The 60,948-nt window shown below is 44.5% G+C and overlaps 2 protein-coding genes and 1 pseudogene across 4 annotated transcripts; 2 read left to right on the forward strand and 1 right to left on the reverse strand.

The window, feature by feature from the left end:
- The first annotated feature begins 10,138 nt into the window (after positions 1 to 10,138).
- On the forward strand, positions 10,139 to 18,456 carry VTCN1 (V-set domain containing T cell activation inhibitor 1). Its single transcript, XM_028101871.2, has 3 exons — positions 10,139 to 10,298; positions 13,121 to 13,399; positions 18,332 to 18,456. Exons 1-3 carry the CDS (start codon positions 10,139 to 10,141, stop codon positions 18,454 to 18,456), a joined length of 564 nt encoding a protein of 187 aa, XP_027957672.2.
- Positions 18,457 to 28,731: 10,275 nt separating this feature from the next.
- LOC114208056 (heat shock protein HSP 90-alpha pseudogene) lies at positions 28,732 to 31,083 on the reverse strand (annotated as a pseudogene).
- A 15,331-nt stretch (positions 31,084 to 46,414) lies between these two features.
- TRIM45 (tripartite motif containing 45) lies at positions 46,415 to 59,744 on the forward strand. 3 transcript variants are annotated; one of them, XM_088022320.1, is made up of 7 exons: positions 46,416 to 47,462; positions 49,338 to 50,071; positions 51,362 to 51,491; positions 52,095 to 52,209; positions 53,840 to 53,960; positions 55,154 to 55,313; positions 59,491 to 59,744. In XM_088022320.1, the coding sequence occupies exons 1-6, from the start codon at positions 46,975 to 46,977 to the stop codon at positions 55,300 to 55,302; spliced, it is 1,737 nt and encodes a 578-aa protein (XP_087878446.1). In that variant the 5' UTR covers positions 46,416 to 46,974; the 3' UTR covers positions 55,303 to 55,313; positions 59,491 to 59,744. The 3 variants fall into 3 exon arrangements, with proteins under 3 accessions (XP_087878447.1, XP_087878446.1, XP_027957929.1); XM_088022321.1 differs by lacking the exons at positions 55,154 to 55,313; positions 59,491 to 59,744 and adding an exon at positions 54,404 to 54,505 and having other exon boundaries at positions 46,415 to 47,462; XM_028102128.2 differs by lacking the exon at positions 59,491 to 59,744 and having other exon boundaries at positions 46,417 to 47,462; positions 55,154 to 55,437.
- Positions 59,745 to 60,948: the final 1,204 nt, after the last annotated feature.

Consider the following 60,948-nt stretch of genomic DNA (forward strand, 5'->3'; position numbering starts at 1 on the left):
CTATGGCTTTTTCACTCTCTTAGTGATGTCTTTCAATGAGCAGAAGCTCTTAATTTCAATCTAGTCCATTCTATCCATCTTTTCCGTTATACTAGAGCTTTTTATAACCTATTTGGTTAAGAAGTGTTTGTCTATCCCAAGGTTATGAAGATGTTTTTCTAGGTTATCTTACAGAAGCCTTATTGTTTTACCCTTCACATTTATATCTATTAAGCATCCAGAAGTAATTTTGGGTATGGTGCAAGATAGTGGTCAAGATTCACATGTTCCACGTGGCTCTCCAGTTGACCTAGCGCCATTTTTAAAACCACTGCCCTTCCCCCACTGCTCATCAGGTGCCATTTTTATCAGAAATCAAGTATCTAAATGTGTATGGATCTGTTTCTGAATGTACTTGCCTGTTTCATGCTAATATCCCTTTATAATTCATTTTCTTTCTTATGTTACCTCTTTACCTATTCCTAATCTTGGGCACTCTGTGTGTGTGTGTGTGTGTGTGTGTGTGTCTCCTCTTAAAGCAGGTTTATGAGGTCAACAGTAGTTTTGAAAGAACCAGGTCTACGTTTGATTTTTACTTTCTCTGATTGTTTTCCTATTAATTTTGGCTTTTATCTTTTTTAACGTCCCTCTCTCTGCTTTGTTTGCTGTCTTAATTCTTTTTCCTAAAATCTTAAAACTAAGCACTTTGGAAAAGAGTATGTCAAAGAAGGTAAAAAATAGCTTTTAGTAGATACCGTCATTCAGTTTTCTAAAACGATTTACCAATTTACTCTTCACCAGAGGTGTATGAGAGATCCGGTGCTCCATGTCCTCACCAACACTCGATATTGTGGAATCTTGTTGTGGCTTTAATTTCTATTTCCCGGTGACTGAGGAGAGGGAGTACATGTCCATACGAGAAACATAATGTAGAGTGACAGAGCCAGACACAAAACAGTACATTCTGTATAATTCCATGTATATATAGTTCAAAAACAGGCAAATGAATCTCTGCTATTAGAAAGGCAGGGGAAGGGGCGGGTAGCCATTAGGAGCATGAGGGGACTTCTGGGGGATAATAAAGTCCTAGTTCTTGGTGTGGGTGGTAATTACGTGGGATGAAATCGTGGTAATTCTTCAAACTGCACAGTTACGATGTGTACATTTTTATGTATGTATGTTATACTTTAATAACTCCTATTTATACACACATATGACATATATATTATAAAACGTGTACGTATATTTTTGGAAATACAGTATTAATAAAGCAAATATTTTGGGCTAACTTTTAAAGATACCAGTGCATACATTTCGGTGCCTTCCTCACTAATGCTTAATTAATTCTTCCTTAGTTATAATTTACCCTATTCTGGATCTTATATACTACCTTGAATTAAAAACCTAGTGCCTGTCCTTCACTCTAAATCTTAGTGACTAACCTTTTTGGGCATAGGGCTAAATGGCTTGGCATCAGAGCCCCTCTGGAATTATGTCTTGCTTGTCAGGGGCTTTGACTAGCCTTGCAAGAATGTTCATATTGTCCCAGCTTCCCTGGGAAAGTCAACACTTTGCCACTCACACTTTTTCCTGTTGAGTAACTACGGTGACCTCAGGTACTTAGCTCAGTTCCCTGAAAAGGGTACTCCCTAAGTGTTTTTTGAATGGACAAGTGAAGGGATGCGTGGAGAGGCAAATACATAGATAAAAGCTAGTCTATTCAGTTCAGCAATCTCCACTAATAATATCAAAACCCTACCACCAATGAAGAGGTTTTCTGCCTCCTTCCTATTTCATGGGGTAAGAGCTGGTTGTTTTGGATAAAATGGGCTGTTTATTAATTTAACACTCGTTAGTTGGTTTTTTCTCAGTTGCTTTTATTAAAAAGACCATAACCCTTACCTGAGGGCATCATATTATCACACTTCAGATAAATTCAATAAAACGTTAGCTGGCTTAATACATAAGGCAGTGAAATTAAGGGAATGCCATTATGTAAGTGATGGTGATGGGGTATCTTTTGAATCCTTCGTATGTACTTCACTGTACTAAATAACTCGGCATACATTATCTGATTTACTACTCACAACAAATAGGAGATAAGCATTATTACTACATCCTGATAAGTACTCACCCAAGGTTGCACACGTCTAGCAGGTGGGACAGTAGTTCCAAGCCCTGGTAATTTGCTTCCCAGAACCCACCTCCTCCCTGCTACCTTGTGCTGATAGTAACATTCATACCGAGTTGTGGCAGAGAAGGATGTTTTCTGATTTGCACTATTTTCTTTTTTTTTTTAAAGATTTTTATTTATTTATTTAATTGACAGAGAGAGAGAGAGAGAGATAGTGTGAGAGGGAACACAAGCAGTGGGAGTGGGAGAGGGAGAAGCAGGCTTCTGGCTGAGCAGGGAACCTGATGCGGGGCTCGATCCCAGGACCCTGGGATCATGACCTGAGCTGAAGGCAGTTGCTTAACCAACTGAGCCACCCAGGCACCCCGCACTATTTTCTGATAGGTATTATTCCTGAGACCACAGCTTTTAAAGGCATAGAGCTATTCCTAAATACAGAAAGCAATTCAATTTCTTTGAAACTCCCTTCAGGCCATATATGCCACCTCCTCATAACCATCCAACTCCTTATGAGTACAAAATATGGATGCCATAAAACATAAAATGCATTTGAGGTGGACTGTTTGAGAGGATCCCATTAACCCCTGCTTATAGGACAGCATTTGTGGATGACCCTTCGAGAAGCGGGGAGATATGTGGAAAGACCCGTGACCCTATTTAGCCCAGTCCTTGTGCTATCACTCACTCAGCGCATGACCTCAAACGGCTCTGTGTAAGGGAAGAGTTTAGGAATCTGACAGAGACATTCTAATCTCAGGTCTGACACTACCTGTATGTCCTTTGGGACATAACTAACTTTCCAGAAATAGTTTCCTTGCTGGTAAAATAGTCAGAGCCGTTGTGGGAATTAAATGAGAAAAGTGTTTGTGAAGTACCTGGCACGTGAGCATAGAAAATGGCTGCCATTGTTATTTATATTGGCAGCATCCGTGCCATTAATAATAATTTGTGATTATTAATGCATTTGTATAGCACTTCCTAAAACTTGTGCAATTTTCCACTGGCCACACCACGGCCCACTTCCTTTGAAGTTAGAGAGGCCGGGGCAGGAGGCCTCAGGACACTGCCTCATAATAGATGCTGCATCTTTGGACACTGGATAAGCCAACCAGGCATGTGCTTATGGCACTAAAACAGAAGACTGAACAGATTGTTTGAAGAGTGTTTGAGAGAGAGAGAGAGAGAGTTTTTTTTTAAATTGTAATCATCTGAGAAACAGCTGTTGGCCTTTCTTAATTTTGTTTTGTGGTTTTCAGTTGTTTTCATTTTTACGTAAGGTGGGGATACCAATCTCTATGTATCTCAACCTGCCCATGGATATCAGCAGAATGTGGTGGAGAGAGCACAGGCTTAGTTCCAGACAAGACCGTCCTCAACACTGGCTTCGCGACCTGCTAGATACGGGGCTGTAGGCCGCGCTTTGCTCCCATGGAGCCTCTTTATCCTCATTTATGAAATGGGTATCATGGTAATTCTTACCTCTCATGGTTCTTACCAGGCTTAGAACGAGTCACTCTAACTGAAGCACTTAGTAAAGTGTTCCTCTCTGCCTGCTGCTCTGATCTGCAGTCTTTCCAAATGATTCTAGTTCATAATGGTCATCGATACCATTAAGACCGCTAATACGTGGCAAGTCAGGTACTGTGGTAAGCTCTTTACCTGTGTAGTATCATTTAGGCCTTTCAGGGACCAACTGAGGGAGCCTCTAACTATCACTAACATCTTCATTTTATAGATGAAAAAAAAAAATGATGAAATAAAGCAGTTAGAAAACGTGCCCAAAGTCACATACCCAGGCAGTGATACAACTGAAACTCGAACCCAGACCGCCTGGCACCTGTTCTCAAACACCAGCTGCTTCCCACATTGTTCCTTCCTCGAGCCCGGCCCAGCATCCTTCCTAATTTCTTCTCGCGGAAGCAACTATTACCCCCAAACCTGCTCTCTTCTCGGGCATGAATGGCACTCATATTGGAGCCAGCTTAAGCCTATGTGTTACCACCGTTAAGCCTTGTGCTATGGTGTCTATCTAGATGCCTGGCCTCCAGCAGGTGCTGAGTGGCCACTGCTGAACGCCTCCAGTATGTTCTCTAGGCCGCTGGAACATACAGAACTTGTCTTACGGAACTTCTGACTTAGAGAAGAAAGTTCATTTTCCACGTTAAATTCAGCGCCACTGGGACATTCCAGATTCATAATCTCTGTGAAGAATTCTTGCTTTGGTTACCTGTAACCTCACTTTTCCAAGAGATTTCTGCTCCTACTACACAGGGCAATTGAATGGCGCTCAGCCCCTGTGAAAACAGAAACACTCTGGATTTTGGCTTGCTCCTCTTTTCCCATGCAAACCAGAGCTGTCATAGTAATTAGCCCTCAAGGGCTAGAGAATATATTTTCAGTAAGTAGCTGGGTCTTCCGACTTTAAAGTTCAAATCTGTGCCTGTTTCAATTAACAGAATTCTCTGTCAAGAGATAACTGCCTTGAACCCACCTCCTAGAGCCTTTTTTTTTTTTTTTTTAAGATTTTGTTTCTTTATTTGACAGAAAGAGACACAGTGAGAGAGGGAACACAAGCAGGGGGAGTGGGAGAGGGAGAAGCAGGCTTCTGGCTGAGCAGGGAGAGGCTCCATGCGGGGCTCCATCCCAGGACCCTGGGACCATGACCTGAGCCAAAGGCAGAAGCTTAACGACTGAGCCACCCAGGCGCCCCTCCTAGAGCCCTTTTGCCCTTTGGCTCACCAAATCACACAAGAGCCACTGGTGGTTAAGAGGCCTGGAGAATCCTACCAGGCCAGATCGTGTTTCCTAGAACATAGCTCTTTGAGCCAATATTTGTTTGCAAGTTTGAATACAGATATCTTTTTTTTTTTGAGAAGCAATTTTATATGCTGTTGCTTGCTAATTACATTTCATTTAATCACTTTTGATCATCATTTATGCACCTAACAAGCATTTATTGATTGCTTTCTGGGTGCAAAGCAATGGTGAGGTCCTCCTGGTTTTCTTTTATTCCTCCTTTTGATTTGATAATGGAGGGGAGGATTTAATAGACATTATACTCCTTCCATCTGCCACATCTTTAATGCAACCTTAAATGGGCTAGAGTCTGCTGCAGGTCCCTGGGGCACTCCACACTTGCCTACTTTCAATCACTAAATTCTCTAAAAGATATGTCAGCAAGTTCTCTACCTTTGGGCTCAGGGCCAACACATTAAAATTAATTCAGTAGCAAAATTACCAAACTAAGATATGTCATTACCATTTCATTGCCCCCATAAACTGTGTTAATCATGTATTTTTTCCGAAAAGTAATTTTTCAATTCAACTTTAATGGCACTTTATAAACTACAATCAAACTTATTCTTGCTCTAACACAGTTACATTTGCTCCATGATTTTATTGGGACTGTCTGTATTTTCATTGCCTTCTTTTTCACTGGCTCACATTTCCCCAAAATTTAGATGTGATAATCCCGCCGAATGTTCCTTACTCCTACAATCATTTTGGATAGAACCGTTGTCTCAAATAGTGCTTTGATTTCTACTGATCTCCATTCATTCATTCATTCATTTATTCATTCACTCAACAAATACTATTTTTCTTTGTAGAAATGTAGCAGTAGGCACTTGTCTTACTTTGCTCGGGCTGCCATAACAAAATATCGTAGACTCGGTGGCTTAAAACACAGAAATTTATTTTCTCACATTTTTGGAGGCTGGAAAGTCCTCCCCAGGCTTCAGGTAGCCCCATCTCTAAGGCTACCATCAGTGACCCTCTATATGGCCTGTTGAACAGAGGCGGTGGCCCCCATTCTTTGAAACCAAGAAGGTTTCAAGGAGCCCTGATGATCTCTGAATCACCTTCAGGGTTATTCTTCCCTTTCCTGGAAGAATGGCACACATTTATGGCTGAATAGCTCTATTGTCCTGTCCTGCAGGATCTAAGAAATCTGACAGCCTTCCTTCATTTTGTCTCATTTCTTCTAACCCCTTTAGTTTTTCTGTCCCCTGCTGGTGGTGTTGCTGCTGGTATAATCCCCATCTCTACTCCTGGCTTCTGCTGAGCTGGTTGCTTAAGCCCAGGAGTAGCACCTATATCTCCTTGTCAAATGGCTGTACAGCCATACCCTGAGTGTTCTCTTCAGAACAGATTTCTCATTTTTGGCAATACGGATAGGCTGAGAATTTCCCAAATCTTCAAGTTATGGTTCTTTTTTTTTTTAAGATTTATTTATTTACTTACTTATTTAGAGAGAGAGAGCAGGGTGTGGGGGAGAAGCAAAGGGAGAGGGAGAGAAATCCTCTAGCAGACTCCCCTCTGAGCCCAGAGCCTGACACAGGGCTCGATCCCAGGACCTTGAGATCATGACGTGAGCCAAAACCAAGAGTCAGCTGGTTAACTGACTGAGCCACCCAGGCATCCCTGGTTCTTTTTTATTTAACAATTCCTTCTTCAATTCATCTCTCTCCTTTCCCACACTTTACTATAAGCAGTCAGGAGTAACCAAGATACTCCTTCCAACCGTTGCTAGACATCTCCTCAGCTAAATATCTAATTCCGTCACTTGTAAATTCAACCTTCCACAAAATACTAGAACATAGTTCAGCCAAGTTCTTTGCCATTTTATAACAGAATGGCCTTTCCTCCAGTTCCCAATAATATGTTCCTCATTTCCACCGGAGACCTCACCAGAATCACCCTTAACATCCCTATCTCTAGCATGCACCTTAAAACTTTTCCAGCCCCTACCCATTACCCAGTTCCAAAGCTTCTTCCACATGCTTAGGTATCTATTACACCAGCAGCCCCCTTCTCAGTACCGAAATTTGTATTAGTCGGGGTTATCCAGAGAAACAGAACCAACAGGATTTTGCATGAGTGTGTGTGTGTGTGTGTGTGTGTGTGTGTGTGTGTGTGTGTGTGTGTGTGTGACGAGAGAGAGACAGAGAGAGACTTAGAAAGAATTGGCTCACATGATTATGGAGGCTGAGAATCCCAAGATCTGTTGTCAGCAAGTTGGAGACCCAGATGGTTTAGTTCCAATCTGAGTCCAAAGGCTTGAGAACCAGGAAAGCTAAGGGTGTAGTTCCAGTCCCCAAGCTGGCAGGCTCAAGATCCAAGAAGACAGTGTTTCAGTTCTAGTCCAAAGGCAGGAAAGGACTAATGCCCCAGCTGAAAGTGGTCGGGTGGTAGGAGCTCCCTCTTACTCAGGCTTTTTGTTCTATTCAGGTCTTCCACTGATTGGATGAGTCCCCCCCCCACCCCCGCCCCATATCAAGGATGGTGATCTGCTTTACTCAGTCTCCTGACTCACATGTTAATCTTATCCAGACATATCCCCACAGATACCTCGGAATGTTTGACCAAATGTCTGGGCATCCCATGGCCCAGTCAAGTTGACAAATACAATGAACCATCGTAGCATTATAGGACTCACAAAAATCATTAAGACAGTTTCTGTCCTTGAAAAGCTTACAAATTTGTGCCAGGGCCAGACTAGACACAAGGTAGAAGGAGACAGCTGCTATAATAAAGGCAAGGGAAAGTGTTATGGGAGAGTAGAGAACCTATTAATTTTGTCTTGGCAGATCAAAAGAAGGTTTCATGCAAGGGCTGCCATCTGAACAGCCTTGAATATAAGTAGAATTTGGATAACTGGTGCTAAAGGAGAAGAGAGAACTATAAATTTTAGGTGCAAGATGAACAGGGGTGTGAAGATGCATAATACAGTTGTATAACCAGCACTAGCCTGGAATGTCTTGGATATTAGTCTGTCAAGTAAAAACAACTGAAAAGCAAATTAAATCTTTAAAGCATGTTCAAGAAAATGCCAAGGCAGGGGATGGGGTGTGCTGCACTCATATTACACAGCAAAACTTCATACTATCCTCTTTCATGATTTCTCTCCCAAATCTCGCACATAATTCTCTCCCAAATCTCTCCACCATGCATAGCAGCTGCTCCCAAGTCTCTCCTCTCTCACACTTTAAAGCCCCCAAAACATCCTCCCAAGCCAGCCCATGTACAGGTTTTCTTTCCGCTGCCTCTTTTTTAACCGATAATTTTTCTCCCATCAGTAACTCTTTGTTCTTTCTAATATAAATCCATCTGGCTTAGCTTCTCCAGCTCTGTCCCTCGTCCATTACCTTCACCTACTTTCCAAAGGCCTAGGAGCCAATTAGTTCCAATCCCTAAGAGGCTAGAAGAGGTGAAACGTCAAGATATCCTTGTGTTCATAATGTTTATCTCTGAAATCTGAAAAATAGCATGTACGCTTTGCTTATGTATCTTTCCAGTGAACGCAGAAAATCAATAAATCACTTGATATACATAAACAGTAGAGACTATGAAAGGACGTGGTAGGAAATGAGGCTGGAAAGGTAGCAATAAGAGCTAATGCCTAGGGTGCATTCACTATGTGCCATGCAGTATTTGCACCAACCAAGTAGCATTTAGCTTTGAAGGCCATGCTAGTGTGTCTGAATTTTAGTCCACAGCCCTTGGGAACCATGGAAGATTAGTGATTATAAAACTGACATGTCCAGATTGTATTTTAAGGTCTACCTATAAGATTAATGCAATTTTACAAAATAGATTGGATGGAGGCAAAGATCAGAGGCAAGAATAGCAATAAGGAAGCTAAGAAGTACAGCTGAGAAGTGCTCAGGACCCATCAATTTGGATTTTTTGGGTCGTAAGAAAGAGAGGTTTGTGCAGACTGTTTTAATATAAAGTGTCTGTGTAAAGAATACTCCGAGATTGGGACAGGAACTAGGCTTGAAAACCCTCAGGATCTAAGACAGCTCTAGGGATGGAGGACTCTTCCTCTTTCTCTCTCATGTTCTCTCCCTCACACTTCTTTCTAACTGCTCCATTCTCCTCTTGGGCTCAAATACCCCTCCTCCCCTTCACTTCACATCCAATCACAGAAGGAGCCTCTCAAGAAGATTTGGTTAATTAAATCACCCCTATAGGCATCCCCAGCCAGCAGCCTCCAGTGAGGAACGAACAGTTGGCCAATCCTTCACAGACTGCCCAGGCCATCCAGTGGGCAAGTGGGGGGAGAGGCCGTGGACACGGCTGGCATCATAATTAATATTTCTACTGGTGGTATGTTTGGAGAGGAGGGGGTGCCTTCTAACTTAAGCCAAAAAGTTAATTTAATAAGTACCATTCTTCATTTTACCGTTGCTCGCAACTATAACCTTGACCAAGGCACTTATCTCTTCTCTGCTTTGGTTTCTTCATCATTCAAATGGAGATACAAGTAACAGTACTCTAGAATTTAGCATTCTTCCAAATTGCTAGCCACATTTAGTTAACATGAGGTTTCACTTCTGGGCCCCTTCTGGTTAACTAAGAATAACAATACCTTATGTGTGTAATTACAGTTTGCAAATCAAGTTCACATCCATTTGATTTGATCCTCACAAGAACCCTTTAAGGTAGGTAAGACAGATATTACCTCCATTTTTCTGAGACCCAGAGAGGTTACATGACTTATTCAAGGTCACACAGCTATCAAGTGACAAAGCCAGGACCTGAATTCTCATCTTCAGTCTCCAAGATCAGTATGTTCTCCTCTTGGTGCCTGATCTCAAGGGTTTGGTTGCTTGTTCTCAAGGAGCAGATCTGCTGTAGACTCAAGCCTCCTGTCTTCCTGTTCTTTCTATTCTTATGTCTTCTTCTTCTTCTTTTTTTTTTTTTAATGCCTCTCCTGTTCTCCTATATTTCTAATTTATTACAGAAGTCTCTGTTTTGCCTTTGGTAATGAAGGGTTTGGTTCTAGACATTCGACAACTTCCCTGGGCACTGACCCTTGCTTCCTGAATTGCAGGGAGACACTCCATTACAGTCACCACTCTGACCTCAGCTGGAAACATCGGGGAGGATGGAATCCTAAGCTGCACTTTTGAACCTGACATCAAGCTTTCTGATATCGTGATACAGTGGCTGAAGGAAGGTGTTATAGGCTTGGTACATGAGTTCAAAGAAGGCAAAGACGACCTGTCAGACCAAGATGAAATGTTCAGAGGCCGGACAGCAGTGTTTGCTGATCAAGTAATAGGTGGCAATGCCTCTCTGAGGCTGAAAAACGTGCAACTCGCAGATGCTGGCACCTACAAATGTTACATCATCACCTCCAAAGGCAAGGGGAATGCCAACCTTGAGTATAAAACTGGAGGTGAGTTACTTTTGGCAAGGGGGAAAGAGAGCGCCCCACAGTATTTGGGGCTAAAGACCACAGGATGCTGCTGAAATATTTTATGTTCATGAGTGACCTGTAAGACAAAGACCATCCCGCCACCAGCCATCCTTGCTGTCCAAGACCCGCACCAACTCCAAAAATAGCCCCCCCTATAAGATTAAGTCTTAAAATCTTCTGTTCTGGACTCTACTCTTCTCTGGATTTTCAGGTATATTCCCTGAAATAGTTTGCCAAAATAAATGTGGTCTCTTTTATGGTAGCCTTTGTTGTTGCTAGTAAGAGAAACCCATGATCTGGCCTGAGATTTTTCTGTGCTAAGTAGGCTCTAGCCCAAGTCTGAAATCAGTCTCCAGAGACTCATGGCAGTGGAACCTATTTTAGGAGAAGTTCAAAGGGAACTAACCAAAAACAATAATGTTCTATAAACTCACTAATCCTCCCCCAGTGAAATCCCACCCTTCCTTATCAACTCAGCTTGGTGAATTTATGTATAAGAAACTCAGAGAGGTACTGTGAGGAGTAAAAAGATGATTAAGGAAACTAGATGATGGTCCCTCCTCTTGCAGAGCTCACAGGACACAGCTTATAGAGTTGAGGGCTGGGGTGGAGATAAGAAAAATGGGTAGGTATCTATCATAATCAGTAAAGTTTATCAAATGTTTTAAGAGAAATACAGAGTGATTTGGGGATGCAGAGGGAGAGAGGGATCACATCCAAATGCATAGGGAGGGGAAGGGATAGGAGAGCCCCCATGGAGAATTTGGCATTTGAGAAAGGCCTTACAAAATAGGCAGAAAGTATCCTGAGGCCTCTGGCCTACACAAGTCTGCACAGGCCTTCCTTGGACACTTTATAACATGTGTTTCTATTGGTGATCTAGAGCCAGACCTGGGCAAGTACTGGGGCCTGGGCAAGGCAAACTCACTGAGCCTCAGTTTCTTCATCTTAAAATGGGGACTAATAGGGTCATGTCAAAAGGACCCTGGAGCCAACTGAAAGGGCTTCCAATGACAAAGCTGGAACAATCTGAGCAACGAAACAAACAGCATAGTAGTAAATGAAAACTCCAAGTATAAAATAAATACACATGAATCCATACTTCCATAAATATGAGGGAGATGACACAAATTTTCCTTACAGATGAATTCCAAATAACGTATTTAGATCTCCCCACTCCAGGAGGTGGAGCCTAGTACTTCCTCTTTTGACCACACTCAGGGTGTGTTTTCTTAGTGAAGTCCAACTTCCAGAGAAACCTGGCAAACACTGCCTCAGCAAGGTGACCAAAGTTAACATCATCAATGAGAAGTCATGTCAGTAGTATGCATTCTGATGTGATATGATGAGGAGGGCACTTTTCCTCCTGTGGCCTTCCTCACCAGAACCCATAGCTTCAATCTAATCATGAGAAAAACCCCAGACAAATTCCAGTAGAGGTGCACCCTACAAAATACCTGACCTGGACCACGCAAACTGTCAAGATCATGAAAAACATGGAAAGACTGAGAAACTGACACAGACCAGAGGAACCTAAGAGGACAAGCCAACTAAATGCAATATGGGATCCTGGGAAGAAAAAGAAGGACATTGGTGGAAAAACTGGTAAAATACAGATAAAATCTGGAGATGAGTTAATAGTTATATACCAAAGATGGTTTCTCAGTTTTGGCAAATGTACCATGGTTGTTTAAGATGTTAACATTAAGGAAAATGGTGAGGTGTATGCAAGAACTCTCCGTGTTACCTTGGCAATGTTTCTGTAAATCTAAAATTATTCCAAAATTAAAAACTTGTTTTTTAAATGGTGATAATAATAGAGATCCCTAGAATGGTTGTGAGGATCAAATGAAATAATGTCTGGAATTTGGTACCTGGCACGGAGTGCACCCTCCGCGGTGGTTCATTGTCATGTACGGTCAGCTCCTTACATCATCTCCCAGGAGCTCATTCCCTGCCTGCTGTGAGCAGATGAGTCTCATCTCCCCTGCTAGATGGAAGATTCTTTAAGGGCAAAGCAAGGTCTTTCCTTTCACTGCTCACTCAGTCCCAGCATACTCCCAGTCAAAGGAAAGTGCTAAATAAATTAATAACTTGGATCTTGCCATTTGGCATAATAAGCATTTTATAGTCAAAAGTCCAGGCCTTAACATTTTTCCACAAATGTTTCAATGCCTGGATATTAGCGGAAGCTAGTCTTAATTTCAAAATTCATTTACCTCCCCAATAAGGAGGATTATCTTAGAAGAAAAAAAATGGCTGTCTCTACCCCTGGATACCAGGGCTGGAGAGTCTCCACCCAAGCAAAATCCAAACCCCCATGATGACAAGGCCCGTGTATGGAATTTCTGTGGGTGACAGGTGAATGCTGTTTGTTCCTTCTCCCTCTCCCTCCCCACCCTAACTTTATCCTCCAGGCGGAAAAATAAATAAAATCCAAGAGACTTCACAGGTGCCTGAGAAAATGTCCAAAATCCTTAAGGAATAAACATTTTGTGATCAACTTTCTCCCTTATCTTTAAGGGTTGAACTGAAACTCCCCTTAGTTGGAGAAATCTATCTGTTATAACAATTATACCTAGAACTTAGGTCCTGGGAGTTTGTGATTTTGGCCAAAGGGTTGTACAAATCATTATGTGCATCTACAATACAATGGGCCATACACAGATGGCCTACTGGGGAAGTACTGAGTCACTTCAATGGTGGAAATGACTGTGTTTTTAAGACCTAGCACTTCAAAGACTATATTGTTTTATCTGTATGACCTTGACATCTGCCCCTCTTGACTTCCAACCCTGCAGCCTTCAGCATCCCAGAGGTGAATGTGGACTATAACGCCAGCTCAGAGAGCTTACGGTGTGAGGCTCCCCGATGGTTCCCCCAGCCTACAGTGGTCTGGGCATCCCAAGTTGACCAGGGAGCCAACTTCTCAGAAGTCTCCAATACCAGCTTTGAGCTGAACTCTGAGAATGTGACCATGAAGGTTGTGTCTGTACTCTACAATGTCACGATCAACAACACATACTCCTGTATGATTGAGAACAACATTGCCAAAGCCACGGGGGATATCAGAGTGACAGGTGGGTTTCTCCACGCTTTTTGCATGGGTTTATTGGGCTAAAATCAAATACAAATTAAAATCTAATTGGTTTAACAGACATATTATGTATCGGGTTATAGAAAGCTTGAGAGTTCTCTTCATGGAGAACTTGACCACAATTATAGTTGGGATTGCATTACATAAGAAGACTAATACAAAACAATATTTTATGGAATATAGGTCAAAAATCACAATGAGGCTTCATCTTGTACGCCTTCTCACTGACTGGGGGTAGTTGCCTGGAGAGCAGTATTTAGGATTCTGTGGTCCTAACTCAATAAGACTGTTTTGGTGAAACAATGAGGAAAATGACAATTATTGGATATCTTTGATCTATTCAGCTGGTGATCTATATCCCAAGCCCCCCAACCAAAACTAATTTGGTTCTAGCCTGCCTTTGAGAAGATTTTTCATCTGAAGACTAAAAGTCTTAGGGTCCAACTCCAGCTTAGTCTTATTCAACCCGTCTAGGACTGGCTCATGATCCCACTAATATTGGCCCAGGATTAGTCAGAAAGCTCTAGATTGAACTGGCCTCCCAGGCTAAAGAAACTAGGACTCAGAGCGGCCCAGCACCCTAGTTTCCCCACCTTAGTACATAAAAAAAACTAGGGTTGAGCTAGTGTCAAGAAAATGTACAGACTGGATTATGACTTTTAAGACCATCCCTACTGCAGCTGAATGAAATTCAATCTATAGTGGAAGGAGTATTTCAGGAGAACTGCTGTCTTATATCAAGCCCACCACCAGGTGGAATACCTTGTACAATTAAGTGCCTTATAAATGTTTGCTGAATTCATAAAAAAATATGAATAAATCATATTTTTTCAGCTTACTCTTTAATTTAAAAGTATATATATGAAAAGGCAACCTATGAAATGGGAGAAAGTATTTGCAAATCATATATCTGATATCCAGAATATATAAAGAACTCCTACAACTCAACAACAAAAAAAATCAAATAACCCGATTAAAAAATGGACAAAGGCCTTGAATAGACATTTCTCCGAGAAGATAAACAAATGGCCAACAAACATGAAAAGATGCTCAATATCACTAATCATCGGAGAAATGCAAATCCAAATCACAGTATCACCTCACAAGCATTAGGATAGCTAGTATTAAAGAATCTGGAAAATAACAAGTATTGGTGAGGGTGTGAAGAAATTGGAACACTTACATGTGTTGATGAGATTGTAAAATGGTGCAACTGCTCTGGAAAACAGTATGGGGATGCCTCAAAGAATTTTAAAAATAGAACTACCATATGATCTAACAATACCATTTCTGTGTATACATCCCAAAGAATTGAAAGCAAGTTCTTAAAGAGATATTTGTACACCCATGTTCATGGCAGCATGATTCACAATGGACAAGAGATGGAAGCAACCCAAAATGTCCCTAGCAGATGAATGAATAAACTAAATGTGGTATATTGGGGCACCTGGGTGGCTCAGTTGCTTGTGTCCAGCTCTCCATTTCAGCTCAGGTCATGATCTCAGGGTTGTGAGATGGAGCCCCATGTCGGGCTCCGTGCCAGGTGTGGAACCTGCTTAAGATTCTCTCTCTCCCTCCCCCTCTGCCTCTCCCCACGATCCCCCACTCAGGCGTACTCTCTCTAAAAAAAAAAAAAGTGTATATATATATATATATATACACATATATATATACATACACACACACACACACACACACACACACATATATACACACAATGGAATACTATTCATCCTTTAAAAGGAAGGAAATTCACATGCTACAACATAAATAAATTTTCAGGCTATCATGCTAAGTGAAATAAGCCAGTTGTAGACAAATACTCTATGATTCTACTTATATGAGATATCTAAAGTAGTAGTCAAATTCACAGGAACAGAAAGTAGAATGGTGGTTACCAGCACTTTGTGGGGGAGGGAAAAGCAAAGAGAGTTGTTTAATGGGTATAGAGTTTCAGATTTGCAAAATGAAAAAGTTTTGGAAATCTGTTTCGTAATAATGTGAATACACTCAAAACTACTGAACTGTACATTTAAAAATGGTAAAGATGGTAAATTTTATGTTTTTTACCACCAAAAAAAAATATCTAACAAACAAATCATACATATGAGAAAAAGAGAGCTCTTCCACCATCCTGAGGAACAAATTGGTGACTAGTGAATACAATGCTCTTAGTTGATTGTAACAGAAAACCAACTCAAAATAGCCTAAGCTAAACTGAGAATTTAATAAAAGAGTATTAAGGATAGCTCATGGAACCAAGAACAAAAAGAGTAATTTGGCTTCAGGCACTGCTGGAACCAGGAATTTAAACTCCACTGGGATTTTCAACTCCATAGTTTATTCTCTTGTTACTCTCTAATTTAGTTTCTCTTGTTTTAGTCTATAGGGCAGAATGTGATTCCCAAGAGTTCCTGGCTTTAAAAGTGTCTCTCACTCGACAGAGTAACCAGAGTGAGCCTTAATCCCACAGTCTTATTCTACATTCTCAGAAAGGCTCAACTTGCGTCAGTTGCCCACACATAGACCAATGATGCAGTACCTGATGGAAGGCCTTCCCTGAAGAAAAGGGGGAAATGAAGCATTGGGCATTTAGAAGGATGGGTGTTAACAATAGTATCTCAGTTCAGATCTCAATAAATATCTCCAAACTGGATAACTAAAGCCTTCCAATACAAAGGACAGTAACTGAATAAACCACAGATATTAAGCACACCTTTTATTCAGTGAGCAGATTCTTTTTCCCTACATGCTTGTTGAATACATCAGGACAAGTGTCCCAATGTATCAGTACTAAGACTAAATACAATATGGTAGCAAGACATAGCTCAAAATTCAGAAAATAACACAACTCCTTCTTGCCACGTACAAAGTAAGTACTCCGTACATGTTTTTAAACCACTGGATGCGATGGCAGAGTTTACATCCTGTGTTCTCTGACTCTGCTGCTAATTTAGGTTATTCATTCAACAAGTATCTATTGTGTGCCAAATATGTACAAAGCAATTTTTAAGTCCCATGAAATATGGAGGTGAGTAGCACAATAGCATAAATGTCATAAGAGGAATTAATTCCAGTGTAGATGTGGTGTCTAGGGGAAGGAATTGTTAATTATGACTGTGGCTCAGTAGACGAGGCAGAGTTGAAGCTGGGCTTTGAGGGAGAAGAAGAACGGTTTTGATAGAATAGGAAGGTATGAAGTCAGGAGCCTATGTCAACGGTCCGGGGGAGAAATGAGGAGGGCTTTCACTGGGGCAGTGGCAATGGAAAGGAAAGGGGAAGAATCAAAAGCTAATGAGAAAAATCATCTTGGTTACACAAATATGAAGGACAAGAGAAAGAGGAAGTCAAAACGGGTCTAATAGTTCTACCCCAGTTGCTTAGGAGGTTAGTAATGCTATCAACCCAAAATTAAAACAGAAGAAGCAACATGAAGGTGAGGGTTTTGGAGATGTTGAGTTGAAAGTGCCCATTGTGCACATAAGTAGAGATGTCTAATGCATGGCACATTACCCAGCATGTGACAGCATTCTCCCCATAACCCTTAACCCTCCCCTACATATTTCCTTCCATGAGAAAGGATTCCCTGCCAATGTAATCCTTCTAGCCTCTCTCGTCTCCCTTCTTCCCCTTCTCCCGAGAGGAGGAGGAGTTAATTTATCTGATTAGGGACTTTTGTAGGAGAAGCTAGACACGAAGAGTTTGGCTCCTTCTTTTCCTTTTCTCTCTAGCTAACCCTCAGAAAGTGTGCTCCGTTGAGCCATCAGTTCTTCAGAAGCAGAACCCGCTCTTGCGGCAGGAAGCCTGCCCCAGGCTGGTGCTGCCTGTCACTGGGAAAGTCTGGGGGGCAGCCCATCTGCCTGCAGACAAAGCTTCATCTTTTATTATCAGACTTTCATCTTTTATTATCAGACTTAACCAATGATAAAGGTGACATTTTGGTCTTCCAGTTGCCTCACTCGTTTTATCTGATCCTTTAATTGGTTCAGAACTCAGCTGGGGAAGAGGGTGTTCCTTACTGGACTCCTTTGAACCCCAACAGCAGGTGCTCAAACATATTTACTGAATAATTAAATTTTTAACTGATGTATACAGTGGCAACCATAAATCCAGATGTGGAACTCGGGCCAGAGCTCAGACTAAGGAGGTGGGTTTGGAGATGGTCAGATTAGTGGAAATAATGCTTATTGGGCTCAAGTGGGGTCCCTCTTATCGTTGTTACAGGGGATACTTGAGTGCTTATTACGTGCCCGGTCCTGTTCTAAGTGTTTTACATCCTCAAAAGAACTCTATGAAGTCCATTATTATCTTAGCCTTATTTTCTGGGTGAAGAAACTGAGGCACGTATAGGTTGAGTAACCTGCCTAAAGTCACCCAGCTAGTAAGTGTCAAAGCTGAAACGAACTAAATGAGATTGGATTGTCTAGGAAGCAAACAGAGTAAAAGAAGAGTAATCTCATGTCTTCACTTCTACCTTTCTCGACTTCAAATGAGAACAATACTTTCGCATTGCTTTGTAGTGGTATGATGAAGCAAGTGACACAGAACCTGTAAAGGTCACTGCCTACAGGAAAAAAAATGTGTCCGAAGCCAAGGACTGGCCATGACCGCTTATCCTATTCTTTCTTTGGTAAGCAATAACAGTCTCTTTATTGGTCTAGTTTTTCATTTGGCTGAGTGTTCACTGGCGTGGACAACAGAAAGGGACTTCCTTTGAAGAAAGAGAAAGCTCTGATTTTAAGCCAGTTACGGAGAGGTAGAGAATAGGGTACAAAATTGCCCCCAGATTGGGGTATAAGTTGTATTAGAATCAACTTGTTCTGTTTTTCAGATACCTTTCTTTGCCAGGCAGCCACGTGAAGAAGACATCCAGCTTTTCCTCTGTGACCCTGAACTTTTTTCTCTCCCTTTGCAGACTCTGAGATTAGAAGGCGGAGTCACCTACAGCTGCTGAACTCAAAGGCGTCCCTGGGTGTCTCTTCTTTCTTTGCCATCAGCTGGGTACTCCTGCCTCTCTCCCCTTACCTGATGCTAAAATAATGTGCCCTGGACACAGAGAAACACGCAAAGTCATTAGTACGACAGGTGAGATGAATCAAGAGTGGTGTGGGGATCGGATCTGTGTGTGCTTGCGTTCCCAACAAGAGTCAAGCAACCTCCAGCATCAGCCTCAGAAAGAAACATTTGATAATGCCAGGGCAGTGGGCACTCTTCCTGCTGGTCTTGTGAAAGGTAAATATGTGTGAACAAAGAGTGTAGATCTCATCGATATACTTCCAGCAAAAACAACTCTGCAATTCAAAGATTCGTGTAAATTCAAACGTCTTTTCATTGACCCAGTTATCCATCCACAAGACATAAAGACAAAGAGGAAGAGATGTTTAGCCCCGATAGTTCCTCTGGACTTCACTGCTACCTTACAAAGCCTCATGACATGCACATAATCACTCACACAGGTGACCTCCTCCTAGCCCCCCAACAAAGCTCCTATTGACCAGAAGTTTGACAAATGACTCCCCAGCTAGCCCCGCCCCTGCTGAGACTTCTGTCACTTCAGTCCTCTGGCTCCCATTATTAGTAGGACATTGCTTTCTGGATATTCTTCTTGTATGGCATCTGTGTACAGCTGAGCTCATGAAGCTCCAATCAGCACTATCACATGACTCAGCGGCATCGCCACCAACGCATCCAGGCTCGCAAACTTAGAGCTATTTCTGTCCCCGCTCTGTCCTTGACGTCCATTTGTCACTAAGCCCCAGAGCATTTTCCCTGGGTTGTCCCTCAGACTGACCCCCAACCCCAACAACCCCAGCCTCCACTGTTTCACACACCAGACTAGTTCTAAAACCTTAGACTTGCTCCTTCCTCTCCCTGTGTCCATCGATAGGAAATAAGATGCCAAAATAAAATGATTCCAGTGCTATTTTCATCACAGCATTCCTTTGCTCTGGAACTGAACGTGACTCTCTGGGCACTATTGTGTCAAAGTCAAAGTCCTCAGCCATGTGGTCACAGCTCTCAGAGTTTCTTCCCCTGTGCTTCCTGCTTCTCTCAGCTGCCTGCTCCTCTCTCTGGCCTTGCTCCCTCTCTCACTGCCCTTTTCTGGAAGTCTCCTCGACTCTATGGCTATTCAAAGCCACCCTTCCTTCACCCATTTCAGTCAAGTGCTTCCCAGCTCATAGCCCACTTTCCTGATGGTCCCTTCGTTCCCCATCCCCTTGGCATGCATGAATAATTTATGATCTCTTACACTCTCAAGGCACATATATTCCTCGCCTAGATTGTTAAGTAGGGCAGGCAAAGATCTGTTGATCTGCTTTTCATTCTTTTCTCCTGTTCTCCAAACACAACAGTGCAGTGCACAAAAGGGATTCTTTGTAAGGAAACCCGCCCCGGCCCACCTCCACGGTTGACAGTGGAGGGAGATTTCCCTAAGGAAACTCTCTCTTGAGGATCTCACTAGTAGAAAAGGAACACACTTTCTTCTTTCCTTGATTAATTATGTGGGCATATTAACGATTAATATCCTGCAACTAGATAATCTAACCTATAAAGGATAGCTGATTCATCTTTATCTTGTATTTCCTTTGAGCAGTAATTTGCAGCCTTTTTTGAAAAGCCATGACATCCGTGTAAGGGACCATGTTCACATGCAGTATGCATAGGTTATATACAGTTACCTGATTACTACAGCTCCACCTCTTTCTCCCTACAACTACAGAGGCATAACCTTAAATCAATTTTTAAAAATAAATAAGTAGATCATTACTTGTGAAACCCATAAGGGACCGTGGGGAGGGTCATTGAAAAGATGTGAGTGACTGTCAGTTGACCCATGAGCTAGACCCGGGTGATCAGAGGCTCCTCACCTCCACCCCTGTCCTCGGGACGAGGGTCCCACTTGCCTGTCTCGCTCCCGGAGGCTGCTCTGAGGACATGGCCTTGAGATAATGATGTGGCGTTGAGAACACCTTGCACAGTGTATGTGACCGAACCTAGTGACAGCCCCTATATAAAATTTTAAGACTTGCAAGGATCTACTCGTCTTCTTGCTGCCCAGGACAAGCCTCATGTATAAGTGTCCTTTGCTCAGAGACTGCCACCCACCCACCTGGAGTGGTCTGCCTCTCCCTGCTCTACAAGGAAGGGGGCACGGTTTCAGACTATAACCAGGGAGCTCCCGGGAGCGTTGCGAACCAACGCTGAGCACAACATTTTAGGTCACACACATTCCTTGGTTGGACACTCAAGGGGAAACCGTCTTTCTACTTCTACCCAGAAGCCTGCTCCTAGCTCCTCTCTCAGTTCCTGTTTTCTCTAAGCACGATCCCCTTCCTGAAGAAGAGACTCAAGCCATCTTCTTTCCCCCGAGCAACCCACGGTAGCATGTGGTCTTTAGAGAACATCATCAAAATACAGAAAAACGAGCCCATCTCTGAACAAGAGATACCCTCATACAGGGGCAGAGACAATTGGTTCTCCATAAAGGTTTGCTGAATCATTGTAAGAACATCCTATTTCTGTCATTTTCAGAATCCCAGGAATCTGTAGAACTATTTCATCATAAGATATGACCGAGTTTTGTATTTCTGGGGGGAATTGAATTCATGTCTAGAAGTTTGGAATGAACAAATAAGATCAAGAAACAAACGAAAAAAAAAGTCAAAAGTAACCCACAGAAGACTCCAGTATGAACCAGATAAATCTATTTCCAAAGACCTATATTAAAAGCTGGGAACATAATTCATCTGAACTGGATATGTGTTAGGAGTAAGTCAATTGCAAGTGGAGACAAGTGGATCTCCGTACCTCAGGGACCTCCCCTTACAACCACCCCCCTCATCCAGGGAGTGAGGGGTGGGATATTGCCTCTCCCTTGTCTCTGAATCTTTGTATTGCTGTAATGTTGCTCTAAGTTCCCAGAAAATTTTGATTTGCAATACCTCCACATCTTATAATCCATAAGTTAAGCCACAGTGGATATAGTAAGAAGCTGCTAATAAACTGCCACTTCACAATTCAGAGGTGGCTGAATTTTAGTGTTGGGTCAACTAATTCACTTTTCGTTAGGATGCTTCCCAAAGTGCCTTGGAATCTCCTCCCACCTGACAAATGCTAAAGAAATGTGGGCAAGGTCATAATTTTAACTTAAAACATGCAGCTGGGAGACACTGGTTTTCCAAATTATCCAGACATCTTCTTTTTTAAACAAACAAATGCCATTTTATTTCTCAGATGACGTGCATCCTTAACTGGGTAGGAAAGGACCTCTCGTCATCACTGTATACAGCATTAGGTCAACACAAGTGTTTCAGGTTTCTCCTTTCTATCTTGCGTGGACAGTGATAACCTCAGCTTTCAACAGCACCTAGAGCAGTGGGACTCGACCAGGGTGATTTTTCACACCCCTCCCCACACACAGCGGACATCTGAAAATGTTTGGAGACAATTTTAGTTGTCACAATTCAGGGGAGAGAGGAGGGTGCTAATGTTATGGATAGGACCCCGGGATGCTGCTCAACATCCTACAGTGTACAGGATTATCCACCCACAACAAAGAATTACCCAGCCCCAAATGTCAGTCCTAGAAGAGGATCTAGAGAAGAGGAAGTGGGGGGGAGATAAACAAAACCTGTTTGCTTCCTACGGAAAGGCACCATCCTCTGTTTCTCTGGCTGCTGTCTCAGCACAGAGAGTCAGAGCTCAGTTTCAGGCAAACAGGAATTCCTGATGGGGTTATAACTGGTGGGTTCCTTTCCCTTCCTTCTGCGGTACAAATTAGGTTCTGTGAGAGCTGCCTGAGGTCTATCTCAAGCTCTCTTGCTCCGAATTCAGATCTCAGGACCCTGCCTAGTCATAATTCCAATGAAGGCAACGAAAACACGTCCCCTCCATGAAACACACAGAGGCTTCTGAAAGCAGAATGGACCTTTGAAATGAGACCCTGAAGAATAAAGCTTTGATCGAAAAGAATGCTTTGTTCCCACACACACCCCCTTTCCATACTTTTCACTTGTTGACGTCTGCCTCCCTGACACTTTGGACCCACCATGACTGTACTACATTTTGTTATAGAAAACTCGATTTTTGAGCTCTGAGCATTCAAGAGAATGATTAAATGCACAATTTCCTATACTGTTGTCTGCCTGGTTTGTCAAAGCAAGTGAGCATAGGGAAGGTGGATAAAAAGCCATGGATCAAGTTCTAAAGATTGGCACCTAGCACCTAACAGGCCTTCAACGAATGTTTGTTGAATGAAGAGATAAACGAATAGGAGTGGCTGGGCCTGGTTTCTGAAGGAAACTCCATAGGCTTTGCCAAGCCTGCCATGTGTCCATCTGGGAAAGGTCTCAGTGGCTTGAGGCAGATAACATTTGGGAGTATACATACAGGTTGACAAACCCATTGCTCTAGTGTCAAAAAATCTGATGTTTACTATTTAGGAATTGTCAAATTCTCAAATCTTAGCGGTGAAGGACCTCAAAATCATCTTGCCTAGTCCTTTCACTTTTCAGATGAAGACCCAGAGGCCCAGGGTGAAGTGTGTGTCATGGCCTCAGGTTTATGTGACTTGCCAAAAATTGCACTGATAGTTGGTAAAGGGATAAAAATCTATAGAAAATTTAATTGCCAAAGGGCAAATTCTCAGGGGACTTTCAGAGCAACTCTTCCCTGCTGTATTTCCAGCTTGGTCCCAATCGGCCCTTTTACAAGAAGGGACCTCGGACTTTTACAAGAAGGGACCAATGCTGAACCAAATTGAAAAAGCAAACTGTGAGAGCATAAACATTCCCAACCCAGGTTAATTCTTTGGACTGGTCCATGAGCACACAGCAGATGCATTAGACAACAGTATCATATCAGCTAAAGTGAAAGAACCAGAATATCATGCACACCACAAACATTTGGGGAAGCTCAAACCTGGATGCCAAAGGCTAAAAAGTTTGAGAAGTGTTACGTATTTGACCGAACAAGTCAAATTTCAAGGTGAAGTATCAGCTCCCAGCTATCCCCAGGTTGTGTGAAGATTTGTTTTCAGTGCACAGTGACCTCAATCTGTGCATTATTAATCGGGGGAAAGGGTGCACACGGTTCACTATTGCATAATAAGGCTTCTGCTTGATGGCATCTGTGGGATGCTTCGGTTCTGTGGATGAAACGGAATTCCCAATCTCCCTCCGGCTGGTGAAGCCTCCACACATCCAACCGGCTGTTCTAATTCAGACTGTCTTACCATGTGCCTGAGCTCCTGCTCCTTCTGACTTTGTTCTATTTCCTCCTTCATGTCAGTCATCTCCAGGAGTTTCAGTATGAAAACCATGAGTGAGAATTAACTGTCACAAAAACAGCCTTAGCTCTGCTCTCTCCTGTCTTTTTTTAAATTCTACCTACCCTCCAGCAAAAATTCTTTCCCCATGAAGCTGTTTCTGAGTTCTACATAACATGATTTTACTGTCTTTGGTCTATGCATGCAATTTAGCATGGTTTTCACTGCTGTGTACTTGGACTCCCTTGAAGATGATGACAAAATAAGGATGGGGGTCCAGGTAGGCAGCCCTTGGAAGTCTACTCTTAGAAGAGGGTCAAGCAGATACACCCAGGAAGCCTTGTTTCCTGATGGCGTTTGCTGGGACAAAGCAGTTAAATCGCAGCCTAGAAGGGGGCTCTGCACTTACCACTACAGGAGCCCCTGTGTCTACTGAAAGGTCTGGCTCGCCCAGAAAATGATATGTCTGTGGCTTCTCAAAGTCATAACTTGACCGTCAGCACTACCTTGTCTCTTCAGTTCAAATCTAACCGTCCTGCCTAAGGAGTGTCCTTAGCATTTTCAATCAGAAGATCCCTTACCCAAAACTCTAAACAACATTTCAAATAAGAACTTTATGAATACCTTGGTCCTATCTCCCTTCTTTAGAAGAAGCCAAAAGTGATGCTCAGTTAACCTAGCCTGTGAGCAGTTCATAGCAGAGTGACAGAATTTCCCTTCTCTTTGCCCTCTGTGTTTGCAGTTACCAAATGTTATTTGTAACTACTCATGTGTCATTCTAGAGAGAACAATTTAGGTTTTGACAGACACAATTCCAGGACCTTATGGTACTTAATATGACTTTGATGAGTTGGTTCAGGTAGCCATAGAGGACTCCAGTGGTGGGTCCAGGCCTCACACCTAGGGTAGGTGAGACTAGAAGTATGACAGGGTTACAGCATACAGATAACAGCTTCTTTCGAGAGGCACTGGTGCCCCAGAAGAAGCCAAGCCACAGCCTGCTAAATGAGGATCTAGGAGAAAAATAATAATTGTCTTCAGTTTCCTCCCCCTTCCCTTTTATCCATTTTCTCCCACATGGCCCAATCAACCCTCCTCTAGGCCCTGAATACTCTCTGTATTTCCACCATTCTTTCTATTAACTGCCCCACCTCCCACTGCCCAAGAAAGAAAATGCTTCCTGGCACCTAGCTACACATGAGAAGTAATTTATGGACTACCTTTTTCATTAGCTTAATGTCTTGCCCTCCCATGAAGGCAAGTCCTTACTTTATTGAAATCAAGCCGTGAGTGAAAATATCAAACAAAAATATTAAACTACTGAGAGCTACTTGGGATATCAAAGTGTAGACCAGTGATTCTCAGCAGGGAAGTCTGGGGGCAGGGGGTGGGTTTTTGTTTTTGTTTTTTTAACAATACAGACATCACTACCTCCTTCACATCACTGCAGTGAAGAATCACTGTGCGACATGACACGGATTTGAAGAGAATATGTTACCTTTATACACAGGGGACTATTGTGGAAGTCTTGAGGTCAACTGAGGCAAATAGCTACCTTTAGAGCAGGAAAGGAAATCGAGCGCCTCCCATGTGTCAAATGTCAGACGAGGTCTTTTTTCTCATTCAACCCTTATCCTATACGGCGGGTATCACCTTGCCCCATCACCATCACCATCACCATCACCATTTTACAGAGGAGAAAACAGGTCCTGAGATAGGTTAAGTAACTTATTTAAGATCACACAGCCAACAGGTTGAACCAGAATTCAAGCTCAAATCTATCATAACAACCCATACTATTTCTGAAAGAGCCTGGTCATGTGTAAAAGCACTATCAGAGGCTTAAAATATTACATAAACATTGGCCATCATGTAATCATATGTATTAAAATATGAGGAGTCCTTGGGAGAGTTCAGCTTCGTTGCTCCTACAGGTTTGCAGCTATCTGTGAGGACGGCTCTTCTCCCTAGAGGAGACTGCAATACTGCCTCAGTTACACTTGGGGCCATTTCCCACAGCAGCCTCTCCCTGGGTCACCGAGGGGCTGCCAGTGGAATCGCAAGCCTCTCCCACCGGCTCTGGCAACACCACCTTGTTGTGTTCCCAACAGTCCTTCTGGGACTACCTCTGAGACTTCAGAAGAGGACTGTGATCTGCTGAAGTGAAGTCTTTTCCAGTTGATCCAAAATGTCTTCTGAGACCAGTTTATACGGTCATTCTTGTCCAGCCTCAAGTACACCTGGAAAGAACACATTTAATTACTGTAACTTCTCCCCTGGATCCACTAATGTTGAGCACTGGATCACACATGACCCCTTCTCCTCTGTCATGACCAACTGTACTGCTTCTATGTAATCAAATCTATCAGTTTTTCTACTTTTGTTTCTTCTTTTAGTACTTCTGTTTATGTATGTTTAAATATAAACTTCTGCACCCCTGGATTAGGTCAAGCTATTCATCTTTACATTATAATATTTCCATGTTTCTTTTTTAACATTTAAAACTTTACTCCAGGGGCTCCTGGGTGGCTCAGTCGGTTAAGCGTCTGCCTTCGGCTCAGGTCATGATCCCAGGGTCCTGGGATCGAGTCCCTCGTGGGGCTCCCTGCTCGGCGGGAAGCCTGCCTCTCCCTCTCCCGCTCCCCCTGCCACTCCCTGTGCTTGTGCTCATTCTCTCTGTGTCGATAAATAAGTAAATAAATATTTTTAAAAAAAAAATAAATAAAACTTTACTCCATCTTAATTTTTGGTATAACCTGCGAGGTAAGGGAGTTAACCACTGTTTTTTCAAATTATTCTCCAATACTATTTATGAATTAATCCTTACCTCCACTAACTTTTTCAAATATTACATTGCATGTTTCTATATATACTTGTGTCTGTTCCTGAACTTTTGATAAGCTTTGAGACCTACCATTTTAACAAGTCTATACAGGAAAGGAAAAAGAATAGTCATATGCAAATACAGCTTTCCCAGCTATTCCCTGGAGATGGGTAAGAAAGAGACCAAAACGGGGGGGGGGGGGGGGGGAATCAGAAATGAATAGTGAATGATCAGAAGGGACTTGTCAGTTCAATAAATAAACCCTTGTAAGAATTCGCCCTGGTGTAAAGGAAGGTGTTACTATTCTCCCTTAATGTAGTGAGCAAGGAGGAAGCATAATCAGGATGCCTATCAGAAAAATGCTTGGCTCCATTTAATTCCTCTCCCCACCTCACCCATTTACGAGCCAAAGTATTCTACTTACTTAACCTACCTTCAGGGTCAGGCCTGAGCATAGTCTGAACAGAGTTCCTGCTGTGGGCAAAAATTATATTGGGAGTCCCTGTCTCAATAGGACCTACTCCATTTGGTAACTGCAACTATTAGAGAGATAATTCACGAAAAGCAGTTACTACATTGCCTGGCTGTATGAGTTTGCTAAAAAACTGACATAACAAAATACCACAGACTTGGGGGCTTACACAACAGAAATTAATTTCCTCACAGTTCGGAAGGCTGGCAATCCAAGATCAAAGTGTCAGCAGCTTTCAGTTCTCCTGAGGCCTATCTTCATGGCTTGCAGATGGCACCTTCTCGCTGTGTGAAAAGGCACTAGCCTTTTCTCAGTACGTGTGCATCCCTGGTGTCTCTCCCTCTTCTTATAAGGACCAGTCATACCGGGTTAGGGCCCATTCATACGACTTCATTTAACCCTAATTATCTCTTTAAAGGCCCTATCTCCAAAGAGTCACATTCCGAGGTATACTGGGGGTTAGGACTTCAACGTATGAACTGGGGGGAGGGTACGCAATTCACACAATAACACTGGCATATATGAAGGAACTAATAAAAACAAGCTATTCTTAAGCACATGTGTTGGGCAAGCCAAATAAACATCGATGCAACCGTAACAGGAAACAGATAAACAACCTCGCTTTTTCCTCCTTTCTGACCAAGAATAGATGTCCAACGCTTGAAACAGCTGGGACACAACAGAAAGCCCGGTCCAAATAGCTACCTATTCCAACCAGGTCAGAGGATACTTAAAGGCTAGAGCACAATGGCTCAGCAGGTGGATGCTGCTAAGAGAACTGAATTGGCTAATGGCCTCCCCAAAACCATAGGTTACTATTTTAAATGTTACAAAAGACCATAGAGCATGAAAAGATGAAAAATAAAACCAGTGTGGGTCCAGCCTTCAAAGGAGGAGAACTGAGTGATAGGGGCAGTTTGGCTGCATGAGACTAAACTAAGCTGCTGAGTACTAAGCTGTCTGGGGGCTAGGGGGAGATCACAATCTTTTCTGTCCTGGGGCTCTCAGGACAGAAAATAGCCTTTTCCTTTTTTCTCTCCTTTTCACTAAAATCCTTTTTGCAGTCCTTGAAGATGGAAAATGGCTGTGTGCTGGCCAAAATCACGCAGAAGGGACACAAACACACTTAGCCCTAGTGCTACATAATGTAAACGTAAAAGAGGGCCTATTTGGGGAAAAACCTCCCAAGCAGATTTTTTTTTCATTTGTTTGTATTTGTTACAACTTTTTAAAGCAGAACGTGACTTGAGCACTACATTTCCACTCACAGAACTTGCTGAGTTACTTTTTGAACAGCTTTACAACATGCCTAAATAGGCTTAGAATTTCGCTACTCTAAACAACGCTCTTCTTTGGAAAACAAGCCCTATACATAGTTACTCCCATCCAGTTGGTTCAGTTTAACTACTAGTTTCTAGAGGCCTGGTACATGCAGTTGATAACTACAGGGGATTGAAGATTTAAAAAGTAGATCCTAGACGGTGAGAGTCGTTTTAACCAATAGTTCTCTTTTAAACATCAAGGTATAGCTCAGAACACTTCAGTGACAAAAAAAAATTTGGTCTTACTAAGGAATCCGCTTGGTAGCTAAACACTTTAGAGCACACGGTTCACGTTAGGTTACATACACCTCACAACAAATGTTACCTTGTCCAGTTACAAGGAGCCAGCATGGAACCGGGGAAGAAAAACTAGCTGGGCTTTAGGTCCTACACGTCACAGTAGCACACTCCGAAAAGAAAGAAATCTTATCTTCCCCTTAAGTAGTTACTGTCATGCCATACAGATTCTTAAAATGTTAACAAAAATAAAGAAAAACATCCTTGAAAATATATTATCAGAGGGAATGAAGATAAAGTATCGAATACATGTACAAGTAATGCTCAGCGGCGCTTAATCGACTTCCTCCACGCGGGACGTGTCATCGTCGCCCTCAAGGGGCGGCATCTCTTCGCTCACCGCGGCACTTGCTGTCGTCGGCCGTGGGATCGTCTTCGTCAATACCGAGCCCGAACTTGATCATCCTGTAGATCCGGTTAGCATGTGTCTGGGGATCTTCCAGACTGAAGCCAGAGGACAGGAGAGCAGTTTCGTAAAGCAGGATGACCAGATCTTTCACAGACTTGTCGTTCTTGTCGGCCTCTGCCTTCCGCCATAAGGTCTCCGTGATGGAGTGGTCGGGGTTTATCTCCAGGTGCTTCTTCGCGGCCATGTAGCCCATGGTGGAGTTGTCTCTCAAGGCCTGGGCCTTCATGATCCTCTCCATATTTGCCGTCCAGCCGTATGTGCTTGTGACAATGCAGCACGGAGAGGTCACCAATCGGTTTAACACGACCACCTTTTCTACTTTTTTCTCCAAGATGTCCTTCATGATCTTGCACAGGTTTTCAAACTTTGTTTTTTTTCTCTTCCTCTTTCTTTTTCTCTTCTTCGTCTTCTGGAAGTTCCGAGCCCTCTTTGGTAACAGACACTAACGTCTTCCCCTCAAATTCCTTCAGCTGTTGGACACAGTACTCATCGATGGGCTCAATCACATAGATCACTTCCAAGCCATGCTTCCGAAGACGCTCCACGAAGGCCGAGTTTGCTACCGGATCCTTGGTCTCACCTGTGATGTAATAGATGTGTTTCTGGTTTTCCTTCATTCTGGTGCAATAGTCCTTGAGGGAAACCATCTCATCGCCAGAAGCAGACGTGTAGTATCATAACAGCTCGGAGAGCTTCTTTCGATTCTGAGAGTCTTCATGTATTCCCAGCTTGATGTTTTTCGAAAACTGCTCATAAAACTTCTTGTAGTTCTCTTTGTCTTCAGCCAGTTCGGTGAAGAGTTCCAAGCACGTTTTGACCAAGTTCTTTCTGATAACTTTTAAAATTTTGCTTTGCTGAAGCCATCTCACGGGAAATACTTAGAGGAAGATCCTCAGAGTCCACCACACCTCTAATGAAATTCAGGTACTCAGGAATTAGCTCCTCGCAGTTATCCATGATGAAAACTCTGCGAACATACAACTTAACGTTGTTCTTTTTCTTCCTGTTCTCGAATAGGTCAGAGGGAGCGCGTCTTGGCACAAAGAGAAGAGCTCTGAACTCCAACTGTCCTTCCACTGAAAAATGCTTCACTGCCAAGTGATCTTCCCAGTCATTGGTCAAGCTCTTATAAAATTCTCCATACTCTTCGTTGGTGATGTCGTCAGGGTTTCTGGTCCAAATAGGCTTCGTCTTGTTCAGTTCTTCCTGATCGATGTACTTCTCCTTGATCTTCTTCCTCCTCTTCTTGTCCCCGTCCCTCTCCTCCTCCTCCTCCTCCTCCTCCGAGCCGACGTCTTCTATCTCAGGCTTGTCATCGGGCTCCTTCTCTTCCTCTTCTCTTTCCTCCTCCTTCTCTTCCTTTACTTTAGCCTCATCATCACTGACTTCTTTGTCGTGTTCCTTCTCCACAAAGAGAGTAATGGGATAGCCAATAAACTGGGAGTGCTTCTTCACAATCTCTTTTATTCTCCTTTCCTCCAAGTACTCTGTCTGGTCTTCTTCCAGATGCAGGATAACCTTTGTTCCCCGACCCATAGGTTCACCTGTATCAGTCCTAACTGTGAACGATCCTCCTGCAGAAGACTCCCAGGCATACTGCTCATCACCGTTATGCTTGGTGATCACCGTCACTTTCTTGGCAACCAAGTAGGCAGAATAGAACCCAACACCAAACTGGCCAATCATAGAAATGTCTGCACCAGCCTGCAAAGCTTCCATGAATGCTTTGGTCCCAGACTTGGCGATAGTACCAAGGTTATTGATCAAATCGGCCTTGGTCATGCCAATGCCGGTATCCACGATGGTGAGGGTTCGATCTTGCTTGTTCGGAATGAGGTTAATGTGCAGCTCTTTCCCAGAGTCTAGCTTACTGGGATCGGTCAAGCTCTCGTATCTGATTTTGTCCAAAGCATCCGACGAGTTGGAAATCAGCTCCCTGAGAAAGATCTCCTTATTCGAGTAGAAGGTGTTGATGATCAGGGACATCAACTGGGCGATCTCCGCCTGGAAGGCGAACGTCTCCACCTCCTCCTCCTCCTCCAACGGCTGGTCTTGGGTCTGGGTTTCCTCAGGCATCTTGGCTAAAGGACAGCACAGGCTCCGCGACGACGCAGCACCGGGACGCAGAAGCAACTTCCCAAGCAGATTTGAAGGAGCAGGGCGAGCCTCTGCGCTTCTGTAAAAGTGGCGTGCTTAGGCAGGGCATAGCTGCGCTAGACCTAGCAAAGGGAGAGAGAGTGTTAAGCTGACTCCACATAGAGTGCAGAGCCTGACATGTGGCTCGATCTCAGGACCCTGAGGTCACGACCCGAGCCAGAACCAAGGGTCAGCGGCTTAACCAACTGCGCCACCCAGGTGCCCCTGCAGGAGCCAGTATTAGGTCATTCTCCGCCCAAGGGCTTTCAGGGCCCTCCAGATGCACATCTACTCAGTCAAGGAAAAGGAATATGTACCAGCCATTGTAGGGAGGGCAATCCCTGCTACATATAGATATCATTGGACTACTGGTCAGGTGAAATGGCAGCACCGAGTGGGACTGATTTTCTTTAAGAGCTCTTATATAGGTGTGGCCACACATAGGTGTGGTCTTTAAGAGCCAGGACTGTGCAGGACTCTTATTTTTTGCATTAGGGCCCAAACTGTGATTTAAAAACAAACCACAAAAACAAACAAACAAACAAACAAAAAACACCAACAAGAAAACCCTCTGGAGTTACACTGATAGAAAGGGCCGTGAACATGGGATCTCTAAATTTCTTTGTGTCATCTGAAGACCACCAACCGTCTCTTATCCCCAGGGCACAGACAGCCCTCTGAGTTCACTGAGGGATGAAGTCTTTTCCTTTGACTTTCCTCTCTGCTTCATGTGCTCAGTTGCTCCCTGGATGAATGGTGGTCCAAATTTTATCATTAACACTATGAAAATAGTAAAAATGTCTCAAACATCTATTGTAGAGCAGATGTAATTTACACCAAAGGAAGAAGGTCACTTTAGTCAAAAGATTGCAGACATTTTTGGTAGTTACCAGACAAAAATCTCATGATTCTCAAATTTTTATCTCCAGCCTTCATCACCCTCTCCCAGTCCAGACATGTTCCCAACTACTGACCAGGCACCTCCAACCGAAGCTACCTTATTCTAAACACATTCAAAACAAGCTCATTTTTCTGAGTTATACTATCTACTTAAGTCATCCACGTTAGAGCTTCCAGTCTTTGAAAGCTTTGATCCCAACTCTTAATTAATTGGTCAATTTTTATCAATTATACTGCCAAAATGCCTCTATATCCTTGTTCCACTGTTCTTTATCCTTACTGTTCCTTAGTTCAGTATTTTCTCTCAAGTGAACAATTGCCCAACCTCTAATCTTTCTGCCATTTTGATTTTTGATCTGAGAACCATCCCTCTGAGACATGGTGGATGGGAATACAAGCTTGACCTCTCCTGAACAGGAGCGAAAAAGCACTAATTCCTTAGGTCCAACTCACAATAGAAGAGTGACAGAGCTGAGAAACAGAGGAACAAGTCTTTCCCCGTCAATATGGCATGATGCTGTGGTTTGATGCAAAAGAACTTGGGTATGTACACACTCCAAAAATTACAGGCAAATTTTAATTTTTGGAGAAAACAATTACTCCTCAATCTACCACCCTGATAAAGACTACCATGTCTGTACATACCCTTCTAGCCTTTTCCCACTGCATACATATTTTACATAGCTGCAATCACAGCCTTTGTCTTGGGTAAATATACAGAATTATATACCTAAAGATGTGCTAAGTTAGAAAAACAATGGACCTGCGGCGCCTGGCTGGCTCAGTTGGAAGAGCATGCCACTCTTGATCTCAGGGTCGTGAGTTCAAGCCCCATGCTGGGTTTAGAGATTACTAAAATCAATAAACCTAAAAAAAAAAAAAAAAAGGAAAGCAATTGACATTACCTAATCTCATGCATTTCACTTGAGAACTTTTCAATCTGGTGTATATCATTCATTAGAGAGTAGCTCCTAATGGTGAAGGGTGACGTTGGAGCCTGGTTGTACCTACACAATTTTACACAAAAGGAAGGGTGCCGAATTTGGTAAAGTTCTAGCCATTTAATATCAGTGGACCTCGGATATGGGGAAGATGCCTAAAGTCTAGGAAATAAACAAGAGGATCTCTTACCTTCATAGCACACTCTGGCTCTTACTAGCAGCATCCTTAAAATGGGGTTAATAATACCTGCTTTCCAGGGCTTTTGTGAGGAATAAAGTATGTGAAATTACATTGTAAACCATTTAAAAATGACACAAATTTAAGGAAAAACTATTAGTATCACTCCTAAGTCTGTATCTCTCATTAAACTCCAAATTCCTTAAGAAACAACACCCTTACTTCCTATCTTTGTATCTCCCCGCTCCACCCCCCGGAATGCTATAATATAGAAGCAGAAACCGAGCTCTTCTGGAGCCAAGAGAAACAATTTTTCCCAGAATTGTCAGGGGCATCTCACCAAGAGTTTTACAGGGGTAATAATAGGGATCTGGGAGCTATTTTTAATATTTATAAAAGTCTAACCTGATATTATACTGTTATCAGCAGTAAAGCTTTACAAGCTAAACAAAACATCAGTGTTTTCCCTAATTTTTCTTGTTTTCCCTTGTAAGTGGAATTATATAAAACAAATATGCATCTCATAGAAAAATTAATTGTTGCTTTATTTAATAAATATTGTGTGAGGCCCTGTGGTAACTGCCAAGGAAAAAAAGATGAATAAAAGAAGTCATAATCCTTGCCTTTATGGAACTCACAATCCAGTGAGGACAGACAAGTTCACTGTGCAGGTATAATGTTATATGACAAGGGCAATAATAAGGACAATCACAATAAAGGGAATATATGCAGGACTGTTAACCTAGCCTTAAGTGGGGCTGGGTGGTCACAAAAGGCTTCCTGGAGGAAGTAAAACCTGAAAAGACTTCTGGGAGTTATCCAGGCAAAGGCTGGGTATAAAAGAAGAAAAGGAGGCCGCACAATATGTCCGGGCAGAGGGAGCAATATATGCCCAAGATTCAAGGTGACAGAAAACACGTCACCAAGAAATTATAGTTCAATAGGGCCCCAGTGTAGAATCAGGGTGTAGGAGTGGATAAACAGAAGGGTGGCATTTTACCCCTAATTTTATTTTGGAAAATTTTCAAACCTGGAAAGCACTTGGAAAAATAGTGTAATGAATATCTATATCCTTTGACCTTAATAATCCAGGGAGTGGCGGGGAGGGTTGGTGGGGAGAGGAAGAGATAGAATGAATGAATGAATGAATGAATGAGGCAAAATGTTAATAATTGGTGATCAACTGATGGTAGAGATTTCTAACACTCTTCTGATGCTCCCTCTGCCCCAGTCTGTAAATGTAAATCTTTCTACAGCTTCCCTCTATTTTTTTCTCCTCTCCCTCCTTGGGAAACTTTGAAGATTAACTGGTCATAAAAACATTCTGCTGTCATGTGAGGTGACTGTTACTGTCCTTTCTGGTCTGTGTTACTTTTAGGCTGTCTCTTAAAGCTGCAGGAATTTCTTGTCCAGATAAACCAGTATTTCTCTGTGTTTCATAACCAAGCCCCTAAAGAATATTTTCAGACCTTTTTTTCCTAATTGCCTCTTTGGGAAACTTTAATATGCAGATATACTGTATATTTGGCTTTGTAATGTATGTGTGTGTGTGTTATATACATATGTATTATACATATTATGTATAAGTAATATATATGCTTTATACTTAAAAGAGTAAAATTTGGGGGGCACTCAGGTGGCTCAGTTGGTTAAGTGTCTGGCAAGTGTCTTGGTTTTGGCTCAGGTCATGATCTCAGGGTCTCGAGATTGAGCCCTGCGTTGGGCTCTGTGCTCGATGGTGAGTCTGCTTGAGATTCTCTTTCTCCCTGTGCCCCTGTCCCAGCCCTCCCCCACTCTCTCTCTCTAAGATAAATAAACAAACCTTAAAAAAAAAAAACAAAAAGGGGCGCCTGGGTGGCTCAGTTGGTTAAGCGACTGCCTTCGGCTCAGGTCATGATCCAGGAGTCCCTGGATCGAGTCCCACATCGGGCTCCCTGCTTGGTGGAGAGTCTGCTTCTCCCTCTGACCCTCCGCCCTCTCATGTGCTTTCTCTCTCTCTCTCTCATTCTCTCTGTCTCAAATAAATAAATTTTAAAAAACTTTAAAATAATAAATAAATAAATAAATAAATAAATAAATAAATAAAGGAGTAAGATATTTTCATACTCTGAGAACCAATTTTTGCCCACTTATGGGCAATATCACTCCCACTGAGAAAGCATGAGATAAACTGATCTAACATAAAGAGGAATAAATCAGATTATAATAGAATGAACTCCCATTCCAACTAGTTTTTATAAACAATATTAATGTATTAGTCACTTATATAAAGTAAAGTAAGATAAATTCAAAGATTTCTAACAAAAATAAGTTAATTCCTAAGGCTTTGTGTCAGATCTTCTACAAAAAACTTTTTATTACAAGCCACTTGGCCACAGACACCATATGTACTATGCTCCAGTGAACTTAGTACAGTGATAAAGGACTTAATTCGCCAACTGTCACCTTCCTGACAAAATGAATACCGTAAGTCTCTGTTGGGAAAGGTAGGGGAGGACCATGGCAATCTCACGTAGCTTGGGGGCAACAGAGAGGAACCAACCCAAAGCAGACAAGTCCTAGAGAAGGAGAATGCTCTTTATAGGAGGCAGCAAAACTTAGGCAGGTGTTGGAATGAGAAGGTTGTTTTGAAGATAAACTACCAACAACATCATTTTACCAAGGTCTACAGCAGTGCTGTTCAGTAGGAATTTAATGTAAGCAGTGTATACAATTTTATTTTAGAAGCCACATTACAAAAGTAAAAAGGAACGAGTAACAATAATTGCAATAATAGATTTTATTTAATAGATTTGTATTAAAATATTATCACTCTTAGATAAATAAACTGTAGTAGATTCATATATTGGAATAGCATCCAGTGCAAAAAAGAAATAAGCTATCGAACCATGAAAAAATGTGAAGGAACCTTAAATGTCTATTACTAAGTGAAAGGAGCCAATCTGAAAAGGCTACATACTGTATGATTCCAGCGATATGACCTTCTGGAAAGGACAAGATGATAGACAATAAAAAGACCAGGGGTCGGGGCGCCTGGGTGGCTCAGTTGGTTAAGTGACTGCCTTCGGCTCAGGTCATGATCCTGGAGTCCCGGGATCGAGTCCCACATCAGGCTCCCTCCCTGCTCAGCGGGGAGTCTGCTTCTCCCTCTGACCCTCTTCCCTCTCATGCTCTCTATCTCTCATTCTCTCTCTCAAATAAATAAATAAATAAATAAATAAAATCTTAAAAAAAAAAAAAAGACCAGGGGTTGCCAGGAGTTTGAGGAGAGGAAAAGGTGAGTAAGTAAAGCACTGGGGATTTTTAGGACAGTGAAACTACTCTGTGGGATACTATAATGATGGATACGTGTCATTATACATTTGTCAAAACCTATAGAATGTACAACACCAAGAGTGACCCTTAATGAAGACTATGGGTGATAATGACGTATCAATATCGGTTCAGTTATACCAAATGTAACTCCCTGGTGCAGGATGTTGATGGTAGGGAGGCTGTGCCTGTGTGAGGAGAGGGGACATATGAGAACTCTCTGCACTTTTTGCTCAGGTTTTTTTTAATAATGAAATTTTTTTTTAAGTTTTAGATTATTGTTTTTCTAGAGGTTTATTCTTTTTTTTAAAGAATTTATTTATTTATTTGTCAGAGAGAAAGAGGAAGAGAGCGAGCACAAGCAGGGGGAGCGGCAGGCAGAGGGAGAAGCAGGCTCCCTGCTGAGCAGGGAGCCCGATGCGGGGCTCGATCCCAGGACCCTGGGATCACGACCTGAGCTGAAGGTAGACGCTTAAGTGACTGAGCCACCCAGGTGTCCTTCTGCTCAATTTTGATGTGAATCTAAAACTACTCTAAAAAATAAAGTCTGTATTTTAAAATATATATTTATAATATCTATCATTTTCAACATGCAATCAATATAAAACATTATTAATGAGATATTTTACCTTCCTTTTTGCATTACAAATCTTTTAAAACCCGCATGTATTTTACACTTACACCATTTCTAATTTGGATTAACCACATTTCAAGCGCTCAAAAGCCACATGTTGGACAGCTCAAGTCTAGAGCAGTGGCAGCACCAAGCCACACCGGATTCTTACATGATGTTTACATTGGCTATGCAAATACAGCTTCCCATCAAGCCTCTCAATCCTCTGTCCACCCTGATTGCCGATTGTGGCCTCTCAGCTCCTCTCATATAAACATTTAGGAGCGAGCCCTTTCCCCAGTCTAGCCCTCCAGATAGTCTCACTCCAGAGATTTTCCTGATGGGACTCTGTCTAAAAGAGAGGCACTGAATACTGAAGAATATAAGGCATTTATCACACCAGAGTTTCCTGAAAACACCATGTACTCCTCATTAATAAAAAGAGAAAAAGCTTTCAGGTCCTGCATACTGTGCAAAAGAAAAAAAGAAGAAGAAGAATTTATTAAAATGCAGTGCAGATTTAAATACTATCTAGAAAATAAGTACTTAAGAAAAAAAGAGTTGCTGTCAATATAGAAATAAATAACTTGGCTTTGCCTCAGTTGGTGGGGATTATATATATTTCCATGCAACTAGAAACATTATTTATTTATATTTCCTAGCCACATTCCTGGAACTAATGTATAGACTTCTCTATAAACCATGATATATTATAATCTACTCATGCTCTAAATGCTATTACAAAGATGTGGGTGCACTTCAGCTCAGAAAAGTTAGCTGTCATTTGAGTTAGAAAAGGCACTACATTAAATCATAGTCTGCCCTTGTATATTCATCATTTTCAGGTTCTATCACTCAGAGAAGTGAGACAAAAAGGCATTTATTTGCTTACCATTTTGAACAGCTCTTCCAAAAGACGGGAAAAGAAAAAAATCCTGAGGAAAAAACAGTGTGATATAACACAGGCTGCATACATATACATATTTATAGTCACAGAAATCATTATTAAATGCCCAGCTCCCACCTGAGTCCTTTTTAAAAGGAAGGAGGGAATTTTAAAATAAAACAAATAAAATTGGTATTTAACTGTGTATGGTATTTTTAAAATTAAGACTTCCACATGAAAAGTCAAAATATTTTCATTATAGCTAAACATTTTCAAATAGGTTCTTAATATACTCTTAATATATTAATAATATATATAATCTTAATATATTAAATTTAATAAAATGACATGATATCTAGGATTTGATGGAAAAATACTCCAACAAATAAAAATGATAATAAAAGTAAAAGTTGAAATAAAAATGACACTGAATGAGAGATACTTGGGAGGTTCATTATACTCTCTCCACTGTGTATAGCTTATATGTAAAATTTTCCAAATAAAAAAGTTCAAACTTGCTGGTAGTAAGTTTTAAAATATGTGGGTGTCTTTGACAAAAGAAATTGTTAACTGGTCATTTCTGATTCAGGGCGTGGCACAGGAGGTTTACTATTTACTTACATTCTTTTAAATTAGTCACATGTTTTTATCAAACATTATTTTCTCAATAAAAATATCTATACACACACACACACACACACACACATTAGTGTTTTGTTAAGTGTAGAGCACTCTATACTTCCTGAAGAAACTGGTTATGCATTGATCTCTGCACCTAATTAGTTGTGGGTCCTTAAGCAAGTTACTTCTGAACCTTATTAAGTAAGAATAACATTTAAATGAGAAAATACATTGAAAATACCCAGCACAGTGTCTGGCACAATATAGGTGTTTTGACTGTCAGTTTAAACAACATTTAATACATAGGGAGAACTAGATTTACTATGGAAATAGGTCCACCCCTAACATCTGAGGAGCCATGCGCAAAAGGAGAAAAAGAGTCATTTGCCCATATTGTTTTTCTCTTTCCACCCAATACAGGACACCCCTAACAAACCCCATCAAGCTCCACCACCCCCAACAGCTGCCCTTTGACCACTTCTAAGGCCAAAGTGGCGGGAGTGGACTGGGGCAAGGTACTTAGTATTCCTTGTCCCCCGGGGTAGGGATGTGACTAGAGAGGGGCCTGAGTAGGTCCTTCCAAACCAAAGAGCCCAGAGCAGAGGACTCAGGTGCCTGGACTAAAAGCTGTACTGATTAGAGACCAGGTGTTACACTGAACCACTCAACAAGAGTAGCAGTCAGAAGACATGGCTTCATGCCCCAATTCTTCCAGAAACTTCATGTGACTTCAGGCCATGTCTTTACTTAGCTGTGCCTCAATTTTCTCATATATCCATCTAATAAATATTTATTGGGCTTCAACTTCGGGCCAGGCATGCATCTAGATACCATGAATACACAGAGAATACAATAGATAATAGTCCTTGCCTTCAAAGACTTACCATTCTGATAGGAAACAAGCCAAGAAGATATCTGGGGGCAAATGTACTCCAGACAAAGGGTCTCTTCTAAATCAAAATTTCCATGATTAATCTTGCAAGCTGACATGTTCATTAAATACAAATAACCAAAGAAGCCTAAGGGAAAAAATAGCATAAGTTTAATTATAATGCAGTATTATAGAGTGCAAAACATGTCTTTTTTCTTTTTTGACTTTTTAAAATTTATTTTTTTAAGATTTTATTTATTTAAGAGAGAGAGCACAAGAGCAAGTGAGCGAGCAAGCACAAGTAGGGGAGGGAGGGCAGAGGGAGAAGCAGGCTCCCCACTGAGCAGGGAGCCCACCATGGGGCTCGATCCCAGGACCCTGGGATCACAACCTGAGCTGAAGGCAGATGCTTAACCAACTGAGCCACCCAGAAGCCCCGGTTTTTATTTTTTTTATTTTTTTATTTTTTTGAGTGTCGTTGACACAATGTTATGTTAGTTTCGGGTACAACGTAGCCATTTGACAAGTTTAACCATCGCGCTGTGCTCACTGCAAGTGTAGTTACCATCTGTCACCATATAACACTATTACAATATCATTGACTACATTCCTTATGCTGTGCCTTTTATTCCTGTGACTTATTTCCTCCATGACTGGAAGCCTCTATCTCCGACTCCCCTTCACCCATTTTTTCTATCCCCCCACCCCCCGACCCTTCTGGCAATCACCAGTTTGTTCTCTGTGTGTACAGGTGTGATTCTGCTTTTTGTTTGTTTATTCATTTAAAACATGCCTTTTATTTGTTTTTTTAAAAGATTTTATTTATTTGTTTGTCAGAGAGAGGAGGGGATGTGGCAGGCAGAGCAGGTAGAGGGAGAAGCAGACCCCCCGCGGAGCAGGGAGCCCGATGCAGAACTCGATCCCAGGACCCTGGGATCATGACCTGAGCCGAAGGCAGACGCTTAACCGACTGAGCCACCCAGGCGTCCCTATCTCATGCCTTTTAATATCTGTTCTCTAATACACCAGTATGAGCATGCCACAACTGCTGCTCTAATTTTTTTTTTACTGCTGCTCTAATTTTAATCACAAGAATTATCACCATATGCAGTACAAAATCCAATCTCTAAATGTGCCATTTTCTTTATATTACTACCCAGTTTATGTATATTTTATGTGGAAGATAAATTTATATAAAAGATAATGTAATCACAAAGCATTTATCCACATTAATTTTTTAGTAAATACGTTAATATATCAGGCGCTTCATGAAGAATTTATGGCAAAAAAGGTTAATAATGAGCTTTATTATTTGACAAACATAAAAAAAGGAATTCACAGAAAAAGATGAATAAAATGTGTAATAAATTACAGTCTAAGAATAGTTTATATTTATGCCAAACCAATTAAGATTGGGTGCAGCTTTCTGACTATACCAGCTCTGGAATGTTCAGGGTCAGGGCAGAGTATCTGGTCAGACAACTAGTGGTCAAGTGAGAAGAGCTAGAAGATCTTAAAGAAGACTGTGGAGAATTCTTTCTGAAAGGGTGGGTAGTTAAGTAATAATGGAACTTATGTGTCATTTAGTTCCAGTCTGACCTGAAAGAAGTTACACAAGCAGAGCTCCAAAGCTCTGATCATTCTCGCCATCTCATCCTACACCTTCTCGAGGTTGAAGAGTTGCCCACTTAACATAAAATATCAGTTCTAAGATAGAAGAAGTGTGCGCGGTCCAAGCTTTCTTAGTATAGCATTTTGTTGCAGCTACTTCCACTAGATGGCACTAAAGACTCTTTTAGGAATCAGGCACTTAAAAAAAAAAAAAGTCTGGGTGGGGCAGTAGAAGAAATGAGGTTACCTAGGCTGGCAGAGGTAGAGCTAAGGGAAGCCCCTACTAGAAGATAGCTTCCAAGAAAGGAGGGATTTTTGCTTGTTCTACACAATGATCTATCCTGGAACACAGTCAAAAGCCCCTGCCCTCATTACTATTCTAGAGGGGGAGCAAGCCACGAAGACATTCTGGGAAAACACATTCCAGGGGCTTAAAGAATAGTTGACGAATAAATGAAGGTCTTGGAAGAGCCACTGAAGATCATGATCAGATTGGAGTTTCAGAAAGATCTCTGACAGGATTATACAGAATGGATTGGAAACAGGGACACCAGTTAGTAATCCAAACAAAGTATAATAAGGACTTGAACTTGACTTGAAAACAAGAATAGTGGGGATGGATGGGAAGGAGTAAATTCAGAGATATGGTGTGGATAATAATGATAACAGTAAAAAGAGCCCCCCATATCAAACACAGGCTAATGCTCTAGAAACACCACCTCCAAATCTCACAACAATCAAGGGAAGATGAAGGATTTTTTTTAAATAGGGCTGAGGACCCTGGAAAATACCAATGTTTAAGAGCTGGGTGGGAGAAGTCATGCTTTCAAGGGGGAAAGAAAAGGAGTGGTTAGAGGGGCAGGAAGTGGAAGGAAATTCAAGAATAGTGTTATGGCAACCAAGGGAGGAGAAAGTTTTGAGCAGAAGCTTGTCAATGTCACAAGCAGGGGTGAGTGGCTGGTTCAGTTGGTAGAGCCACTTGGTGTGACTCTTGATCTCCAGGTTGTGAATTCCAGAATTTCAGTTGTTATCGAACAGAATTTGCTATAGTATTATTTTGTTTTAAGTACGTTCTGTGACCACCGTGGGGCTGGAATTCAGTGAGGTTTAAGGTAGGTGGGCCTAAAGATGATGGGGACACATGTGGGTGCAGATTTAGAATTGAGAGTTGTGACCAAAGCTCAGGGCAGAAAGTGTGGATCTGGGAATCATCTGTGTAAGAGAGCAGGTAGAGAGAGAAATAGGGTATAAAGAGGATGGAGGGGAACCAGTGAGGAAGGAGAGTGTGAGACGCAGCCCAAGAGATCAGAAGGCCAGGAGAGTAGAGCATTTCGGAAGTCAAGTAGGAAGCAAGTCTGAAGGATGAGGAAGTAGGTAACAATAGTGAATGCTAAACAGACTGTATATTGAGAAAAGGCCAGTGACTTCGTCACTGGTAATCTACAAGAGAAAAGCCTCAGTAGAAAGAAGAGTTGGAAGTTAGTTTATGTGAGGGAGGAAAAAAATGGGTGATGATGGTGACGAACACAGAAAGTGGGACTACTCTTTTGAGAAATGTAGGGGTGAGAGTCACAAAAGTCAGTAAGTGGAAAGCCAGCTCAGTCAAGGGAGGATTCGCTTCCCTCTTTAGGACCTGATCATAACTCTTAACAGATAGAACATGCTGGTCACGGAGTGATTGAAAATGTAGGAGCAGCAAGGTTTTGAAGAGCCAGGAGAGGTTGGAATAAAGAGCAAAGGTGTTGAGGAACAGAAGAAAGGCAGTCAGGATGGGTATGAGAGGAGGTGTGACAAACCATAGATTGGGGGGGGAGTGTAGAAGGGCAGGGGCAGAGGGAGATCCCCGGCAGCCAGACTTGATCTCACAACCCTGAGATCATGACCTGAGCCAAAATCAAGAGTCAGATGCTTAACCCACTGAGCCACCCAGGCACCTGATAAACCGTAGATTTTTAAGTAGAAAGTGAGGGAGTTCTCCAGATAGCCTTGCTTTTCTAAACACTCAATTAAAGGCACTTACCTGCCGAGTATATAAGTGATTAGATGCTTAAGAAGCTAAGAAAGGAAGGGCGCCTGGGTGGCTCAGTTGATTAAGCGACTGCCTTCGGCTCAGGTCATGATCCTGGAGTCCCTGTATTGAGTCCCGCATCGGGCTCCCTGCTCGGCGGGGAGTCTGCTTCTCCCTCTGACCCTCCCCCCCTCATGTGCTCTCTCTCTCTCAAATAAATAAATAAAACCTTTCAAAAAAAAAAAAAAAAAGAAGAAGCTAAGAAAGGAAAGGGAGGTTAGGGTGGAATCTTAAACATGGCATCATAAGACAGGAGTTCAAGTCTCAGACGTGTTACCGTGGGCTGCCCACCAGATCTCTCTGAGACTCCGTAGTCCTCATAGAGTTGTTAAAAGATTAAGTGAAATAATGCACATGTAACGTATAAAGCACTTCTTAAACAAGAGAAACTTGGAACACCTACCATGGGAAATGTGATAGAACATGAATAAGAAATGAAGCAAAGCATCACCAAGCGTCAGGTGAAGTTCAGAGCAAGAATATATAGCAAACACAAGTCTGCACAGTTTTTGCAACTTAACTCCAGCACACCAGAGTGTAACAAACAGATTCTGAGTCAGAGAAGGTGAGGAAAAGAAAGAAAAGCTGAAGAAATCTAGGTAAGGATTATTTTAAGACCTTTGTAGGCATATTTATTTTTGGAAATCACATGTAATTTTTATATAAAAGTGGCATTTGGGGATGCCTGGTGGCTGTCAGTTGGGCGGCCAACTCTTGACTTTGGCTGGGGTCGTGATCTCGGGGTCCTGGGATCGAGCCCCACGTTGGGCTCGGTGCTTGGCGCGGAGTCGGCTTGAGGATTCTCTCTCTCTCTTTCCCTCTGCCCCTCCCCCCGCTTTGCTCTTGCATGCTCACTCGCTCGCTCTCATAAATAAATAAATCTTAAAAATAAATTTAAAAAAAGCGGCATTTGACTCATTAACATGTTATATTTTGGAAATGGCCAAACACTTCAATTTCTAAAAATTTTTATAGTTTTCCTATTTTAGGGTCAAATTTTATTTTGTTTGGTGTTTCAGATTTCCCTATTTTTGTAAGCTTAGGCTCCAGGCACTGTGCCTATGGCATGAGATGAGTAATGGAGACATCAATGAAAGAGCTGCTCATTGGGTCCAAATCAAGTAGGGAAGGTGATAAAACCAGCAGTGAGAGAACCAGGCATACGAGACAGGCTTAAAGTGACCGGAAATCATAGGAACAGTGGAGAGTAAGTGCCGGAGTCCAGCTCCAGCAGGGGAAGGGTCCTTGAAGGAAAGGACGGCCTCGGCGAGTGAGGAGACACGGACACAGGATCAGGTTGCAAGCGTCTCCCTCCCGATAGCCTCGGAGGGACAAATTTTTTTATTCCTTAGAATGTTTCCTTGCTTTTCCATTCTTTCATGTGATTTTTTTACATTTTCTCGCAATCATTTCGGATTTAAAAAACAGCATGACCGTGCGAGACAAAGCGTGACCTATAAAGGTTATCTAAAGTTTATTCTTTCTCCAAAGGCAGCTTACCATGTGTGCACCCTCTTATCAATGTACTTATTCCATTTCTGTATGTTTTCTTCTCTTGTCCTTGCTCCGTAGACACCACGGAGGATCACTCCTCTTAATCCTTTACCAGAGGCTGTCAGATGATGCCCGCCCCCTTTTTCCCTTTAATCTTATACTATTTGTTCATGTCCTCATCATCAACTCCATTACAAGGAATGGGAGGAGGAGGGGCAAGGAAGTTAATCCTACACCAGGGGCTTGCCTCGAGGGGCATACCAAAGGTGGCCTCCTATGTTGTATACAACGTAGGGAGGTCCCTGTACTGTAGGAATGTCGCGAGATTTTTCTTTCCTAGAATCCTGATGTTTCAGAGGTGCCTGAGGAATCTCATCAATCGGAATTCTTACTGGGCCTGGATCCAACAGCTCCCTTACAGATTGGAGGACATTGGGTATTTTTACTTCTTGGCCCATCGTCAGCCTTTTTGGAATCGGTTTCATTATGATTGCTTGCATAGGCATAACTGAATTTATAAATCATTTTATCATGAAACCCCAGAATTGATTATAAAGATTGCCACAAATAAAATGAAAGGAAGTGGCAGGAGCCAGCTGTGGAGTCTCCTGATTTTTCAGGATTGTCCCTCATACGTGGACTTTGTCAAACAGCATGAGTAGCTTGGCTCGCGCCAGGTTAAGGAGCTAGAGTGTTACCATTTCTGGAAATTGCAGAGTTATCGGTCCCAGATCCCAGGTGTGGCAAAGCCCCCACAGGGCCGAATCAGGAGACTCCTGGTAAGGGTACTTGGAGGAGGAGACAAAAAAACTGTCCAGGCTGCCTGACGCGTTCATCTGCCCGATCCGTTTGTGAGCCCACAAAGGGTTCATCCCTCTATGACATCCTCCACTCCCACTGTGACCATGACAGTCACAGGCCCTCCCCCATGACCAAAACGGCGGGACACACGTGCTCCGTTTCTGGTACACAGAACTGTAGAATTCTGGGTGACAAATCCTTAAGCCCTCAGGTCTTCCGCGCCCCTGGCCCCGAAGGGAAACAAGGGCTTCTCCAGCCCCGGCAAACCGCGAGCCGAGCTCCCCCAACGGCCAGCCCTCGGTTCAACAGTCCACCAGACGGGTCCCCGGAACCAGGGCCTCAGAGCCCTTAGTCCCGGGAAACGAAGCTCTCGTAGCCCGTGGCTAGGCCTGACGGATTCCTGAACTGAAATAAGCTGGGGAGGCCCAGAGGGGAACTCGCGGGATCCCACCGGCCGAGCAGAAACGTCCCCTGCTGTCACGTCCGAAGCCTCTCGGACGAGGAAGACGCCTCGTCCTACAACTCCCAGCAAGCTGTGCGCGGAGCTCGGGGCCCACTGACAGCGCCACCCACCAATGGGAAAGCCCAGTCTGAGTTCGTGGGCCCAATCCGAGGGCCCAAAGGAGGTCGTCCCCGGGGCGTATCAGCGCGGCTTTTTAAGGAGTCCTCCGGCCTCTCTGGTCGCTACAGCGACAGAGAGACACCGGAAGGGGGTGACGCCGGCTATACTATGCCGCTCACTCCCAGCCTCGCTCTTTTCCTCCCCTCTGCCCGAGCCCTCCGGCCACCCGACCACCCCCCCACCCCCCCGCCGTTAGCTTGGTCCCGCCCCTCCCCGTCGGAGTGGACTGGCGATTGGATGCTGGTGGTGTCACTCTGGTGGGAGGCGGGGCCCCCAGCGGCGAGGGCCGCCCTTCTCGGACGGTGATTGGACTCCCCTGAGTAGACTCGGACTGGGATTGGTGCGAGGAGGGGCCAGAGCCTTGTGGGCCGCGGTGTTGGGGAGGCGGTGGCCGTCCAGGAGCCGGCGGGAGGCATAGCTCCTTGGCCGGCCGTGTGACGTCCGCTCAGGGCCGGGTCGGGGGAAGGAGCGGGAGCCCCCCCCACCTCATCAGGCGGGGGCGGGGGTGGCGCTTGTCGCGTGTCGGACCGGGGCCAGTGGGGCGGGAGGCGGGAGGCGGGTGGTAGTGGAAGGAGTGAGAGGTGCAGGGGTCCGGGAGTTGGCGGCGGCAGGACCCCTCAAGACTTAGACCTGGCAGCGCTTCCGGGGAGGAGGACTTGGGGGGCACAGGAGGGCGTGGGCGCGTCTGGTATGGGATGCCATGGAGAGGAGGGGGCCCTCCTAAGTAGATCTGTGGGTGGTTCCTTTGTCGATTCCTCTTCTACCATTTTAACCTTTGAATTGCCGAAGAGAGAGTCCCCATGGTCTCTGCTCAAATTCTGCAAACTTTTTCTTTGGGTGGGCTTAATCACCCACTACTTCATTATAGAGCTGCCCACCGCCTTTTGTGATACTGGGCACAAACGTGGGGAATATGTCAGAAAAGAGGAAGCCGCTGCTGGGCTTCGTGGGCAAACTCCCCAGTGGGACTGCGCTTGGGAACTCAGGCAAGACTCACTGCCCTTTGTGCATGGGGCTTTTCAAAGCCCCCAGGCTCTTGCCTTGTTTGCACACAGTTTGTACCACGTGTCTGGAGCAGCTGGAACCCTTCTCAATAGTGGACATCAGAGGGGGAGACTCTGACACAAGCTCTGAGGGGTCAATATTCCAGGAACTCAAGCCTCCCAGTCTGCAGCTGCAGATCGGCATCCTCTGTCCCGTATGTGATGCTCAGGTGGACCTGCCCATGGGTGGAGTGAAGGCTTTAACCATAGACCACCTGGCCATGAATGATGTGATGCTGGAGAGTCTTCAAGGGGAAGGCCAGGGCCTGGTGTGTGACCTGTGCAGCAACAGAGAAGTGGAGAAGAGATGTCAGACCTGCAAAGCCAATCTCTGTCACTTCTGCTGCCAGGCGCATAGGTAAAGTCGGGATCCCCACCCCCACCCCCCTCCTTGCAGCTTAAGAGCAGAATACAAAGAGGTGTCAAGCCAGAAATCCCTGGGTGAGGCAGATGGGAAGGAAAGCTCTCTCAAATGCCCTGTAAGGCCAAAGAGAGTATACGCTGTGATTAATACTCCAGAGTGGTAGTTAACTCCTGCAGCCTTACATAATACCCCGTAGAAGCAAAGGTTTGTGTAGCCCTTTTCAGTTTGCAAAGCACACTCACAGTTTCCTTGGATCATCAATCCTTTGTATGGTGAATAATTGTGGTGGGTGCTGGATAAACAGAGAAGAATGAATATAATAGCATAGCCCCTGGCCTTGATCGCATTTGATGCCTTGTAGCTCTTATAGAAAAGCAAGCACTGTTTTCACTCCCGTTTATTATTTGAGGAAACTGAAGCTCAGCAAAATGTGATCTGACAAGGTTCCACAGCTGGTAAGTAGTGTATAACAGAACCCAGGTTTTTTTGTTTTGTTTTTATTTATTTATTTGACAGAGACACAGCGAGAGGGAACACAAGCAGGGGGACCGAGCAGGGAGCCCCATGCGGGGCTCGATCCCAGGACCCTGGGATGGAGCCCCATGCGGGGCTCGATCCCAGGACCCTGGGACCATGACCTGAGGCCGAAGGCAGATGCCTAACGACCGAGCCACCCAGGCGCCCTCAGAACCTAGTTTTAAATCCAGGTCTTCTGACTGCATTCTGTGCTCTTTCTGGTAATCCATGCTGCCTTCCCAATATAAGGTGCTATTTGGCGGGGCCCCACCGCAGCCTTGACCTTGTACCCTAGAGTGACTCTGGAGCTTGGTGATGTGGGCCGATAGGTGCTCGTTGGGGTGCAGATTTATGTCTTTTTTGGCATTTGGTGAATAGCCAGTCACATGAATCACTCTTTGTCCCTTCTCTGCCCCCTCCCCCATTCCAGGACATCCGAATTTAAAATAGCCAAGATTTTGGATTTAGCTTAAAATAGTTTTTAAATTCTGCCCTCCATTTGGTTTCTGGTCTCACCAACAGAGCAAGTTACTCTTCAGTCTTCCTGTTTTTAACTTCTAGTTATGACTACCTTTGCTGCCAGCTAAACAGCTGACCCTGTTTTTTTCTACAGCCACTCTTCCGGTGCCAGAATAGGCATGCGAGCTCTGAGGTGGTCTCCTGCTACCGGGGGATCTCTCAACAGTCACTGGGTTTCCTAGGGATTCCCCTGAATCTCTAGAGGGCTACAGAAAAGGGGAATTAGCGGAGAGCTGTGATCCTACTGACCATTGATTTCAGTCTTTCTAATGCCGATGACTCTTGGGGAAAATTCTTAGCTTGCTGCTTTGGGTGATGCAATCTCTGGTCAAAGGAAATGCTTTACCAAAATCTCAAGTGAAAGTGGAGGGAGACTCTGTCGGGGCCAGCTGGACACTTTTTAATTGCCGGGGGTTTATTGCTGTGCCACGCAGCACAGTTTCTGTCTCTTGGTGCTGGATTCCCACCATGCTCTCGCCTCTAGCTTGCTGAAGGAGTAGGCCGTGCCTCTTGTCTCAACTTGCCAAACTAACGCTTCAGAGAAAGTTCCAGGCCGTAGCCTTCGTGTTGCAGCCTTTGGCAAAGTCCCGTCCCAGGCCCGAGAGCCATAGTCTACTATCATTTTATTCAAGGTAGTAGCTTTTTCAAGTAGGTGTTATTCCCTCCCCATACAGATGAGGAGGAACTGGAATCCGTGAGGATCGCATAGTTAAGAGGTCAGAGCAAGGGACTGAACTCAGATCTCTTTGACTTCCGAGCCATGCACTGAAAACTGCCAAGATTGTTTCCCAACCGAATCGTCCCCTAATTTCCTGTCCCTGACTCTGTCCCCAGGCGGCAGAAGAAGACAACTTACCATACGATGGTGGACCGAAAAGACTTAAAAGGCTGCAGCAGGATCGGGAAGCCCGTTTTGTGTCCTGCGCACCCTGCAGAGGACCTGAGGCTGTTCTGTGAGCTCTGCGACCAGCCCGTGTGCCAGGACTGCGTGGTGGGGGCGCACCGGGAGCACCCCTGTGACTTCACGAGCAATGTTATCCACAAGCATGGGGACTCAGTGCGGGAGCTCCTCAGAGGCACCCAGCCCCACGTGGAGGCGTTGGAGGAAGCCCTCGCACAGATCAAAGGGATGAACAGCGCCCTCCAGGCGCAGGTGGGGGCTGTGGCCGCTGACGTGCGAACATTCTCTGAGGGCTACATCAAGGCCATTGAGGAGCACCGGGACAAGCTGCTGAAGCAGCTGGAAGACATACGGGTCCAGAAGGAAAACTCCCTACAGCTGCAGAAGGCCCAGCTAGAGCAGCTGCTAGCTGACATGCGGACTGGTGTGGAGTTCACAGAGCACCTGCTGACCAGTGGCTCAGACTTGGAGATCCTCATCACCAAGGGGGTGGTAGTAGAACGGCTCACAAAGCTGAACAAAGTCGAATATAGTATCCATCCTGGAGTAAACGATAAGATATGCTTCTCTCCTCAGCAGAAAGCAGGCCGGTGCCGTGGCTATGAAGTTTATGGGGCCATCAGTACCAAAGAGGTCGATCCAGCCAAATGTGTCCTTCAAGGAGAAGGTAGGAGGCATTTCCTGCTGGCCTTGAGAGGGCAGTGGACGGGGACATGCTGTTTAAAGAGGTGTGGCTCTTTTAGCTGGGGCCTTCATCCAGCTAGGAAGAGTTTCCTACCGACCAGTTTACCGCGGGAGAGAGCCATATGATCTAAAGGACAGTGACCCCCTCCCTCGCCCTTTCTTTCTGTTTCGTTCTGGCCAGGGTGCAGTTAGTACTCATACAGGGGTGAGGCTTGACCCTTTTCCAGCTGAGCAAAGTAGTAACTAGCAAGGATCTCAAAGGAGCATGCTGTGTCTATCAGATGATCGAGCAGAGGCAGTGCCCAAAGACGACACCAGGATAGGCCGGGGTGAAATCCTGCCTGCCTGTAGAGGAGCATGGCAGGGCCCCAGAGGGCTTGGATCATTCCGAAGAGAGTTTCAGAGGAGTGAGGAAGACAAGGTTAGAGCGTACTTTCTTCTGTGCCCTTCTTGGTTTATGTAAGCCACATCTTGACATTTAAAAGATTAGGCATTTCATTCGGTAGGGGGAGAAACAATTTCCTTTGGCCCTTCTGTTCCTAAAGGAGGCAGTTATTCAAACATAGATATGTCAGAGATCAGTCCTGATGGGCAGACTGTACCGTAGATGCAGCCTGCCTCCGGCACGGGAATTCTTAGCCTTTTGGAGGTCATAGATCCCTTTGAGAATGATCTCTCCCCAAGAACATCCACTAATTTGGGCACCCCACTTCTGGAGATTCTTTGATCCCCCGTAAGCCTCTCCAGAGACCACATGGTAGTTCATGAGCCCCAAGTGAAGAAGCCCCGTTGCATCTGCTGGCCCAGAGGCTGCACCTACTGAATATTTCCCTGGCAGCTTGGCTCAAGTGCTGAAGGGTCTGGTCTGATCAGCTGTACCCCCTGCCCATTCCAGCATGATCTGCATCTCAGAGAGGGTAGCTTTGGGCTTATGAACTTCCCTCACAGGGTCTAGAGATTTTCGGCTCTGAATATGTAGGTCTGTCCTGCGTATTTTCAGAGCTCCCTTTAGGGCTGCAGTTAAGGTTCAGGATCCTGTGTGATCCAAGAGCAGCAACTGGCTGAGAGACAGCCAGGCTCGCCAGGAGGGACTCCCAGGAGGTATGCTCTGGGGGCCAGAGCAGGAAGAGAAGAGAAAGGGAGCAGGGCGATTACTGTAAACAGGAAGCATGACCTTTTGCTCTAAAGAGAAGCAGCAAGATGGTGTCTGATCTGGGGATGCAGTCACCCTGGCTGGCCTTTGAGGTGAGGACTGAGTGTTTATCTTCCGCAGATCTCCACCGGGCCCAGGAGAAACAGACAGCCTCTTTCACCCTGCTGTGTAAGGATGCGGCAGGAGAGAGCATGGGCCGGGGAGGAGACGGCGTGCAAGTCGCGGTCATCCCTAAAGATAAGAAAGACAGGTGTGTATTACACAGCCAGGTGTCAAGGGTAATAAGCAGTGACAAAACTGGACACTTGAGGCCCCTTTGCAGTTGGGGAGGTGTACCTGGAGTAGTTACATCCTACGCCGCGCCCCCCAGCTGCTATTAAAAAATGTGATATGACCAGCTGGAGATGTGTTTTCTTGCGCGGGTTTTATGCCAATACTCCACTCTCTCCCAAAGGTCTGCTCCACCCCTCCGCTTGTCTGAAAAATACTCTTATGTTAGACCAAATGGGCCCCTTCTCAAAATTCAGCCCCACTTTGCTACTCCACTGGGCTGGGAGTATATTCATGTGTCTCTGAAATCAGAGGACGAAGGAGAGCCAGAGGGTACAGCAAGCCCATCAGAGAGGACACAGGAGCTCATTCAAGGAATCCCTCTGTACACCACATTAAATCAGCATTTACGTTGCTTCCCTTCTGTTATAAAATTAATTTCCGAGACCAATGGAAGGACGTCCTGCTTGGGGGACATTTCAAGTGAACGTTGGGGGGAATGGTGTAGGGTTCACACCTCAAGCGGTGGGCGGCCCCAGCAGGCCTGTGAGTGAGTGGTTTTCTGAACCCCATCTGCATTCAGTCCGGTCAGAGCGCTGGTGCACGATAACCAGGATGGGACATACCGCGTCTCCTACACCCCCGAGGAGCCTGGTGTCTATACCGTGTTGGTCTGCATCAAAGAGCAGCACGTGCAGGTGAGTGGGACCTGTGCCTGTCCTCCCTGGCCGCCTTTGTCCCCGCTTCCTCTGGCTTCTGCCGTCTCAGGATGTGGAGACATGTCTCGTGGGATCAGCTGTATGGAGGGATTGAATAGGATCCTCTTTCGTCCTTCTCTTCACTTGAGAAATAAGCCACATTTTGCTGGTGACCATAACTCTGTGCCTGTTCTTCCTCCTGGCTGGTTGGGCTTGTATTTTATCATTCTCCCCTTTGGAGAATTCTTAATTTGGGAAAGATACCTTCTTCCCAGGGGGCATTCTGCCAGGGGACAAGCATACACATTCAAGCAATACCCTCTAGCTTGGGATTGTTCAGACTGTGACCAGACGGACTGGAACTTACTGGAACACAATTTGGGAGAGTTATGCCTTCTCCCCTCAACTGACCAGTCATCTATCCACCTGATCATCTGCCCTCGTAACTCTTTCGCCTGTTTCCACATGTGCTTAGCTCTTACCAGGGTTACTGCACCACCACCCCCCACCCCAGACAAAGATAACACTTTTCTGGTCTAGAGATTCGGTATTTTTTTTTTAAATCGGGCAATACTCAGGAGGTCCGACGGAATCTCGAGTAGTCACAGATTTTCCCCAACCCAGAAAGCAACACTGACAGGGATGATAAAGTACCATAGTGTCATGATGTGTGCAGGAAGGAAGACTCCTGTTCAGCTCCACTGACTGCCTGTCTAATTACATTGGCCGGAGTGGGCTGCGTCCCTCTGCATACATTCTTAGGCCTTTCTTCCAGGCTGCTTGGGCCTAGGGATCATCGCGCAATTCGACTGAGAAACAAACGTGCTGAGGTACACAGTCCCTGTAGAGCAAAACCAGAACTTGAACCCATTTCTTTGAACTCCCGAGTTGTTTTTAAAATGGATCGTAAACTCTTGAAAGGAGGAGAGATCGAATGCGTGAAAGGCTTTTACGGTGCCAGACTCTCTGTTTTGTGCTTCGGCAGACTGTGTGCTTCTCAGTCAGGGACAGGCCCATAAGCTACACTTACGAGATACTGACTATGTAACATAGGACAGGAAGCGGAGAACGGAAGTTGTCCTGGAAGGAGAGGGGCGGGTGGGAGAGTTTCGAATTTGAGGATTATTAACCACGCGCTCTTCACCTTTCTGCCTGTATCCTCACGGGCCAAGACTAAGTGGATGGGGACACAGAAACATCCGGGGTGGAGGGGTGGGAGGAGGGGAGTGAGACTCAGTATGTGAGGGAAGGAGGTGTGTGACTGAGACATTGGAGAAGGGATGGCCCCGCCCTGTGGTTGCCGCGCTCTGCTAACGAGCCCCGAGACTCTTCCGGAGCGGAGAAGATGGTGACACCAGTGACACGAAACACAGCTTGGGTTTATTCGTGTATCAGGCGGGCTCCGTGCTAGAGGGGCCGCACAGATGCCTTCACTCTCACGCATTTGTATCTGGCGCCACACAGCTGAGCGCCCAGCTGTCACTGTCCCCTCGTCCGTTTCCCTCTGCTGTCCTCGTTTCTCCGGGGCCAGGCCCTGTGACGGACACTGCGTTTAAGCACATGGGATGCTCAGCACATCCCTGTTGACTCATAAATGTGCTGTTCTTTGCTCTTGGTCTGAACACTGAAGGGCTCGCCATTCACCGTGACCGTGAGGAAGAGGCATCGGCCACACCCGGGCGTGTTTCAGGGCTGCACGTTCTGCTCCAGCGGAGGCCAGAAGACTGCTCACTGTGGAGGCACCATGCCAGGTGAGGGGACACTCGAAAGTCTCCCAGCAATGGGGGTCACTACCGCACAGCCACTAGGTTTAGGAGATTCAGACTTAGGCTTTCTTTCTGGGAATATAATCCATGCATATCAGTACACCACAGTTCTAAAAGTTTCACTTTAAAGCTTTTTTGTTCTGAAAAGTGAGATAGTAAGCTTAAAAGTTCTGATCCAGTTCACCAGTCTTATGAGCCCTGTGCTTCTCCCCGGGACACTCGATGTCCATGTGTACCCTCTCCAACAGCCTGGCAGTGTAAAAAAATCCAAACGCACTCTGTTCCTTTTAAAACCTTAAAGAAATTCCAAGCAAGTCAGGGATGGGGAAGTGGGTGATTAAATCAGTTGACCAGGTCTGGCTCTTTTTGGGGGAAGGAGGGTCGACTTAGGCAGGAGATCTGATTTTTTTTTTTTTTTTTTTAAGTAGGTGCCACTCCAAGCATAGAGCCCAACGTGGGGCTTAAACTCACAACCCTGAGATCAAGACCTGAGCTGAGATCAAGAGTCAGACGCTTAACCGACTGAGCCACCCAGGTGCCCCTCTAATTATTTTTTAAAAAATATTCTTTTGTGTTCCTACTCCGATGGTGAGCCTTAAGATAGGCTCGTGCATGGGGCGCCTGGGTGGCTCAGTCGTTAAGCGTCTGCCTTCGGCTCAGGTCATGATCCCAGGGTCCTGGGATCGAGCCCCGCACCGGGCTCCCTGCTCCGCGGGAAGCCTGCCTCTCCCTCTCCCACTCCCCCTGCTTGTGTTCCCTCTCTCGCTGTGTCTCTCTGTCAAATAAATAAAATCTTAAAAAAAAAAAAAAGATAGGCTCATGCACCCTTTTGCATAAACACTTTAGGAACTACCTTCTTTATTTCAGCCACTCTACCCTTCTCTTTTATTTCAATTATTTTTCCGTTAAAACCCAAAACAGTTCATCTCCTTGAGTTAGCAGAATGTTAAAACAACACTCTTCCCAGAACTTCAGCGAGTCTTAATTGAGTTGCTGTCTTCAGTCCTTGGGAGTCCTCCTCCTACAGAGGCACCAGATAGCTTGTTTCTCTCGCCGGGTTTTTATTACATGTTTTTACATCCATGACTCTAAGTGTTGCCAGAAACGTTAGTTTCCATGGTAAACTGCTGGACTTCATTCTTAATGTTTGTCTTCTGTCTCCTCTTGGTACCACACAGGGGGGTACCTAGGCTGCGGCCATGGACACAAAGGCCACCCGGGTCGCCCGCACTGGTCCTGCTGTGGGAAGTTTGCCGAGAAGTCAGAATGCACGTGGACAGGTGGGCAGAACGCACCAAGGAGTCTACTCAGAACCGTGGCACTCTGATGCCTTCCTGGGTACGTGCCCAGCCCGTTTAGCTGCAGCCAGTACAACTTCCAATTACCAGAGGACCCCAGACCTTGATTAATTCTGAAGAAACAGATAGAATTAAAAACAAAGTGCCTTATCTTATACTCTCAATTTCCAGTCTTTTCTTGTGAGTCACTCACTGATGGTATGTACGGACGTTTGAGCACCAGACACCACGTTTCTCTTCATGATGGTTGGCAGGGTTCATTCTACACTGAGGCTCCCTTCTCTTGTGCAGGAACAGAGCGATCTACGCTGTTGGAACTTAGGGATCATGGGGGGAGTTCAGTTCCTGACTTTTGGATATGTAACTCGTTTATTTCTCCCTGAGCCACATGTTTGCTGTTTCCCTCAAAGAATTAAAAACTGCTTTTCATCATATCTACTTTTTGCTAGCACACTTTAAATGGATTATAATGGGATCTTGTTGTTTTGGTGGGGGTCCCCGGCTTGACCCCTAGGCCACGTTCATCTCATACTCGCCAGCCTAGATTACTGTTTGGTCAAGGGCATACAAGTAGTAAGTAAATAAAGGGGAACAGTGTTGAAATACCGCCTCAGAAATTTGTTACAGGTCTACTCTTGCCAGGCACTCTAGATACTTTCATCCTCCTCACATCTCCCAACCCTCTGTTACTTAGAGAGGAGTCTTCACTTCTGTCTGTAAAGCTAGAAATTTCAGTAGAAGCTCTGGAGTCCTAGAGTGTGCCTGCTTAGCTGTTGAGCCTGAAAGGAACTCTGGGAAGAGGCAGCACGCAGCCCTGGTGCCTCATCCCTGCCAAGGGCTTCACTGTATATAGTTGGTGTATTCTTCTGGGACTATTGATTTCAGTGTGTATTAGATATCATTACTGAAATCTGCATTGCAAGGGCCATTAAGAAGCAGGTGACCCATTTGAGCAGTGAATTGGGTCAGGCAAAGGAAGTGAAGTAAGCAGACAAAACACGGACTGTCGGGTCATCATGGGATACATTTCTTTCCTCCTTAGGGCTGATAGATGTGGGCTACATCATTGCCATAAATCCTAAGATACTCACTGTATTCCCACCCTTTTCTGGGAAGATTCCCTTCGGTGCTCTCTAACCCAAATCTGATCTTCCCAGAAGACAGTGATGGCTCTGCGAGCCTCTCAAAATGTTAGCTACTTGCTCCTCCTCACTCCTTATAACCGCTGGGCCCCAAGTCAGGTAGGTGTCCTGTTAGCTCATCATTGCTGCTTTAGGATCGGCATTTCTCAGCCAGGAGCGGTCTTTCCCGACAAGGGACATTTAGTCAAGTCTTAGAGACATTTTTCCTTGTACAACTGGAGGCTGGTGCTACATCTATTGTGTAGAAGTCTGGAATGCTGCTCAGCTCAGGACAGCCTTCTGCAACAGGGAATTACCCAGTCCAAAATACTCACCGTGCTGCTGTTGGGAAACCCTGTTCCGGACCATTAACTCTCTCTTTTTTCAAAAAATGGCCAGCCTTGGGCCTCATGCCTTTCTACAACTTGTTGCCCCTCTGTGGTTCAGCCATCTACACAGCCCCGCATCAGAACCCTCATTCCTTGAAGATTTTGGCCTGAGCTTGCTGCCACGGCAGAACCATGCCTCTTGGTCTCAGAGTAATTCAATATCCACATAGGCTTCTTAATTCCGTGACCAATTCTCTGCTCCTTTTCCCCTACCTTAGCCGTACAGTCAGTCATCCCCTAGAGCTGGCTAGATTCCAACTGTACCCTCTGCATCCTTTCCATTTCAAGCATCCCATGACCACAAGCTCCCATCTCTCCAGCTCACCCATGATAATAACCCGACTCTCTTCCTGGAACCCACAATGCAGTGATTCCCCCACCTTCTCGTGGCTCCCCTCACGCCCCCATGTCCTTGCCTTCATTCTCTCTCAGCTTAGATTCTACAGACCATCAGTATAATCACTCTCTTGCATGTGGTCTCCCTGTCATTCTCGAAAAAACCCCCAATTGGATCCATCTCTCCATCTAACCCGACCGGATGATCCTGGAGAAAAACGAGAGCACAAGAACTTGGCCTCACTTGAAATCTACAACCACTAATGTCAGTGGGCTCGTAGCATTGCTTAGTTGTCTGACAACCTCTCTCTCTTCAGCTGGTTCCCCTGCTCTGCCAGACAAATTATTTCATACTTTCTTCTCAAACTCCCTTTTCCACCCAGCTTTCCCTCCCCACTTAGGACCTTGCTTTGTATTTCACCAAGAAAATAAAAGGATTCAGAAGAGAATTCTCCTACCTTCTCACCACATCTACAAATCTGCCTATATGCTTATCAAAAGCAAACCTCGGGGGCTGCCTGGGTGGCTCAGTGGGTTAAGCATCTGCCTTCGGCTCAGGTCCTGATCCCAGGGTCCTGGGATCGAGCCCCGCATCGGGCTCCCTGCTCCGCGGGGAGTCTGCTTCCCCTCTGCTTGTGCTCTCTCTCTCGCTCTCTCACTCACCGTCTCAAGTAAATAAAATCTCAAAACAAAACAAAAAACAAACCTCTATGCTTGTATGCTAGACAGCGTTGCATCTCCACGACCCAGGAACATAGCTCCAGGAAGTCCCTCAGGAACATGCTACAATATTCCCCCCTTTAAAAAAAAAACAAACAGATTTCCTTTGATTTTTGTACTAGTCTGCTCACGCTGCCGTGACCAAATACCACACACCGTGGGGCTCCAACAACAGAAATTTCTCTCAGTTCTGGAGGCTGGAAGTCCAAGGTGAAGGTTTCTCTTGAGGCCCCTCTCTTGGCTTCCAGGTGGCTGCTCCCTCCTGTGTCCTCACATGGCCTTGCCTCCGTGTAGACACATCCCTGGTATCTCTTTCTCTTCTTACAAGGACACCGGTCCTACTGAGTTAGGGCCCACACTTCTGACCTCATTGGACCTCAGTTATCTCCTTAAAAGCCCTGTCTCACACTGGGGATTAGGGCTTCAGTCTATGAATTTGGGGGGAACAAAATTCAGTCCATAACATGTTTCATCCCTCTGACAACCACTCCATTTTCGGCTTCCCTTTAAAAAACTTCAAAAATAATTGCTATTTCTACTTCTCCTTGCATCCTCTTAGATCGAACCCAATCAGCCTTTCTTCCTCACCACTCCTCTGCTCATCAACGTCCCCAGGAATGTCCACATTATGGAACCCAATGATCAGTTCCTGATGTTTCCATCAACCACATTTAACACAGCTGATCACTTTCCCCTCCTTGGAACATTCCCTTTGCTTGGTTCGCATGGCATCACTCTCCATTCTGTCTCACTGACTTCTCCTGACTCTTCATCTTTGCTAGTCCCTTCTCATCTCCCCTGGTCCCACATGTTGGACAGCCCTAAGCATCCGTTCTTGCATTTCTTTGTCCTCTGCCCTCCCTAGATGATCTCCTCCTCTCTTGACTCTAAATACCATTTAGACACTGAAAACTCCTACATTTACCTCCCGCTCCAAATTCCAACAGCTTAACACCTCCACTTGGAGGCATTCCAGGCACCTCAAATTTCAGATGTCCACAACAGAACTCTCAGTTTCCCAGTCTCACTTCCCAAACCTGCCTACACTAGCAAACTGCTTCTCCTGCAGTCTGTTCCACCTCTTGAAGAGGAAAGTCCAAATCCATTCTTAAAGGTGGTGGAGTCAATGGCCTGGCAAACGTGCTTGACTCCCCTCTCACACACCACATCCAATCCATGGGTGAGTCCGTTTGGCTTTCCCTTCAAAATACATCTGCCGAGCACTGCTTTCCACCTCCACGACCACTATCCTGGTGTAAGACACCAAGATTTCTCCCCTGCCTCCTAGATGGTCTCCCTGCTGCCAACCTTCCCTCCCCCCCACCCCCCCCCCCCCCCCCCCGCCGTGGCCTGTTCTCCCCTCAGGAGTCAGAGAGGTCCACCTCAGATCATGTCATTCTGCCGCTCAACACCCAACATCTTCCCATCATACTCAGACCAAACCAGTGTTTACGTCGGCATGTAAGAGCCTATACCCCAGCTCCCTGTTCTCTCATTTCCTCCCCCTCACCCCAGTCACTCATTCCAGCCCAGTCTGCCTGCCTGGGGCTCCGTAAACTCTGCACATACTCCGTAGCAGTTATGATCACTGCCCTGCCATCTGGAATGTTCTTCCCACAGATATTTAACGATTGATTCTCTTTCTCCTCAGGTTTCGGCTCCTACGTCAATCGTCATCTTATGGGAGAGGTCCCTAACTACCCTGTGTAAAATAGCAACTCCCCACCCTAGGGCTCCGCATCACCCCCACTCGGCTTCGTCACCGTCTCACATACATATTCTATTTGTTTAATGTTTGTTCTCTCATATTGACTGTCAGCTCCATGAAGGCAGGGACTTGACATTTATTGACCATATTGTCCCCATGTTCCTGGTACATAGTAGAGGCTTAATCAATGTTTTGTTGAATAAAAAAAAGATATAATTTAGTACAACTTTTAGTTTGGATCTCCTTGGTGTCTGTTTCTATAAGCCAGACTTTCCTTCCCCCCCAAATGCCAATAGTTGTCATTTAACCAAATACTACTTGGAAAAAAAAAAAAATCTCAGCCTTCTGTCAAACCTGCTGGATAAATTGTACACACTTTAGGGACCAGCCTTGAATTTTCCAATTACCTCAGACATCCAGGGAATTGCTTTGCCGTGAAGAAGCTTATTGTACTGCATCATTTATTCCCTTGTGTCTTTTAATGAATCAGACTTCAGAACTGAGGATTAAAAGCTTTTCATTTATTTCAGTTGGAAAAGGGTTTTGGTAATTGCAGAACTCTACTGTAGATGAAGCTTAATTGCAACAGAAAATTCTGTCAGACATCCAGGTTCTGGCGCATGTCCTAGCCTTGAAGCAGTATTCACAGTAGCAATTCCGTGACAAACATTGAGATAGTTGGTGGGGGAGGAGGGGGTAGGCTGTCATTGGCCTGCCATACGATGGCGTCTAAATTCAATTCGACTGTCCTGCCAGCTGACAGGCCCTGCAAAGTTAAGAGTGATCTGCAGAGCCCCAGACTCCCGAGGTGAGGGGAAAAAAAAGAGATCCGAGGGTTTAGGAATTGTCCCCGGTGTCGTAAAATGCTTCAGAAATCACCCTGGAGTCGTGAGCACTGAAGCATCAGCAAGGTGCAGCATTACGGTGTAAGTTTTATCTCCCGTGTTACAGGTAAGACAAAAGAGCCACAGATTACCGCCTCCGTCCTCTGGGAGGTCGTCACAGCATAAACACCTTGGCTGTCTTGGGTGACAAACACACACACACACACACACACACACACACACACCGGTCAGCCCGCCCACTCTAATCTCTGAGATGCAATCCTCACTCAGCTTCACTCCTGGGGATGCAGGCTGCTAAGTTCGTCCCAAGAGGGCGCTGGGTGAAGTGACCGCTAATGGAAGCAGGATATAGAAAGAGACATTTCACTCTGCCTTGTTAGCATCTACATACGGACTTCAATTCCCTCACCGCTTTCCCAGTCTTCCCTAACTAGTTCTTGTTCTAGCTCCTTGCTCTAAGCCCTCCCAGCGACCACAGCACCTGACACCACTGTCCCTCCACAGCCGTCCAGGATGGGATTAATGCGCGTCTCCCCTGTAAGCCTCAGGGAGGACA

Source organism: Eumetopias jubatus, unplaced genomic scaffold (genome assembly GCF_037043125.1).
Source record: "Eumetopias jubatus isolate StellerSeaLion01/CBP00866 unplaced genomic scaffold, mEumJub1_p1.0 scaffold_4, whole genome shotgun sequence".
NCBI classification, from domain to species: Eukaryota; Metazoa; Chordata; class Mammalia; order Carnivora; family Otariidae; genus Eumetopias; species Eumetopias jubatus.

What these genes read in the sequence shown, in the direction of transcription:
- VTCN1 (XM_028101871.2), top strand. Translation starts at nt 10,139, where the DNA reads ATGTTCAGAGGCCGGACAGCAGTGTTTGCTGATCAAGTAATAGGTGGC. An exon ending in CCTTGAGTATAAAACTGGAG is followed by an intron (nt 10,299 to 13,120) that starts GTGAGTTACTTT and finishes CCAACCCTGCAG; the next exon opens with CCTTCAGCATCCCAGAGGTG. An exon ending in GGGGGATATCAGAGTGACAG is followed by an intron (nt 13,400 to 18,331) that starts GTGGGTTTCTCC and finishes CTCCCTTTGCAG; the next exon opens with ACTCTGAGATTAGAAGGCGG.
- TRIM45 (XM_088022320.1), top strand. Translation starts at nt 46,975, where the DNA reads ATGTCAGAAAAGAGGAAGCCGCTGCTGGGCTTCGTGGGCAAACTCCCC. An exon ending in ATGTGTCCTTCAAGGAGAAG is followed by an intron (nt 50,072 to 51,361) that starts GTAGGAGGCATT and finishes TATCTTCCGCAG; the next exon opens with ATCTCCACCGGGCCCAGGAG. An exon ending in TCAAAGAGCAGCACGTGCAG is followed by an intron (nt 52,210 to 53,839) that starts GTGAGTGGGACC and finishes TGAACACTGAAG; the next exon opens with GGCTCGCCATTCACCGTGAC.